This window comes from Oryzias latipes, chromosome 14 (assembly GCF_002234675.1).
Source record: "Oryzias latipes chromosome 14, ASM223467v1".
Classification (NCBI taxonomy): Eukaryota; Metazoa; Chordata; class Actinopteri; order Beloniformes; family Adrianichthyidae; genus Oryzias; species Oryzias latipes.
The window spans coordinates 15,447,813-15,516,839 of record NC_019872.2 but is presented as its reverse complement, the minus strand read 5'-3'; the positions used below and the strand labels follow the sequence as shown (position 1 = coordinate 15,516,839).

General features: G+C 38.2%; 3 protein-coding genes across 7 annotated transcripts in view; 2 read left to right on the top strand and 1 right to left on the bottom strand.

Annotated features, from left to right (window-relative positions):
• Positions 1–5,458, bottom strand: part of LOC111948670 — a 5,624-nt gene extending 166 nt beyond the window's left edge. Inside the window, exons 1-4 of one of the 3 annotated variants that reach the window (XM_023962725.1) lie at positions 5,303–5,458; positions 4,788–4,913; positions 2,635–2,946; positions 1–2,558 (exon numbers count right to left, since the gene is read on the bottom strand). The exon at positions 1–2,558 is cut by the window's left edge and continues 166 nt beyond it. In XM_023962725.1, the coding sequence (XP_023818493.1) occupies positions 2,452–2,558; positions 2,635–2,946; positions 4,788–4,857 (489 nt within the window). In that variant the 5' untranslated portion in view covers positions 4,858–4,913; positions 5,303–5,458 and the 3' untranslated portion in view covers positions 1–2,451. Of the gene's footprint in view, positions 2,559–2,634; positions 2,983–4,787 lie in introns of all 3 variants that reach the window. The other 2 variants (XM_023962722.1, XM_023962724.1) reach the window with 2 other exon arrangements.
• Positions 5,459–17,381: 11,923 nt separating this feature from the next.
• LOC105355609 (junctional adhesion molecule A-like) lies at positions 17,382–29,911 on the top strand. Of its 2 annotated transcripts, none has more exons than XM_023962504.1 (11): positions 17,382–17,537; positions 17,693–17,780; positions 21,507–21,566; positions 21,756–21,872; positions 24,117–24,260; positions 24,400–24,602; positions 24,688–24,790; positions 24,934–25,041; positions 27,796–27,808; positions 28,024–28,090; positions 28,218–29,911. In XM_023962504.1, the coding sequence occupies exons 2-11, from the start codon at positions 17,735–17,737 to the stop codon at positions 28,251–28,253; spliced, it is 897 nt and encodes a 298-aa protein (XP_023818272.1). In that variant the 5' UTR covers positions 17,382–17,537; positions 17,693–17,734; the 3' UTR covers positions 28,254–29,911. The 2 variants fall into 2 exon arrangements, with proteins under 2 accessions (XP_023818272.1, XP_023818271.1); XM_023962503.1 differs by having other exon boundaries at positions 17,382–17,568.
• A 573-nt stretch (positions 29,912–30,484) lies between these two features.
• ubash3b (ubiquitin associated and SH3 domain containing B) lies at positions 30,485–54,696 on the top strand. Of its 2 annotated transcripts, none has more exons than XM_004076393.4 (14): positions 30,485–31,299; positions 47,363–47,416; positions 47,609–47,795; positions 48,546–48,744; positions 50,316–50,485; positions 50,586–50,794; positions 50,891–51,035; positions 51,130–51,250; positions 51,328–51,450; positions 51,561–51,653; positions 52,807–52,951; positions 53,036–53,142; positions 53,441–53,550; positions 53,659–54,696. In XM_004076393.4, exons 1-14 carry the CDS (start codon positions 31,172–31,174, stop codon positions 53,794–53,796), a joined length of 1,929 nt encoding a protein of 642 aa, XP_004076441.1. In that variant the 5' UTR covers positions 30,485–31,171; the 3' UTR covers positions 53,797–54,696. The 2 variants fall into 2 exon arrangements, with proteins under 2 accessions (XP_004076441.1, XP_023818167.1); XM_023962399.1 differs by lacking the exon at positions 30,485–31,299 and adding an exon at positions 32,030–32,186.
• The last annotated feature ends 14,331 nt before the right edge of the window (positions 54,697–69,027 follow it).

Sequence of the window (69,027 nt, the reverse complement as noted above, 5' to 3'; positions counted from 1 at the left end):
CAGAACAAAAAAATCAAACAGTTGTTGAAGAGGAATTGTGTGAACATTAATACATATACAAAGCGTCAAAATGCACACACCAAAATGACGAAATCCAGTTCCTGCTGTGCAACACATTTCCTGTCACAGGCCCTCATTTTTATCAGCTGATCTGGACTCTTTCTGGGTAAACGTAGAAGGGCAGAAGCCACACACTGAGGGCAATCAAAGTCTCTTTATGATGTGGAACCACTGCACATAAAAGCAACCTGAGAAACTCTGATCCTAATTCTTGACAGCTCTGGAAGGGGATCGTGTTGCATCTCTGTTATGTCAGACTTTTGAAATGTTGCTTTTTATTCCTGTCAAAGTAAAAGGAGTCATTCATTTTTTATCTTTGCAACCAGCTTGGAGTCAAGATCCAGAATAAAGGGATTTCTAGGTTCTGTAACTCAAGCATCCACACCAAAAAAGTATTATTGTGTTTAGAAAACCACATTATACCAAACAAAATGCTTAAAGAAAGAGGAAACGTTTTATATCACTATATATGCAAAACTGTACTTTGGTATTACAGTCCTTTTGGGTTTATTTTAGTATTTTCATGGTTGCTTGCAAAAAGTGTGACACGACAATTCAGCCTGTAACATTGTGATATACCTTTTGTAGGGGGGTGCAATGTTGAGAAAGAAATGAAGTCGGTTAAATAAAATTTGAAAATATACTTATTATCATGTGCAAAAATTAGCAACATCTTTCATTTAAATGCTGAGGGCTATTTTTCAAAAACCAAGGTAGTCACGAAATAAAGAATTAAGTGTTTAAATGTGTAAACCAATATTTCATATTGTAATGTATATATGATATTAGTGTTTATATAATATTGTATTTTATATATACACAGAGAAACACTGAAACTCATTTTCTTAGTTCTCATTGCACAGGGCAGAACATTAAGCAATAGTTCAATGAATCAGAGGAATTTTTGAAGAGAATGACAAGCAGTTATCTTTGTCAAGAAGTGGCTTTGAGCTCACAGGAAGGTCTGTTACACAGCAGAAATAATTTGGTATATGAGTTTGTCAGTATGGTTGTTTTTTTTTTTTGTTGTTGTTTTTTTTTGGATCATGCTAAATTATTAGTAATGTGTCCAAAGGCCAGGTTTAGTAAAGTATTCAGCTGTATCAGTTCCTGAAACACAACTAATTTACAGTTTTGTGCAGCGTTGACATTGAACACTTTACTGCAAATTTTAAGCAACGTGCTTTATTCAAGACTGGCTCTCATCTCTGGGTATTGTATAACTTCACTAACTATGAAAAATATGGCTGATCAAAAAATAATACTGGGGCGAGCTGCTTGTATCTGGAAACTGGGAAGAAATTCAACTTCCTGTTGGAGCCTCATTTGTTGAGCCAGGTCAGTTTACCAAGTGACCACTAGGTGGCTTGTTACATAAGTTTGTTCCCATGCATCCAATAAAACCTGCTCAAATTTACAACAGAGATAAATACATTAACACTCTTGTTCCGTTCAACTATCTTAAGTGGGTAATTTTTTTAAAATAACCATATCATTATAATTTATCCATCAAAGATTGTTAAGGCCACATAGTTGAAAAATTTTCTGCTAACTGACCTAATACAAGTCTACTAATTTATTTACAATTATTAGTTCCGATCTTTTCTTAATGAAGAAGCTGAAAAAATGGAAAATTCACTAAGTAATCCTCAATTTCTTTACCAGAAAAATCAAAAAAAATAAAAGCTTCATTTTCAACTATGAAGTAAACATCAGAATAGTGAAAATTAGTGGCTACAGCACAAAGAAGAACACGTCTATCTTTTTCTGCCCATCAGAAGCCAATGAGACAAATACACAGCATGTGTTCATGCCAAACAATGGCTCAGAGCCAACAAAAGCCAGTGTCTGAGCATCCTCATAGACAGACATCTGGTTCGCTGCAATTGCATCAACAATGATCCCTTTAATGGGCATGAATGTTTGCTAATACTGACACTTTTAAACAAAGTTCATGAGCACAGAAATAATTTAAAAAAAAACCATAAAATGAATAGGCCATGGTTTTTCCTGAAAAAATGCACTACAAAGGTTTTAAGATATGAAACATGATGAAATCTCACATGAAATTTAGTGATTTCAAACAAAGACATAAAGAAAAAGGTTTTAAGAGGTAAATGATTTATTTTTGCTAAAAGAATAAATAGAGCGTACATATAAGTGCTTTATTTTCCATGTCCTTTTCCCACTTCTGTTACACATTTGAAGGTGAAAGTGCGTTCACTCGATCACTCTTTAGACATTGTGGGGGGGGGGGGGGGGGTTTCTAAAGGAGAAAAGATTCTGTACTGACTTTGCTGCATCAACAGTTGTAGTGCTGCATTGCCTCTCTTTGATTATGATGAACATGTAATATTTGTCCATAATGTCCATTCATGTGACCCTTCCGCCTCAAGGACTTACGAGACCCACGGCCACAGGAAGTGATATCACCAGAGTCAAAAACCATGGTGCTGTTTTGAACATGACACTCACTGCACAGCAGATCGGAAGAATTCCTGAAACAGAGGAGAATGTTTTAGGTCCTCCTGGGCTTTAAAAGACCAAACAGAGAGACAAAAGGTGAGGACTCACTGTGATGAACCGCCATACTGTTCTCCTTCCAGCTGTTGCCCTGATATACCCTGCAGGTGTAGGTGTAAGGCTTCTCGTCGGCCATTGGGGCCCAGGTGAGGCGGCACAGACTGGGAGAGACTAGGCTGACGTTGCTTCTCCTGCGGTCGTCTGTGGATACGTAGGTGACCATGTTGGGGTAGGTGCTGCCCACCAGCCGGCTGTCCTGACGATACTCGCAGTACGGGCCGGGGACCTGGTCGGTGGCCAGGAACTCGCAGTCCACCCTGACATTTCTCTCCAGATAAGTGAGACAGGGAAACATCTGGGGCCCTTGTGGTGTAAAGAAATACGTATAGATGGGGTTCACTGAAAAAAAAGAAAAAGCCAAAGGAGACCCTCAGAATACAAAACTGTTATTGTCTTATAAGTTAAAAACATTTTTTGGATCCTCGTATTAAAGGGTTATCTCAGGGAGTGGATAACATCATTTTTCCCTGCAGGAATGTGTTTGTTATTTGTTTGGAACTTCGGAAAATATGTTCATGTGGGTTTAAAGAGCCCTTTAAAATATTTACATGCGGCTGTAATAATGTAAAACACAACAACTTTATTTAGTTTTAAAGAAGAAAAGGTTTTAAATTGACCTTCTCTATAGTTTAATATTGTATATTTGAATTAAGATAATATATACAAGGTGATAAAACCATTAGAACCTTTTAGATTTGTAAATTTAGCTGAAAATCCTTCTCTAGAATCTCAGAGAATAGAAGAGCCACCAGTTTGCTGCTCCCTGCTGGCTAAATGGCAGAATTATTATGATTTGATTTCTTTGTTTTGAAACACAAATATAAAAAAAAATCAATTTGATAAAAAAATACATAGATAAAAGAACAAAGACAAATGAACAAAAATGTAAGAATGAGATGCCATCCTCCTAATAGTGTAATTACTCAGGATTGAGATTTATGCAGTAAAACAATTCTCACTTAGGTCACATTAGGTTAATTAATAATGATAATTAACTAAAGTCAAGTACAGTTTGATTTATGGCTTTAAAAAGGAGTTGGAAGAAGCAAATTTATTAAATCCCACCCCTTTATATCATTTTATATTTTGCGTAGTTGTGATTTGGTGTTTTTATTTTACTAAATGCATTTTAAATATATTTTACTAAAACACTTTACAACTTTGTGACCTACACAAATATAACTGTGTCATGAAATGTTTGATTAGTCTGGCAGGCTGTGACTTCTCCTGATCCTCCCTTGCCCTGAAATCTCCTGTGAGTCACGCCAGCTATGAATTCATTAAGCTCCTATAAGGTGTGGCTTTTCTGTGTTTAGTGTTGGAGAATCTTTGAACCTTTCCTAGTTTTTGGCTTGTTCACTAATGACATTAAACCCCTTTGCTGAGTTGAGGATCTGTGGTGTGTCCCCCCTACTCCTGGGTTTCCTCCTTTGCCAATCCGTCACAAAATGATGCTTTACAGTACCATCCAAGACCTCAGTTATGTTTTGTTTCTTGACAATTAGGAACGTGTAAGACCTTAACAGACAATAACTGATTTTAATATCCACATGATGCTGGTGGAATCTGATGATGATGATGAATCTGGGTATTTGCTGGCTAATAACTATATTTAGCTTTCACTTATTTTAATCTTGAGGTCTGCATACTTCCAAAGGAACTCAAATACAACCTAAATGTAGCCCAAAAAGAAAAAGAAATTCTCTACACTTGTTGAAAAACGGCTGAAAGGGCAATATCATTGAACGAAAATAAAGAAGATCTAGAATGTTTATTTCTGATGATGTTACTAGACTGAGGAGAATTGATTTGACTTTCATTATTGAGAAAACTTTTAGCCAACTGATAAAAAAGAAGCAAGAACAAAGCAATATGATGGAATATGAAAAGGAAAACCTATAAGAAAACACAAAACAACAAAAATGTGAAGATAAGTGTGTTATTATTCTTTATTAGACTATTTTTTTGAGCAAATTTGGATCTCTTGTGGATCACATGAATTAAAATTAAAATATTTCAAACTTGTATTTCATTTGACAGATTGCTCCATTTTTGGAAAATAACATCAATATGTCAAATACAATATGAATGGTATTCTTTCCTGGACAGTGACAAACTAAAAACAGGAGGAGGAGGAAACATACTGTGATACTGGTGCGTCATCATCACTCTGCCAAAGAGGATGCAGGCCGCAAGCAGCAGATGGAGCTCCATACCAGTGAGGGTCCGGTCAGAACTTCACGTCCCGTCAACTGCGTTAAGAAGTTCAGCTATAGGGACATAACGGAGGTGAACGTGCAGAACCAGAACCCATTTGGACCAAAACTGCAGACATTTGTGTCCCCAGAAACTCCAATGACAGAGGATGCAGGGCAGCATCATTCTGCGGAGCCATTGCAATACAGCACACCGTGAAAGCGGGCCTTGATGCTGCTTGCAGCCCCAATGCAGATGAGTCTACGCCCATGCAGTTTCATTGCACTGCGCCAATCTGCAGGTTCTCTCCCCGTGCGCGTGCACTTTGTCCTCTGCAGCTGCAAGGCAGCCACAAGAGGTGGATGAAGCTGCAGGAAAACTCTGGCTTTATTGTTCATTTCTCAATAATCTCAACCCGATTTGTCCTGTTTTTAAGACAGAGAAATCAAACAGCCGGTCTTACCTGACGTCCAGCCTCCACTGCGTTTTGCTGATGAGCGGGAATGCGTGTTCCAGCCGCAGAGGATGATCATAGTGGAGCAGATCCCTGCGTCCTCGCTTAAACACACAGGCAGACAGATTGCAGACGCCAAAAATAAAAATTGCAAAAATGAAAAAATAACTGTGTTCTAGGTTAGATCTACTTATAACAGTGAACATGCTTGTTTTCTTATAGAATTGTAATGCTTATTAATTTTTTTTTCGCGAATATGGAAACAATGCGATATTACCCATAATTGCAATAAAGTTGAACTTAGTGCATTCACCTTATAAATTGTTTAAATTTCCTGTCCGTGTCTTTTTTAATTGCTTTTATTTAATTATTTTTCTTTTTAGAAAGAATAACTCAAGATTCGTATTTGTTCAGCTCAACAGCTCCCTCTACCGGACAAAAATGGGAATAGCCATGCAAATTTGAAAACAGATCTGAATGAGTTTTATCAATGTTAAACATTAAAGGTCTAATTTAAGAAATCTATGAATGAACTTCTTCAAAATTTTTGTGATTTTCTTCTGTTGATGTAGATATAATTAGAGTTGTATAAGAAACAATGTATCGTATTTTATTAGGCTAACATCTGTTTTAATCCCAAAAAAAAGTAATGTCTCTTTTTTTCATTGTTAAATTAGTGAACAAAAAACTATTTGAAAAGCCATTGAATTTTGATCAGACTAAAGAATGTCAATGAAAAACCCAGCAAAGTTAGAAATTAAAAAATAATTTAATTCAAGTTTTAACCAACTTTTACTTTAGTTAGGATTGTTAAAGTCTTTTGCTGTGAATTCAAGTCAAGTATTGAGTCCATGATTACAAGTTCAAGTCAAGGTTCAAGAGTCAGTCTTCCTAAAAGTTTTGTGATATTTGTTTTTAATAACAGCCTACTTAAATGAGAAATATGGCTACCTTAAAATAAGGAATACAGCACAGAGACTTTTGTTGAATCTGACTTTGAAGGTAAAGATAAAGACTGAATGAAAATCCCCAAAACATTGTTCAAGTACCAGCGCTTGCGTTTCAAGTCCCAGTGAGGCTGAGTTTTAATTCCAAGTCCCCATCTCTGACCAGAACATCAAACCTTGCAGCCTGGAGCTGGCAACTATGTAGCCGACATGATGGGGTAAACATGGACATAAATTCACTCGACTGACAATTCCTGCCGTCATCTCCCTGGACAGCTCATTCTGAACTTCTCTGCCTTTGCCCTCAAGTAGGTGACGGCTAACCTTCAACTAAAACTGCTCCAGACCAGATTATGTTCAGAGCACGAGTTGCTATGGGAACTAAGCAGACCCTGAAACATACCTCTGTTTTTGGAACCGAAAGCTGAGGTTATCCGCTTCCTTAGCCTCAAACTTCCCATGATAACTAACATAACCTGCTTTCTGGAATACCCCCCCCTCCGGAGTGCAACTTTAAAAATAAATGAATAAATGACAAATCTTCTTCCACTTTCGGCTTCTCCCATCAGGGGTCGCCACAGCGAACAAGTCGCATGGTAAATTTGGCAATGTTTTACGCCGGATGCCCTTCCTGACGCAACCTTCTCAAACCGGGCTTGGAACCGGCAGAGGTAGAGAAGGGAACAGGGAGCAGCCCGGAGTTGAACCCGGGTTTCACGGACGGAAGGCGCCGCAAACCAGCACGAGCTAAACTTGCTCCAAATGAATAAATGACAAATGATTTAAAATAATAATAATCATTGTAAAGCTTTAGCTGTTTAGTCAGTGTGTTGCATATCTGTTCACAAGGGACATCAATTGTTTTTTAGATTAAGCTTTATTGAAAAAAATATTCAAATCTATAAATGTAAAGCCTGCATGAATGAAAACTGCAGTCAGTTAGACGAAACAAAAGTATGTAATGCTCATTAAACATTTATGGTTATTGCAAATGTTTCACTCTGTTTTTCTTTTAGAGATATTTTTCTTTAACTGCAGGTTTTCTAAAAACAAAGACAGCATAATAAACCTGGCAACTCTTGAGACACTTCAGAGCTGAGGTCTTAACAATTAAATGTGAATTTAAAAAAAAATAACACTCCTCAGCTTGATCTGAAAAATGAACAAATAGTGAGGTGAAAGTTAAAGGTTTCTTGAAAAACTTTTATCAACTGTAACGGCTCAAGTAAAAATGTTTTTTGAATCCTGTATGTTCTCTTACATTGAAGTGAATGTGTACTGACTTTTGTACAACAATCTGGTGAAATGACCTAGTTTCTGTGAGTGTATTTAGAAAACAAACCTCAAACAGGAAGTCAGTTGACTTTTCAGTTTGTGAGCAGATTAAGTGCAAACCAAAATATTTGGTGTTATAGTTTTAGGTCAGCAATGGAAGGATGTCTGTCAGAAGAGCTTTCAGCCAAAAACACTAAACCTCCCTCTGGCTTGGATTGAGTACGTTTGTTCCTGATCTTTGGCCATGAATAAGACAAACACTCATGCTTTTTGGAGCACATCCCCAATAACAATAGCCCATTTGGCCAGCTCTTTGTACCATTGACTCTAATGAAAAAGGAAAATCTCATTCTGTGTAAATCAGTCTTCATTTTGACCAAATATGTTTGTTTCATAGCTGTCTGATTTCTCTGCATGACTTTTATAAGATCAGTAGACACGTTTATGTAGTCTTCTCACTGTTTTTCTTAGATTGCAGTCATTATCATCAATGGTTTTTTACAGTATTTTTCCCAATTTGCTTATTTTGTTACGTCTGGTCTTCCCCAGAAGGTAACTGGGGTTTTTAAGATTCTTTCTATTTTGAACTCGTAAATTTAACCAAACTCTTCTGTAGCCTTCTCCAGACTTTGAAGAGCAGACTTTTTAAACCTCAATATGCCGTCAGGCTGGACCACCAAAACTTTCACAAAAGTAATTGACTGTCACTGCCTTCATTCATCCATTTTTCATGTGTGCTTCTTCTTATTTGGGGTCACTGGGGATTGCAGCCTGTCAGAGCTGTCATCAACCGTGAGATGGGCTGAATGACGGACAGGTTTAGAAGTAGGATAGCAGCAAGAAAGCATGTTAGGTTCATCAACTACATTGTGTTAGAATGTTTGTTTTTGGACAATGTTTCTATTGAAACCATCAACCAATGGGTATATACATAGATGATGTGTGGGTGAGGGTCCCTCACTCCCAACCATCAAAGATATTTACCACTGTAGGCCTGAAAGGGTGAAGTATTATAAAGATGTGGTGGTGTTGTACACAAATACTTGGAGTACAGAGTGTTGTCGATGAGTAGAGGAGTAGGCGATGTCTCGTGTTTCATCTGCAGTGTACCAGCAGTATCCAACTGAGAAGCAGGGATTACAGCAACAGAATCCCTAATGAACACTTTTGGCAGGGATCACCTTAACCTGCCTTTTCAGCTAATTTAAAGAACACAGAGTTTTAATGTGTCAGACGGTGGAAGGTGGCGGGCGGGAACCCTCTCGTTGTTCGGGATTAGAGCAGTCTGAACATTTCTGGAACATTTCTGTGGGAGTCTCTGGAGACTGTTGCAGCGTGGCAGTGGTTCAGCAGCTGTCCACGAAGACCTTGACAAAATGGATGAGTTGTGTGAAGGAGATGCAGAGGGATAGTGTGGGATCAGCTCTGGGAATTTTCCAAGATACAACTTTTGCTATTTCCCTTTTTGTATTCAGATGGTTCACAGAGTGGCAAACCACACCTATGCTCTCTGCTAACTCTTAAACTTAGTAGGCGACAGAGATGTCGTTTAGAACAAATAAAGAGGTCGGTTACATTATTTTTCAATGTAAAACTATGGTATAGTATTGTATGGTATAGTATTTGGTGTGTGTAAGCTATACAGCACTGTTTTTGCTAAACCTGTTTTCCATGTGCTCACAAGCATCACTGTCAAATTGAAAGAGTTTACAGTGGCAATTAGAAGAATTCTGGCACATATTTCATCACTGTGTGCATGTTTGATCCTGTTTCTTTATGTCAACTGACAATAATTGCAGCTATGCAGCAACAGCTAAATTCCCAATGATTTAACATATCCTAACTAAAATTAGGATGGACCAGCCTCACGTTAAGCAGGTGTGACGTTCCTGTGGATTTGTTCTTTTTGAGGTTCTTGGAGGGAAAGTTTATGGGGAATTTGCACCTCAAGTCAGGGTCTAATTGAGATTATTTCACAATAGATTCATCTATTTTTCATAGACTTTTGCTCAATTTCTATTTATTATTATAATCAGATTTTTTGTGTTATTTTTGAATATCCTTCTCGTCTTTTTTATTGTCATTTTCTGCACACCTTTTTTGACAGTTTAGGTCATTTCGTGGTGCAATTCCCCCTGCAACCCTTGTTTTTTTTTTCTTAGTCAATTTATTGTGTTTTAACACTCCTGGGTGGGTTTTGCTTCTGACATTGGTGCAACTATAGCTTTATAAGAGACCTTCAGCATATAAAATGTGTTCATATTTCATGCATACACAGTCTAATGTGAGGTAAGCTGCAGAGAAACCGCTGACACATTTCAATGTCCCTGTCGCTGGAAAGGAAATCGGAGGTGTCTTAGCTTATTAACACCCCCACTCTAACACCACCCACTTCTTTTTTAATGGTCATTCAGAAACCTAAATCTGTGAAAATGGTACCACATGTTTGTGTAGTGGTGTAAGCCGTTGAATTGGCTAAAAATCTATACAAATCCTCATACTGTCCTGAGAAACGTCCCCAAAGTCCACTGGAGCAGCATTTTCTTTACCCTCCCCTCCCTGTTTTGTCCCCCCTCCCTCTCCCCTTTTCTTCTGTAAGCCGACCTCTACTGTATCTACTCCCGGCATCACACTGCAGAGCACTGAGGAGGACTCAAAACGCACCAGACAAGGTAAGAATGATTCTTAAACTGTCATTATATAGACTGAGCCTTGTGGTGCATCATGATGCTCTGTTCAGACTGATTCTCTTTTTACCTGCTCTGGAGGAAATATCTGGCTCCAACCTGCACTCAAGCAAGAATTTGACTAAAATTGCACAAAGCAAAAATAAATACGGCTGAATTGCTTCATGCACTTTCTTTTACCTGTTCAGAAAGTGAATAAATCAGTCTACATTCTGTGGAGAGGTTAGGCTAAAAAATGCGTCAGTCTTGGCAACTGACCAGTGAAGTTTGCAGTTGAGGTTTTTGCAGCGTAAACACTGGGGCTGTGTTGTGATTATTGAGGGAACTTCTTGTTTGTTGGATGGAATAAGGCTTCAGAAATATGATCTTAACCTCCCTGAAACCTCATCCCAACCTTTACAGCAGAACAAGCTATATTTGTTTTAACCTAAGTGACAAAAATGAAGAGGTGTTGTTTTTTTTTTTTAACTTCAATGATTTATTTGCTTTGATTTTTTCCTAATAGGACACTTGGCGAGGATGCTCCTTTTCACAACAATATTACTTTTTGGTAAGATATCTGTTCTAAATAAAGTTTTTTTTTTCCTCCCATTTTTGGTTCATGTTTGAACAAAAAAGTTTGTATTTGTTGAATTTGCTAAAAAGTCTGAGCATCTCTGTTGTCGCACTAATTCCAGGCTTTGCATCAGCTCAGAAAGTGATTCAGTTGTCCTATTGCTCGGTCGGGGAGAACCATCTGAGGATGGACTGCAAATATGCACTCCCCCAGGAGTCACCAGAACCCTTTTGCAAGTACACACAGGGGGAAAGACTCCTTGACACCACCAACCCTGACGAGGAACAGCACGCACCCTTCAAGAACCGTGCCAAAGCCCGCCTCTTCCCGGGTAACATCTGCCGCCTGCTGTTCAAAAACCTTCCCAATGGCAAGTCCAACTTCACCTGCAACATCAAACAAGCTGAGTCAGCCACAGCGACCAAAACTTCAGTGGTGGAAAAAAGTAAGTTGCCCCTGATGGCCATTGTTCCCCGCAGCAGTCACCTTCCTGTTATTTTATGTGCGAAAATACAACATCCTCCACCTCTTCTTATTGCAGTGCTCCTCCTCCCCTGCTCGGCATGGAGTGTCCTATTGCAAAGCTGCAGTGGCCTGATGCTGACCTTCATGACACTACCTGTGCTGCTGGAAACCCACTGGCAGTGAGGCAGGCGCCAGGCAGCTGCACATGTTAACACTGCATCCTCTGGTGACAAATGCTGGACTCTCCCTCAAGTTGTGTGTATGCACAAGGTGCAATAATCTATACTGAATGTATTTATTACTATCTATTTGGTATATCACAGGGCTGAATTATCTACAATATGCATTCAATTAGGAGCACAGATATGGCTGCGTACTCTTTGTACTCCACTCACAAATACAAGCAGCTGTTTAGTAATAATCACTCGGGATAAAATAAATTCCGCACAGATTTGCTTACAACTTTAAAAGCATGAATGTGACTCAGCTCTAAATCTGAGAGTCTGTATGCTGTAATATTCACTATATACAACCAGCTTTAGCAACTGTAGTGGAAATTCTAATTAATATCATGTATTCATAACTGATTCTGTTTTTGTGAGGTAATTAGCTAACTTTAAAGACGAATGAAAGCTGCTTCTTTGGAACTCTTTCAATAATGACGCAACATTGCTCCCGACAGCGTGAGTTATTACTGAGTTCCAGCGCTATTTAAGACAAGCAATCTATTTTGCCAGATGGAAATCTGTCCCTTGTGTCTTTTCCTGGCTGCTTATCAAGTCATGAGGAGGAGATCGTTGTGACACTGGGCTACACAAGTCCACTCAAAGGAAGGCTGTGTTATTGTTCTCTTTTCTCAATCAAATTTGGCGAATCCAAACAAGGATTGAGTGTAACTTCCAGAAACGATCCTTAGAGAGCACAAACCCACATGCATGAGCTACAGTATCTTTCTGCAATATTCCACACGGATGAAACACAGGAAGCCAAAACACCAACCGATCAGATTTTGCCTTTCACTTGTGCCTGACACCGTCATGTTCAGGCTTGCTGAGCACTCCTTCAAAGCTATGAATATAATAGAGGGTGTGACAGTTCTAATTAGAAATGAACTCGAATTATGCTTTTCAAAAGTGCAGGGTTTTTCTTAAAAAATGTATATAGTTCTATAGGTGATATGTAGTAAAAGCACAAAACAGACTGAAAAGCACTGCTGTGTTATGTACTGTCTCATGACATTAAACTGAACTGACTCAACGTAACAAAGAGGCATTTTGTTCCCTGAATTCCATTCTAATTAACCAATTCAACTGTGGAGGGTAAACTTGTACATCGCTAGCGTGCTGTGGAGGGTAATACATCGCTAGCGTGCTGTGGAGGGGCAGATCAGGGACAGAAATTTACTGCAGTGTTGCTGAAAAGGCACTGATGATCATGTATGGATGAAATGTTTACGGGCCCATTTATTTCTAGTGCAAGAAAAAAAAAGTTTAAAGTGTGTTTGATTTAAGTGAATTTGTAATTTTCTGATTACTTCAATGTTCTAACATTCGAGAACTGCAATACAAGTGGGAATAATATGCCAATAAACTGTTTTTAGCACACCATCTAGACTGACAAAATTGTGGTTTATCACATTTTTATCATTTTTTTCTTTCAGGGTGAGTAATATATCAATTCCTCTTTTGCAATGACATCGCATTTCTTTTCAAGTACAACATCAATTTGGATAAAAAAAAAATCTATGGGAGACAGAGATATTGTTTTAAAATGTGCATGAAAACAGAATAACTCACTTGTAATGATTGGCTGTATATGACAACTAGAAACAATTAAGTCTGCATTTTTTCGCATTAAGGACAATGTTGGAACCAGAGTAAACTCTGGTCCGAGTTGGTCTAGGTCATCGTTTCTATGGAAACCAATCTCGCCAATTAGAGAGCTTGTTTAAAGTTCACACCCTTTCTACTAAAAACACGCCACACACAATCTGTCAATCTGTCAATCAAATGTTTCGAACGGGCACCACATTCATTTACTGAGGCATCTGTCTGGTCAGTTTATAACTTGAATAACGTGCAATAAAAAATTATGTTAAAAAAGGTATCAGAGCAAGAAAAGTTTACTCTGACAAATATGATGACTGAGTAGTAGCTGTTTATTTCTCAGTAGAAGTCTATGAGATTTGGCTTCTTGGAACCAGCCGATACTTCCTGTTTGGAACACAAGGAGGAAGGAATCACTCAGTCCAGTCCTCATATACAGTCAATGGTTCTAAAGTTGAGTTAAGTAGGAATCATCAGATGAGTTTCTATTTTACTAAAATTGATTAAACTCAGCTGCCTAACCGAGTCAGCTTGTGAAAGCCTGGAAGTTTGGGACGCAAGTACTCCCTTTTGTACTTACAGTTTAGCTATTAATTCCCTGAATTGGCTGCAGTTTGCCACAGAAAGCTATTTTTTGTTATAAAACAAAATCATGAAGAATCAAAGGTTTGGAACCATCTAGAACAAGGGTCTGCAACCTTCAATACTTAAAGAGGCATTTGAGTTAATTTCTCACCAACCACAACCCAGGAGAAAGAAAATCTTACTTTACCCTTCACAAAAATAAACACTGATTTGTATTTATGTCATTGATACTATTATGATAAAAATAAATGAAAGATTGTTTTTGGGCATAATTAAAACATAAAGAGAAAATAGTCTTTTTTTATATTAAACTTTTTTTCTTTTAACAAAGTTTCACATGACTTCCTTTCACACTAAAAGACATCCTATGTCACATAGGATCATCTCAATCCAGCAAATATAGCTGTAGCTATAATAAAAAATAAAATAAAATAAATAGTTTATTTGACCATTTGTGGTGCACCTCAGTGAGAAATGTGTAAATCTAACTAATTAAAATTAAATCCGAGCTAATTAAGTGACCCTTGCTGTATTTTCCAAACCTAAGGTGCATTTAAAACCCTTAAATTTGTTCAAAAAGTAGGCAATCTGCTTTATAATCTGGTGCACCTTAATTCTGGTTGTGCTTACTGACCTTCACTTAATTTTATGTGATACATGGCGCACGGAAAAATGCCAAACCCTTTCAGCTCGGCTTGATGTTTGTTTGTACACTGTTTGTGAATGAGTTAAATAAAGTTTTAGTCCGTTTATTTTACTTTTTTTTCTTATCAATCATTTAATTTTAATTTACAATTAAAATGTAAAAACTTTGCCTTTTCTTCAAAGCCAGAGAGCCAAAATGGAGGCTCAGGTTGCAGAACCCTGGTCTAGACAGAATACAAACCTTAGTTTAACTAAGCTCCTGGTGACGCCTGAAATTTAACATCTTTAAGGTGCTGGTGCAAAAAATCTACCCAAGCACATGTATATGAAGTGATATTTCTGCCACCATGTTGCACACAAAACTTTCTAAGTCACTCCATACATGTGTGGTGTCAATTCAGTGGCTAAAGTATTGTGCATCAAACCGTAAAACCGCCAATCAAAACCCCAAATCCGCGAATCAAAATGCTTAAATTGAGAACCAAAACCCACAATTTGCAACCAAAAGCTATAACCCAAAGCACAATCCTATTTCTGAGCTATTGATTTGTTTTCTTACCATTCTGAAACCGTCATTTTGAGTTGCGCTTTTATTTTTTGCAGTTTTGATTCTAAAACCTGTCGACACGTAAAATCAGTGTCATGTCAGTCAAGGGGAAGGGAGGCGGGACTTCTCCCGCATCCAGAAGCTCATTGGCTACCGAATAACTCCGAGTCTTACGACAACATACCACTTTCAGAACGTGCCGGTAAGTTTATCATGTTTTTCAAATCTTTTACTTTATTAAACTATCAAACGTGTACTTTGTGTAACCGGAGGATGCCAGCACAGTCAGATGAGGAGCTCCACCAGTAGCTGCTAGGGAAAAAAAGATGTTAGAAAGTAAGATGTTGCATGAAAAACTATAACCATTCATTGTAAACAATGTTCTTCTGTGTTAGCCATGCTAGCTAGCTAGCTCAATGCTAGCAGGGTTTCCGGCTCATTTCTTGACTGTTACGGATTAAACAAAGTCGATTTTTGACGACAGTGTCAGGATCAGTCATGTCAAGCCTGGGAATAATTGCCCGTGAACTGTCAACTCAAAAAGACAATTTCAGAATAAAAGCGCAACTCAAAACGTCGATTTCAGAGAAAACAAATCGGTAGCTGAGAAATAGGATTGTGCTTTGCGTTATAGCTTTTGGTTGCAAATTGTGGGTTTTAGTTCTCAATTTATGCATTTTGATTCGCGGATTTGGGGATTGGTTTGCGGTTTTACGGTTTTGATGCGCAATACTTTAGGCGCTGAATTGACACCATACATATGCATGTTTAGAATATAAACAGTAAATGTAGATTTGTAAAGAAAAAAAGTTTTGAAGTTGTGTTTTCATCTGTGGATTTTGCCTAATTTTAAGATCGACTCTGATCACCCACTTCTTCTTTATATTTTTAGATTAAAAAAAGGAACTCAAGAAAAAAAATGACAGGAACAGGATTGAGTCAGAGTGAAACCATGATGATAAATAATGAGACTTACTGAAATAATGATGGTTTGGAAGTCTTTAGGGCTTAGAAGGAGCTTCCACAGGACAAATGTCTTCCCCACTTGGCACGGCTACACCTGTAATCTATTTCAAAGCTTAAAGGTATAGATATGCATTATACATCTGATGGATATCAATTCATAGAGGTCTATTGTGATGTACAATAGCCTTCACCCAGTGTTGAACGGACTTTAAAATGAAACTATTAAACTATATAGTACAGAGCCTTGGACGTAACAGAAAAAAAGTTCCCCAGAGTTAAGATTTTGGGGGCAAAAATTTGTTTTATGTAAACACAAATTTGTATTTTGTAGGCACAAATTGGCATTTGGGGCACACAAATTATTATTTTGTGTGCAAAAATAAGTTATTTGAGCACACAAATTGGAAAGTAGTAGTATTTAAGTATCATCAATTCCTACTAGTACTACTTTGTGCCCACAAAATACTTATTACCTACAAAATACTAATTCCTTCCCAAAAATGTTAATGTCTGCCCACAAAATACTTAAAATGGTCAACAAATTCTTAATTTTGCCCAAAAAATGCTAATTGGTGCACAGAAATTGCTCATTTGTGCCCACAAGTACTAATTTGTAGACACAAAATAAAAATGATTGCCAACAAAATGCTAATTTGTGGCCACAAAATAAAAAATGTATCTGACAAAATGCTAATTTGTGTTTGCAAAATAGAAATTATTGCCAACAAAATGCTCATTTGTGGCCACAAAATAAAAAATGTAGTTGACAAAATGCTAATTTGTGTTTGCAAAATAGAAATTATTGCCAACAAAATGCTCATTTGTGGCCACAAAATAAAAAATGTAGTTGACAAAATGCTAATTTGTGTTTGCAAAATAGAAATTATTGCCAACAAAATGCTCATTTGTAAGCACTAAAGGCTAATTTGTGTACACAAACAAGTTAATGTCCACAAAATGCTGATTTTTGGCACAAAACATACTAATTTGTGTACATGCTTGCTAATTGGTGCCCACAAAATGCTAATTTTTGCAACAAAATACTAATTTGTGTAGACGCGTAATAATTTGTGCCCACAAAATGCTAAATTTTGCAACAAAATACTAATTTGTGTCCACAAGTGCTAATTTGTGCCCACAAAAACGCTAATTTTTGCAACAAAATACTAATTTGTGTACACAAAATGCTAGTTTGAGGCTACAAATTATTATTTGAGCAAAAACTTTCTTTGTCCAGGGCTTCCTATTTTAACATTAGCAAACTTAAAGCTAAACAGCTAAACTAAAGCAAACATACAAAAGGGAATTACATGTAGATCTTGTAATATATGAAGTTTTATTTCATATTTCTTCAGAGTAACCTGCTCAGCAGGTGTGATGCAATCATGATACAACAAAAGGAATGAAACAAGGAGTTGGTTCCTTCAGTTTGAAAATGTTCCTCAGCTTTTATAAGCCCCCTGTCAGATGTGCATTCAGTGGAGGGGAGCACTCTTTCATTGTTCATTCTTCCAGCTCCTCCGCAGGAACCCTGCGGGTCAAAGAGGAGGAGGAGGAGGAGGAGGAGGAGGAAGGAAGTTCAACAAACACAAATGTATGACTGAGCACGGCGGAGAGCCCCTGTGCGGACGTCTGACGGACCTGCTTCTTATCTCTCTACACGCATTTTTCCCGCAGCGTTCCTTGCCTAACCTGTTTTTCCACTCCTTCACTTCCCTCAGAAGACGGAGATACCGGAAGTGACCGTGCGTAAAGGCGTTTTTCTGGTTATTGCAGGTGTGAGCAGCCACCCGCCGCGGTTGGAAAAAAGTCGACAGAGACCTCAATCAACAGAAAAAAATTGCGAATAATTCGACTGACAGAGTATTCTGAGCACTTTTCTGTCGTTTTTCATTGAAAGGAGATTTAGTGGAGCGGGACAAACGAGGAGCGGGCGCCCGACATGAACGGCTTTGTTGTGTCGGTGCTGCTGCTCTGCGCAGCAACAGGTGAGCGGCTGCGGCCTGTTTTCTCTCTGTTCACCTTTCCAACGACTGAACAACTGTTACATTGAAGATAAATCTATAAATTTTCCAGGAAACTTTAACATTTGAACCTAGAAGTAAAGTTTCTGTCGTTTGAACCGTGTCCTGTTTATTTTGACATAAAAATTAGACAAACAAAGTAGGGTAGTGTCAGGAGCAAAAACATCTACACGATAAATAAATCTGTTTTTTTTTCTTTTTTTACACATAAATTCTCTTTATAAATTAAGATTATACTTCTCAAATCTTTCCCTGGAGCTTGTGTAACCCTAAAGCAGCAGCAGTGTAGATGAAGCTAAGTTCTATGTTTCCACTTATTTGTTTGCAATAAAGTTTAAAATTTACAATAAACATAGTTATTCAAATCCACAATCATTCCAGAACTAAGATGAAGCTGTAATAATTACATTTCTTTAAAGGATATTTAATTTAACCTTTTAATTTCTAGTCTCTTAATCTCAAACGTAAAAATTTTATTCTCTTTAAAAAAAAAAAAAAGGTTTTATGTATATGTATTATTAGTGGATGAAAGAATTTTAAATCCCGTTTTTTATTATTTCCTGTAGGGAAAGAAAACGAGTTTCATAAAGCAATAAATCCAGCATTATCAAAGAATTTAGACAATCCCATCTGTCCCAGCTTTCTTTCTAGTTTTTTTTATTGTACTTTAAAGCCACCAACAGTTTCTTTTTATTTTAATCAAAACATTTGCAATTTTTACCCTTTGTTAACAAATATTTGCACAGTAAAATCTACTAAAACTTAAACCTATGGGATTTATGTTTGTGTATGAGGAAAGAAAAAAAAAAGTACATCCTGTTTTTCTTCTACATCTTCCAGTTGACTTCCATTCTGGTTTTAGTTTTCAGCATTTAAAGTGCCGTTCAGATGACGAGCAGCAGTTTCTGATGAGCCTGAATACGGGATTAGAAAAGGACACCTTCATTTCAGGCTCTGAATGCACCTTCTGTTGGCTCCCGCAGTACTAGGCCTTTATTTTGAAAGTTCTTTACCATTTGTACACTGAAACTGACACGGAATGCAAACACAAGGGCATGGCGCATTGCTCATATTACAACTCGCAGAACAGATTACGTATTTCCATGAAACCGAAATTAAAGGGGATTTTGTCAGCTGATGTTGAGGAAAATGATCTTGTGTTTGAAATAAAACAAGCAAAAGTGTAGGAATGGACAAAGTATGAATGTTTATTTTCCTCCTGGAGTTATCTTTTAGTCGACTGTGACCCTGCAGTCGGTTAATAAGTAACAGTCGAGTTGACCTGCATTAGTTTCAGGTTTAGGCAATACCTTTTAAAGAATTGTATTTATATTTTTATAGGGACTCAAAGGTGTTTGTTTACAGTGAACAGAACTGTAAGCACTTTAAGAATGTTTGTCCTCTCTGAGAAGCAATGTTCCTGTTCCTGAGCAGACCGAGTTACACCAGTTTACACAAATGATAGTTTCGCCTGAAGCCTTTGGGCTCAGCTGATTGGAATGAGCCACTGGTTTTTCCTCCTGTAGACTCTGACAGCACAGGAGAGAGGAGCGACTAGGTGTGGTAGTTCACGGTCATCTCTGTAATCTGCTGCAGTCAGTCTGATCTCGTAAGGGTGAAACTACCCAGTTATGTCACTGAGTCACAAATGAAACACATTTTTCTGATGCCATTTTAGAATTTTTGATTGAAAATAATCAAAATCTCTGCAAAACTAACAGTTCGTCCTTTTTTTTGCAATCTGCTCTGTTTCAAAAAAGTATTTGTTTAATAAACTTTTTTTACTCCGATGTATCAATTTCATTGCACTCTTGGGCATTTTTGTATTTACTTCTTACCTAAGTGTAATTTTAAAGTGAAGTGGATGGTTGGTGGCTTAAAGAGACATAGTGTTTTATTTGTGTAATAGATCAATAAATATTTTGTTAACATTACATAAATATTTCAATTGTGGAAAAAAAAAGAAAAGGTTAAACTAATTTAAACATGTTGTTATATGGGAGGTATTGTTTTTACTTCCCAATTTAACGTCAGAAGCCTAAACAACATTGAGAGCTGCTTTTAAGGTCATTTTCATAACTGTTGGAAAACAAATGCACCTCTTGACTTCAACGTTGAAGCACATGGGGGAAAAATAGATTTGAACCTGGCATTTTGCCAAGCAACTAATATCTAGGTGGTAGTCGTCTCCATTTACTCCAGCGTATAGCACTTTTTTATAGCTATTTTTACTTAACCCAGTTTGATTTAACACCTATTATAAACTTTACTGTTGGTGTGTTTTCTATGTAGTGTTGTTAATATGTATTTGATCTAGAAATTGCACACAAACTAAGGTGTGATCATTGCTGAAATGTTAAGATGATTTAATGTTTTATGACCACACCTTTTTCCTGCCTCGCATGAAGTCATAGGCAGCAGTTTGCATCCTAATGCCTTTTTGCTTCCTGTTTTCCTGACTTTGAGGCTTTTGTGTGCAAAATGGCAGTTGTTGTTTCTGTACATATTTTATACAAACGGAACTAAATAGCCGTGAGTTCTTTGTTTCTGGACTGGTTAAGGGAGAAACGTATCTGTCTTTTCCTCATTTTGCATTTAAATGGTGAATAGATGTTTTGCCTTTTTTTTATTTTTTGGAAGTCTTTTTCTGGGAAAACTTAAAAATCTAGTTTCTTTGGTCCTGTCTGTTGGTCCCAAGTCACACTTTTAATTTAGGAGAACTTTATAAATTGTTCAAGTCCCAGAAAACAAAGCTTAAATATCAACATGTTTGTTTCCATCAGTTCGTATAGACTGTAGAGAAGTACACCACAAAAGCATGTCTGTAATTTTCAACATGCTTGCTGCTTGTATGATTGAAATTTAACTTTATTTATATGGCACTTTTCCTGCGAAAAACCACCTTGGAGTGCTTTACATGATAAAATAAATAGTAAAAAAGACACAAAACACATACAAATCCTACAAATACAATCCAAATAGATCAAATTATTATTAATACAATCAAATTAAAACGTGGACACGTAAAAAAGTCTTGAAAGATGAGTTTTTTTTATGATCCCCTTCATTCTGGTTGTGGCTAAGAGACGTACAGAACAAGCTGCAGCTGACTGATAGTATTTTTCTTAACACCAGACTGAGGAGCATTACAATCATCTACTCTAGATGTTATGAAAGTGTGTATTAATATTTGAGCACTGGCTCTGATGCTTCGCTGGAACTTTAACACAGTCTGTGATGGCATTATTCGGCTCTATTTCTAAGTAAGATCTGGTATGTTAGTGAATCACAGAAATTCCAAACGCTTTCATATCACTCTTAAAGGACTATGCATGTGGTGTCTTATTTTGAAAATCCCAGTAATTAATTAGTAAGGATTTTGTTTTCTTTCCTCAAAGACTTCCTGTTTGCTCAGTCTTATTTATGTCCATATACGTGACTGGGCCATGGCAGCGTCTGAATTCTGGGCTGTGTTGTGAATGACCCTCTTAGCTGCAGTGGTACATTTCTGCCGTTGCTGGGTTTTATTAAGTAGGACGAGTCCTATTGAAAGTAGCTCACTCCTCTGCCATCTCTGATGGAGCCCTCAATACTTTAGATGAAGTCAGAGTTTTCACTCTGTCCTAATGTTGTACATTGGTTCTTTTTAAAGTCTTATCAAGTAACTTATTTCAGCTTTTACAATTGCAGGTGTGAGTGGATTCTCTGTCTCTTCCAGTAACACAAATGTGCAGGTGAAGGAGGATCAAGGTGAGTCCAGAAAGAAATTAAGGAAGTATTAGCTACTGTTACTTTAAAGTACTCAAATTATTCACACGGTTGATTTTTTTAATGTCTGTGTAGCTGGTTACAAATAGAAACAGTTTGACGAGGTTTTTGTTACTCTTCCGTACCTGCAATGTAGTGAAGGTGAAATGTTTTGTGCTGTTTTATCTCCAGAGGCAGACCTGACCTGCTCTTACACGGCAGACTTCGGTCCAAATGTCAGGCTTGAGTGGAAGTTTAAAGACGACAAAGGATCCCAAGCATACGTGTATTATGGTGGGAAACCAACCGGTAAGAGCACTGCCGGCAACTGCTTCTTCCAAAGTCAGACTTGAATAACTATGACTGAGGCGTTTGTATGCATTGCAAATGTTTTTATTTTATTTTTTATTTTCATTTTTGCTAATGTTGATTACGCTTTCTGTTTGAGATGCCCTGATCAGAATATTTAGGCCCTGATCTGATTGAGTTATTTGATTTGGAAACCGATACAGTAGTGATAGCTAGATGAGGCCTCATGAAGCGTTTCAGCACATTACCCAAACTGTATTGATACTGTGTCACCTAATACTGACTCCTGCTGGAACAAACTCGTCATTGCAGGCAAATGCATTGAAAGTCACTGCATGAGGGCAATTTGTATGAGGGTAAAAATGTGTCAAAAAGAACGCACTTGTAGATTTGATTTGAGAACTTGTAATATAGAATCTGAATACTTGTGCATGAAAAATCTGCATCTGTGTGTAAAAATCTTCTGCTGTGAACTGACAAATTTCCAATTGCATGTGTTCATTTAGAGTTACAACTTCAAATCTGTGATTACAACTGCTCAAATGTGCTTTTGCGTGTGCTCGAATCTGCTGCCGCAAATCACAGGTGCGCTACAACTGCGCTCTGACTTCTGACACATTCCTTGCGAGAAACTTGGGTCAAAAGTGATCTGTGTCCGATAATGGGACTAGGGGGGGAGGGAGGGTAAGAGGAGGCGGAGTCAACCAATCAGAGTGCTGGATTCGGAGAACTTGGTCAAGTTAGAAAGACCTTCACAGATTCACACTTCCTGCTTCAATAACTCTTCTGATAAACGTTCAAATGTGACAGCAAGTCTCTCAATCATTTTGTATGAACACAGAGAGTGAAATAAAAATGCATTTCTACAGAAAAACTTCGTTTTCTCCTGCATTTTAATGAGAAATGATCTCTTCGTGCTTTAAATGCAGACATGCAGCGACGGCTGCGAACGGACAGGATCAGGAAGATGATCATCTTTGTTGTAGCAGGACAACAGGGCCAGGGCTATTGAGCAGCTTTATTATAAAGCATATGGATAAACATTTGAAAAAAATATATTAGATTAGATAAATGGGTTCTCCGCGACGTTCCAGGCGACAGCGCGGCGGCGCGCGGCTGTTGCGGACTCAGCCCGCTGAGCAACGGCTGGCCGCTGACTGAGCGAGGGCGTAGCGTGTCGCTGGTACGCGACACCGCGGCCAGACGCCGAGCTCCGCGGAGGAAAGAAGAAACAAGGATCCCGCTGACCGACGGCGGAGCTCGGCGTCTGGCCGCAGTGTCGCGTACCAGCGACACGCTACGCCCTCGCTCAGTCAGCGGCCAGCCGTTCCTCAGCGGGCTGAGTCCGCCACAGCTGCGCGCCGCCGCGCTGTCGCCTGGAACGTCGCGGAGAACGCATTTATCTAATCAAATATACTTTTTTCAAATGTTTATCCATATGATTTATAATAAAGCTGCTCAATAGCCCTGGCCCTGTTGTCCTGCTACAACAAAGATGATCATCTTCCTGATCCTGTCCGTTCGCAGCCGTCGCTGCATGTCTGCATTTAAAGCACGAAGAGATCATTTCTCATTAAAATGCAGGAGAAAACGAAGTTTTTCTGTAGAAATGCATTTTTATTTCACTCTCTGTGTTCATACAAAATGATTGAGAGACTTGCTGTCACATTTGAACGTTTATCAGAAGAGTTATTGAAGCAGGAAGTGTGAATCTGTGAAGGTCTTTCTAACTTGACCAAGTTCTCCGAATCCAGCACTCTGATTGGTTGACTCCGCCTCCTCTTACCCTCCCTCCCCCCCTAGTCCCATTATCGGACACAGATCACTTTTGACCCAAGTTTCTCGCAAGGAATGTGTCAGAAGTCAGAGCGCAGTTGTAGCGCACCTGTGATTTGCGGCAGCAGATTCGAGCACACGCAAAAGCACATTTGAGCAGTTGTAATCACAGATTTGAAGTTGTAACTCTAAATGAACACATGCAATTGGAAATTTGTCAGTTCACAGCAGAAGATTTTTACACACAGATGCAGATTTTTCATGCACAAGTATTCAGATTCTATATTACAAGTTCTCAAATCAAATCTACAAGTGCGTTCTTTTTGACACATTTTTACCTTCATAAATTTGGTGTTAAATACTATTTAAATGTACAGTAATTTCAAACAAGTTCTTAGAGGGCAAACAAAGACTGCAGTTTTAAGACCTCTATAATGTGTCTTTTTGTTTTTGTTTTTTTTGTTTCAGAGCCCTATGCCAGTCGTGTGTCTATTTATGGTCAGGCTAATATGAGACTTTCCAAAGTGACCCGTACCGATAATGGCACATATAAATGTGAGGTGTCCGGCAACCAACAGTTTGGGGAAATCTCTGTTTCGCTGACTGTTCTGGGTAAGAAGTGGCTTCAACACATTTGGAAACATTTGTGGACAGATGTGTGGAAGCACAACCATAAAGCCAAAACCCTACTTCTGGTGCGAAAGCTGATGTTTTCATGTGGTGCAAATGAAATTGACATCATGTCTTGCAGTGCCCCCTTCTGTGCCCATGTGTAAAATCCCAACATCTGTGACGACCGGTAAGGCGGCCATATTGTTCTGTCACGATCCGGTTGGGTCCCCAGCTCCTACGTATCAGTGGTACAAAGACAAAACCCTTCTTCCTGCTGACCCCACCAAGAATTCTAACTTTAGGAACGCCACCTATAGGCTTGATCAAGCAAAGGGCACACTGGTTAGCTACAGCTAATTGAGTTTCATCATTCATTTTACAGCACCTTTTTATTATGAGTATGTTAAATGTCATCCTTGTTCTTCAGGAATTTCTCCGAGCTTCCCTGACAGATGCCGGTGAATATTACTGTGAGGCTACCAACAGCGCTGGTCCTGCACAAAGTTGTCGGGCTGTGAAAATGGAAGTTCGTAAGTACACAAAGAAGAAAATCTGTTTTTTCTTTTCTTTGGTTATGTATAGAGAAGCAATGAAGACTGCAAGAATAACAACATACTTAACAGTGCTTCTGTGATTTCTTTGAATAAAAATGTGTCATTTTTCTTTTTTCAAGGTGACTTGAACACTGGAGGTATTGTTGCAGGAGTGCTAGTGGCCCTGCTGCTTTTGGTGTTGCTGATAGTTGCTGTTTGGTTTGCCAAAAAGAAAGGATATCTGGATAGTAAGTTCCATGCATTTTCTCTGAATACATTTTAACATGTCAGTTTTCGTAGTTTACATATTAAGTTGATACTTTTAAAGACCCACTCCGATGAAAATTGGAATTTTGGTGTTTGTTCTTGTGGCCTTCTACTCATGATGGAGGACATACACAAAGAAAAATTTGGAGTATTTTTTCATTCAGATCATTGTGAAACGGGAGCAGACTAGGGTTGGGCGATGTCCCTTAAATTGGCCGTTGACGATGTTTGCTGTCAACCATCGGGATGGACGATGACATGGTCGGGGGGGGGGGGGGGGGGGGGGGGGTATTTTTACATTTTTCGTTCTTATGTAACTGCTATTCTTTTTTTTGCTTTTTTCATTTTATTTCCCAATCCGCGATGATCCAGTATAAACTGAGGGAAGTGACTTTAACAAAAAAAGTAACAAACAAAATAGAAGAGAAGTAGTCCGCTCCCGCACTACCGGGGGAGTGCGGACTTACAGCTTTGTGTTTGATGGGAAGGGGGGGGGGGGGGGGGGACATGAGCGGTATGTGTGGGAGATTTAAGACTGCGATCCGTCCCGCAGCTCTAGGGGTACAAGCAACCGAACTCAGAACCGGGTCTAAAAGTGTGTGTCTGTGCACAGCTCGGATCGTCAGCACACACAGCGGTTTGAGCTTCAAAGCAGAAATGTCGCTCAGTCCTTAGAAAACATTCAAACAATCACGTGGATTTGTGTTTCCAGTCGTGTCCCGACTAAATAAAGGCTGATGTTATTCTTACATGTTTACGTGCAGCCAGCAAGCAGCACCATCCAAAGCTAATGTTGTTAGCCCGTGTTAGCATACTGCTAATCCTGGCTTCGTTCAGAAAAAGCACTGACCACACGGATTAAAATTCAAATGATGAGCGAACAGGTGTTTCATAATAACCGTAACATTATTAAAAGCACGTTTAGAAGATCATCTCGTATTTTACCGAGCTGACATGTCAATGTATATAGCCGCTCGGCGCTATTTAACATTGTTTTGTATTGAATTGTTACATACAATAAAGTTTGGAGAAAAAAAAAAAGCCGCTCGGCGGAGTTTATATCCTTCCGTTTTTCAAACCCTACTGCGCATGTGCGAATGATTTATTCCGACGGAAAGTGTGACCTTAGTGAACGTTTTTATATTCTAAAAACATTTTTCTGGAACCATGTACACGGTTGGATTCTAATCCGACCATTGATCCCATCAAGATATTTTGTACATGTAACCGCGGCTTATGGTGTCGACGCGCAACGTGGCGGGGGCGTGGCATCACGATGGTGTCTCTCCATCGGGATGTCAGTCACCCATCACGATGGACGATGATATCGTCCATCGGCACAACCCTAGAGCAGACACAAAAATGTCATTTGAAAAAGCTTGTAGTTGTGACATAGATGCAACTAGGGACCACCAGTCCCTAGTTTTAATAGCTGTTGAATTTGAATGGAGAGTTTTTGTTTTGTGAATTGATGATGCATTTCACAAAAAATAACTTTTAACAAGGTGGTTTTAAAGGTTTGAATTAGATATTTTACAATTTTTTACTATTTTACTATTCGTGTTCTCGACTGTGAAAGTCAAGCATGGGGGGAAAATCTGTACACTCTGTTTTTATTTATTTATTATTTAACAACTTTACGCTCTTTTACCATGTATGTGATGAGTGTTTGATGAATGATGAAGGATGGTATACAGTTTGTAGCTCTGTGGCCCAGAACAAATTTCCTCTCTGAGGACAATAAAGTTTACCTTTACCTTTTTACCTTTACTACCACAAACTCCCTGCTCCGCTCCATTCTGAGGCATCCACTTGCAAACAAAAAGATCCATGTACATCTTTGTTTTCTTCGTCTGAGCTGGCTTCTGGCTCAAAACTGTAGGGCTGAATAGCTCCAATATTGCTCGGCATTTTTATTGCTCCACTAATATCAGGTTGGGGGTGTAAGGGGCTGTAGGTTAGAAGGAGAGAGTGTAAACAGAGGGATGATGGGAAGGGGTGGACTCACTCTGGGCCAGCAGTCCTGCCTACAACTTGGAGGCCAATTTCTGATGAACTCCTGCTGCTAAATAATAAAATAATAACAAATAATAAAATAAATAATAATAATAATAAATAATAAAATAAATAAAAAATTCGCTAAGAATTTGCATAACTATAATTAAAACCCCACTGGGAACGCTTTCAAATATATTAAATGATAAACAGATCGGTCTTTAAGCTGTCACCTTAGTTGCCCATTGTACCACAGTCTTCATGTCACATTAAGCATGTCACATCTTAGATGGATCAAAATATGACTGTAGTTGATCTTTAATTATTTAACCTGAAGGTATTTTTGAGCTCGCACAATTTGGACAATCTTTACTTTCCCCCTCCGTTTGCATTAGTGTTTCCTTAAAATCATTCATTGAAAAATAACTTGGTCTACTTTGAGAAGTCTGTGCTCCTTTAAGATAATCAAACCAAAGTACTTGATTTCACAAGTGAAAATGAGACTTAATGCTCTGAGCTACCACTCCTCCTTTAATTTTCTGACTCATAAATACCAGCAGCATCATTCTGAATCTTGGTTTCAGAGAAGAACTTACTCAGACTTTTAAAAATTGCATCTGGAGTGTAAAATTTACCACTATGTTTTACTAACTCCAACTCATGCTTAGTCAGTTGGCTATGATTGTTTTGTACCAAGGATTCTTTTCTAATTGCATTGTTTCTCTTATTTTTCCTTTCAGACTTGACTGAAAGGTAAGAGGACGCTACTTTACTTATCTCATTTTGATACTGATTTATTTTGGATAGCCTGTACGAACTGCAGTTACGTTTTAGCATATTTTCTTAAAGACATGTAAGGTAAACAATAATGCTAAATAACTTGGCTTTATGACTGTATTTCATTAAAAAAAAGTATCACTCTACCTTTTTTGTTCGTTTCACTTTTAATATTGTTTTTCTGTATTTAGCTTCACAAACAAACCAAAGCCCAGCTCGGTCTACCACACTGCTGCATCCAATGATGAAGCTGATGATGTAAGTAAATATTACTGCACTACATCGGAAACGCACTTTACAGTCTTATTTTTAATTATTAAAATCTATGAGTCGATAAAGCAACAGTCATCATCTATAAGAGATCTCTCGTTTCTTCTGTTCTCAGGGGGAATTCAAGCAGAAGTCATCATTTGTGGTGTAGGCAGCCAACTGCTGGCATTGAACGCTGGCTTAAACGGCCTTCACCTGACTTTTTTTTTTTTCAGTCTCATGTCCTTAACTTTTACTCCACTTTGATTTATTTTTCTTTCATGTGTTTTTATTTTTAAACCACTCCCACTGGTTTGAGTCACGTTTTTTTTCTTTTGAGGAAAAAGAACAAGATTTGTTTTTATTACTTCAACACTTTCTTTGTAAGGGTTATAGTTAAGGGAGCCTTAGTTTCTAGTCCCCCACTTTCTAATGCCCAGGGGGCTTCTACATGTATGTGAAGATGTTTTTAAGTTATTTTATTTCTGATTAATCATTTTAAGAACCTAAATCATTTGTACCAATACACGAAAAAACTCATAAATTTGAGAAAAGTAATAAGTCTTAATCTTTCTTTTTTAATAGCAATTTGGCCACTCATGCATCATGAAATATTTTTCAACAGCCTTATATTTTGTCTTAACAATGTTCCCAGATCTATTTATTGACATTATTTTTGCTAACGAGACTAAAATAACATTAATTCCAATTTTTTTTAATCCATTTCAGAGTGCATTACTGTAAGCTATAAAACTAAAATTTATATTCATTTTTCTACATTAAAAATGGAAATTGCACAGTGTATGATGAACAAATCAGAACTGTTAAAAAAAAAAAAAAAACGGGTTTTCTGCAGTTTGATGCCAATTGAACAGCAGGTTCTAAACCATGAACAATCAATTGCACAAAACTTGAATAACAAGGAAAAACTTATGGCATAAAGAAATGTTTGTTACTATGAAAATTACTGCTTTTCCACACATGAGAAGCAAGACACAACAATTGATTTCCTTGTCATTTGAATTTTACTTAAATTAAACATTGGTTTGGAGGTGACAAAGACAATTTTAAAAACTAATAATGATTTGGATTTAATATACATTTCTGCTAAGTTAGCATTAGGACCATTTGAGAGTGGGGATTTAATAGTGAAATACAAGCAGTTGTTAAATATTTGGTCAAAACTTAGAGTAAACCTCTGTAAGTTATAACTTCAGTAGTTTAGGCTTAAAAGTATCGCATGCAAGTTAATTGTTGCACGCTAAAATTTTAATGCATAACATTATTTTGTATTTACGCCTAACTAATAGTTGCTTACAAGGAGGACTTTTGCTTGCACTCTAATGCATAGAATACACATTTTTAAAATGTTTTTTTTTTTTTAAATATCTTCATCACTGGTGTACATTATCCAACATTGCACATTTTCTTTTTTAATGAAACTTTACTGCTTTTTTCAGGATTTTTAGCGGATCTTAACTTTAGCTATCTTGCCTAACTTTAGAACTTTAAAAAGTTTTTTTTTTCTGAAGATGAAAATTTATCTTTTGTCGTTTCTACACGAACCTTTGTGACTTAAATATCTACATGTAGAGGTTTTAGATTTTATCTGAAAAACTTGTTTGTTTGTCTTGCTGTGTTCAAATTCTCAGGTTTTTGCATAGAGTACTTTAAAGTAGTCTGACAGTACATGTCATGTGTGATATTTGATGTTTAAATGTAGAAACAAATTTTCTACATAGTTTTTCCTATAAATAAAAGTTGAACCTGGTTGTAACTTTTACTGTATATAGCAACACAAATATAATAAACATGCTGGAATACTGCAGTTGAAATGTGTCAGATTATTTTTCTATATTTATTTTAATAAAGGAAGTGCTCAAATATGTTCAGTTTTTGGCCTGAACTTTGAAAATGTTAATAAAAATCCATTGCGTCTGTTATACAGATTTATACGGATAGCATAGTGAAAGCAATGTATACCCTAGGGTGGCAAATCTTTTCTAGTTATTTGAACAAAGGAGCAGAAGTTTAATATTCAAAGCATTTTCAACTTTAAAGTTATTTTTTGTTTAACTCTATAAGCAATCGACTGCCTATATTGTTAGTGTTAGTTACTGCACATTATTAGATTAAATTGGTACAAATTTTGCTTAAAAGAAAGAAAAGATTGGCAAATGCAATCCCCCAGTTTAAATTGAGTTTCTGCTAACCTAAAACAAAACAAACTGTTTATAAAGCTGTTTTTCTCCCTAAAAGTTGGTCAACTGCATGTAACCGCCTAAATGTAACTAATTTCATGTTTGGATGTACCAGTAGAGGATTTAACAAAATGACTCCATGTTGCTGTGGCAACGGATGCTGCGCTGCACTGCGCATGCGGAGTAAAGTCGACGTCTTCTCGCAAACAGGAAGTGTGAGCAAGTATTTCCATTGACCCATTTTAGTCCCACCGTTATACATTTTCTCCGAGCTGCCGCGGAGATTAATTCCGAACCGTGTCCACAGTACGGTTACCCGTAAAAATGCGCGCTGTTCTTACGTTTAATTCTTCAATTTTTTTTAAAACCCCGCCCGAGTTTCCTGTCCAGACACAAACTGTGTACTGTCGCTTTAACGGAAGGGGGCGCGCGCGCTGCTGGAGCCGTTACGTCTTCCAGTTAAACCTCCTTTAACTTGTTTGTTCATTCATAAATGAAACATGGTTCGCCGCATCTGAATTTTTTTCCTCATTCAGTGGGCCAAATGCGAGGGGCGGGCAGGAGCCGGATATGTTCAGCTCGGCCTGCAAGTCAACCGAGAGCGCAGAAGTCACTTCTCCATGGCTAAGCCTCGCGGTGCTGTGACTTCATGAGCGAGCCGTCAGCAGCAGAGGCAGCGCCGTCCAGCCCGGAGCCCGAAACATGCTCGTTTCCTCGCTGCGTCTGACTAACTGTGCGCGCTTCCGCTTTTCCTGAGTCACCTTGGATAAATAGTTCTCCGTTTCCGTTCGACTTTTTTTGTTGCTTTTTCTTCCTTTCTTTCTTTTGATATTTCTAACACATGAACATCTATCAAAGAAGCGGCGAGGCTTGGATGGAGCTTTGAGGCATGGCAGCGAAGGAGGAACTGTATGCCAAAGTGACTCCTCGGAGGCAGCGGCAGAACCGGCCAAGTACCATCAAACATGGGTCCACTCTGGACGTGCTGCTGTCCATGGGCTTCCCCAAGACCAGGGCGTGAGTGCACAGCTGTCCCAACACAAACACACTGTATTTAGACCAGCATCCTTTAAAAATGCTCTGTGATCAGGAGTTTCTCTTCAACAGCTGATGCTCACCTGATCTGCAGTCTGTAGTCTTCTGTCATGGGTTCTTTTAAAAGTCTATACTGTAAAATCTTTTATTTATTAGCTTTTTACAAAACATACAACTATAAATAGCAACCATTTAAGATGGGCTTCTCCTATAGTCACAGATCTTGCAAAGAAAAAGGAACACCAAAAATGGGAATAATTAGAAATATTACAAATAATTCATCTGTGTATTTTCCACGTTGTTTAAAAGCTTCAAGTCAAACGGCGAGTCTGTTAAAATATTTGAAAAGAAAGGCTATTTGTATAGCCATTTCATTTGACTGTTTTTGCCTTTATGCTAAAGTTTTATGAGTTATTAACCTACGCCTAACCAATAAATGTTTATCATTTGGATATTAAAATATGTGATCATTTCCAACACTTTAGCATTACAACAACAAAAATAAATAAAGTTGTATTTACTTGGCTTTTAACTTCACACAATAAAAACGACCAAACTAACATATCAGAATAAAAACTGTCCATATTTGATTTTCATCAAGTGGTCTCTGAGTTGCTTAACTGCAAGTCAAATCAGCGTGTCTGTCTCACTGATGGAGATGAAAGCAGGAAAGGTTTAGTGTTGTCTGAATGGTGTTCCTCTCATGGATCTCTTCTCATTTTTTTTTAATGAAAACCTGTTCGCGTGGGCCTTGTTTTCTGACGGTGCTCACTTTCATCCATCCTCAAGCAAAGAAGTTGCCAGGAAACGAGCATTGCAGACCCCTGCCTGAGGCCTGTGGGACATTTGATGATCAGAAAAAAATAGAAGTCAGTGTATTCTTCCTGTTTCTGGTATTTAAAGGTCAGAGCAAATTATTTATTATGCTATAATAAAGGTTAATAATTAAAAACATAATAATTTAAATGGGTCAGTATAGAAGTACACTTTACACCATGAAGTTATGATAATGATCTGCTTTGGGCTTTTTTTTTTGTTTTTAACTTGAACACAAAACAGTTAAAACCTTCCAAGATTACATATTTCACACTTCTGCAAAATGGGTCCAAACAAGATGAGCAAAAAGGCAGAAAAGAAAACCATGTAACATGTGTGTAATTTTCTGCTTTGTAAACTTGTCTGATAGTTGAGGGTGAGCAATAATGGGCCAAAATTACTTGTTTTTTTAAATTACATTTTTTTAAGCAATACTGTCTATATCATGGCAGGTATCTGTATATCTGCTAAAGTATACACATATATGGATCATTACATTTTTTGTGTTGCAGCTTAGTGGCTTTAAGTATAGCAACCAAATTATCATTAAAAGCTGTTTTCTCTCATATCTCAATAAAACCCCTCTATGGTGGAAAAAGACCCGCATGACTGATTATGCAGCTGGGGTGCATAGGTCGAGCGGATGACCCCTGATTGGAAGATTGCATGTCCAGTTCCCGCCCTGCCTGCCCAAGTGTCGAAGTGTCCTTGGGCAAGACACTGAACCCCACATTGGTCCTGGTGGTTGTTATAAGTTGGCGTCAGTGTTAGGCAGCAGAGATGCCTTTAGCGTGTGAATGCGTGAGTGCACAGGTGAATGGGAGTGTGACTGTACAACACTTTGGGCTGTAAAGTGTTTTATAAGTATACGCCATTTATCATACTTTTAAGGATCTAAGTTTTTTTAGGGGAGTTTAAGGTTATTTTTTTGGTTTTAAACTTTGTGAGCATGTTTATGTGCATTTTAGGCCAAAATGCTTTTATTATTTCTTTTAATGGAAGCAAATTTGTTATTTAGCAAAAGCAATTGAGATAAACACATTTTGTGGAGTTATTATTATTAATTATTAATATTATTTTTACTGGAAGCCCAAAACCGTAACCCAATATTCAAAAGCAAATCATATTTCTAGTTCTTTAAAATTAAAGTGGCGGTAAAAATATCACACTTCGTGTCAGACATGCAGAGATTGTTTATGCTATGTTTAAGGATAGATACGGATTCTTAAATCCCTGTGATTCCTAACCAGTTAATTGATACACAAATTGTATCATCATCTGCGTACATTTGATTCAACCCTTTCCTTTTTTGGGGGGGGGGGTCAGTTCATGTGAAAGTTTCAGAGATTCGCTGTTTGATCATCCATTTAGTCCACCTTTTCCTTCTCTTTAATGTCCAAGATGGCATCAGTGTTCCCTTAGAGAAGCGGTTTGAGTAGCACAAAGGGCTTTTTGGTTGTGCAGCATCTCTAAAAAAAAAAAACTCTCCCAGTATAAAATAAAGATGAAGTGAGTCGCCTTGGAGCGCCATGATTGGATTTCCCTCTTCCTCCTTTGTTTTAATTCCCCTTTGTAAAAACATTAAATGGAAAACAATTAGTCTTTTAACCGGACAGATACAGTTTTTTCCTCCTCAAAAGCGAGCATTTTAGTGGTTTTTGAATTTTTTTTTTTTGCTTCTATCTTTATTAGTAAACCTCTTTGAGGTAATCTGAGAACAAACCATGATGTGCAACTTATTTTTGTTGTTAGTCACTTATCTGCAGCTTCACTTAGCATTAGTCATAGGTCAAATATACATTTGGAGGGATTTATGTCTGACTTTTAGAGTTGGTTGTCAGACTTCTTCCTAGATGTTGGTGTGTGTGAGCAAGAATGAATAATGGTGAAATCCGTGATCTGCCTCGGGGAACAAAGTATTCATTGTGTTTTCAGGCAGCAGAAAGCATGAATCACATGCACGCAAAGAAATGACCTTTCTGCTTAAATTCTAAGGAAGTTGCGGCTGACCTGTCGGAGAATTGACAACAGAAACCAGATAGGGGGGAATGGACAGCCGTGTCTCTCCGCGTCAATTGTGTTGGATGGTCAGAAGCAATCTTTGGAAACCGATCTGTCTGAGAGAGCACCGTCACTTTTGTCAGGTCACCTCTGTCTGTTTCTGGCCTTTAATACAAAGCTGTGAGCTGGTTTGGATCTGAAAATATAATGTTTGGTAACTTGATTCAGTCTGAAAGCCACTGTAGTGGCAGGCTGTGATGCAATTCTTGGCTTGTGTTTAAAACCCTCTTTTTCTAGTGTCACGTTTTTCAAATATAATATTGCTTCTTTTGCCCAAAGTACTTCTCTCATTAAGTTTAATTCTAAATTAATATGAACTTTTTTGTTTTTCCCTTGAAGTCCCACTCCGAAAGCACTGGTCTTTTCGGGGTGTATTCAGACTGGACCCATTTGGTCTGCTTTAAGTGAACCAGAGTTTGTTTCCCTGATAATCCAGAACAAATATTCAGTCTTAATACACACAAATAAACTCTAATCAGGGACCAGGAACCGCTCTCGGTCTTATCTTTGGAGGTGGTCTCGATTCGTTTCATTTCGGACTGAGCCTTGGTTCGCTTTAAGATTGTTCAGTTTGAATACAGTCCATCCTTGCAGCGGAACAACTGAACCTAAACAGCCACCGCAGCCGACGGAAACCGAGTAGGAATGAAGCAACATTTGAGCCGCAGACAAATATTAAGTTATCAAACAGAAAAAAAATGGTTCCAATTTTTTAGAATGTTTATTTTAACACCTCTGAAAAAGCTTCTTGCATGCTTTTCTGTGTCTCGTTACGCAGCACGCGCCTGTGGCGTCACCCCCAACAGGTACCTTGTAGTTCCTTCTCTTCTAAATAATGCCATACAACCTCAATGATGAGACACAGCAACTCATTGACATGTGATCGGATAATTGCAGGGTCATTTACACAAATTTTAACGTGACACACTGCTTCTCACACTGTTTCCCCGACAATCTATGTGTCCTAAACATTTCCCCGTTGTCCCCTCATCCCTGCAGTTGCTAGCATCCAGTGAGTTAAAGCAAACACAGCACGTCTCCTTTCCAGTAACCGCTTGCAGCATGCCTTCACCGTACCAAAGTAACAAGTAAAAAGTTTGTTCCTGACGTTCAAAACTGGTAATTGATATATAGAGTTTTAATAAGTGAACTGTCCTGATAAGATCTGTAAAGCGCAGCACAGCCGTCTCTCTTGTAGTTCCTGGCTAATGACTGAAGAGATTTTTGGTCACATGGTTTAGTTCACAAGCTTTGGTCGGTAACAGAATGGGCCGCTTGATGCCAGTCTGAATACAGACCAAATGCAAGGTTCGGGACTCGATCTGGAACACAGCATTTTCTCAGTCTGAATACATTGATAGTTATGATTTTGCCGTTTTTAGCCAAAATCCAAAAAACTGTGTTGTTTTCTAGGACAAGGTTTTGCAGAGCAGCAAGAGTTCATTAGAAATTTGAACTCTCAGTTACGGGCGTGACTCTTGGCGCAGAGTAAGCCTGCCCAAACTCACCATCATCCATATGTTGTCGTGCTTTCCTGCTAGTTTACAGCCCTTTTACAACCTCAATCTAACATTACTGGTACAAAATCAGCGAGCAATATTGCAGCTAACAAGCTGTACAGTTTTGAGCCAGAAGCCAGCTCAGACGAAAAGTTGTCTAGGGAATTTTTAACTTACCCATTGTAGCATCTTCATCGCAGCTAAAAGCATCATGCAACGACCTTTTTTCATCTGCTCCTGATTTACAACAATTTGAATAAAGAAATACTCAGAAACAGAGTTTTAATCCTAACCTTCTTAATTTTGAGAGAAAAAGGCCACAAGAACATGTTAAAAACACCAAAGACGTGATTTTTATCGGAGCCTTTAAAGAAAGGGTTGTCTTCTCTTTTGCCTGTCGTATAGTCACATTGATACTCAAAGCTTCTTTTCTAGCTCATTTCGTCCATTTTCCAATAGCATTTAAAGACCCTATGTCATGCTTCTCTTAAGCCTTTCAGCCTAAAGTTGATAACGTTGATTCTGCATGGTAAAGGCCCTTCAAGGCAGTATCATTCACTGCAAATATTGTGTCTTTGTGAGCAATTTCTGTATGTGTTAAAAATGTGTATGTGTTGTTACTGTATATACTGGTAGTATACACGTAAAACCAAACTGCAGTGAAAGAATATTTTTTTTCATTTGCTGAAAATGGTAAAAGAAGGGCTACTTTTTTGTCCTAATAAGACCTTTTTTTTTTCTTCTACATGAGTGATGTTTTCAGAAACTTTTTGCCATTTTAAAACACCCTCGCGTCTGTGGTTTCTTCAAGTCAGCCATGCATAAAATGAATGCTGTGTTGGAGAAGGAAGCTCATTTAAATACGCATGTAGATAATTGTTATCTATTCAGAGGCATAAGGTGACAGTTGTGAGGGAGGGAAGTGGAACATTTATAAGCAAATTGTAAAGGCAGTGGAGATAAAGAAGAGAAGAATAAAAAGTTGAAGAGGTAATGAAGATTTTCAGAAAAATGTGCACGTTTTTTGAACAAAAAAAAGCTAATTTCCAATTTCTCTTTTGTTTGGATAATCCCCCCCCCCCCCTGTTTTGGGGTAAAAAGAGCAGTAAAAAAAAAAAAAAAGATACACTCTCAGATATCCTAAAAAAGTTGTACATATTTCTTTTGGTTACAGTATTAACTATTCCCTTTAGAGGATAAAGAACCTGCATTAGGTAGAAATCTAAAATATTGATCTGATTAGAAAACATGTTCAGATGTTTGTCAGACTTTCAACTCTCAGTATTTGGGGTAATTTTAGATTTGGCTTTGTTCATTGCCCTCTTGTCACGTTTTAAGAGGTAAAACTTCCTCTAACGCCCGCCATGTTTCCATCACGCTTCTTGAGCAGATACATCAAAGGCACTGTGGGTTCTCTCGTCTAACCTAAACAAGCTCATGAGTGCTAAGCTCGAAACTTGGCCTGTGAAAGCTTTCATAAGCTCAGGAGGAAGTGAGCGCTCACGACAACTTTCCATACCTGCATGGCTTTCAAAACCTCTTTCTTAGCAGTAATACACGACACAAGTTCAAACACCATTAGCATTACTTCTTCTCCGCTCAATATTTCTACATGTAAATTGTTGAGTTGAGTCAGAGAAAAACTGCAAACCTCCAGCTAGTGTTCAAGACTGCAAGGAGGAAGTTGCTTATTTCCGGAGGCTGCTTATGACCTTTACTGTGCGGTCAGTCTAGAAGGTGCTTCACACTAGCAGTGAGACCGTCAGACTGGTTTTTAGCAAACAAAGCTATAAGAATTCTTGGACTAGACATCCAGACTCCTGATGCTTTGCTTAATGTGTAAAAAAAAAAAATATCTGCACAGTGAAAGCTGATGCGTTGAACCTCATTAGGCTCTTTGAAACGGATTTGTTTAATCTTTACATATTTTAGGATAGACTTCTGCCTTAAGCTGCTTGTTTCTGTTGCAGAAATCAAAGCAATACATCAAAAAAATCTTTTGACACCAGGCTAGATGTGTTTCTTTTTGGTGTAAAGTTGAGCTTTTTAACTGGGCATCAATAGGAAATTAGTTTTGAAGAAGTTTCCAGTGGTCAAATGAAGGATTGCAACATTTGATTCTTTTTGGTTTTGTTTAGTTTTCTTTTAGAATTTGAACATTTGTGTGCATTTTTTAGGCATCAGGGGGATTATTTCAGCTGATTTGAAAGCAGTAGAGAAGGGGGATTTAGTACCCAACTTCTATCTATCGCTGTTGACGACTGATTTCTCCCCAACCTGTTTTCCTATCACTACTCATCAAAATGGCAATAAAAATTAACTGATGAGGTGTATTTTCGACCAACCACAGATCCGCTTCTGAAGACCTTTTGGCGTACAGTGGAACCAAAATGGATGCATCCAGTGGGTGGATTTCATTTTTGACTCACTAGTCAACATATTTTTTTACCGTTTTGTTTTGTACAGAAAAAAACCCTGGTTTACACTTTATAAAATGATATTATGTTGAATGCAAACACAGAGGAAGTCACAACATAATTGAAACACAAGATAAAAAAACAACTTTTTGTTTGTTTGTTTTTGAAGAAACCTTTTCTTAACTCTTTTATTGATTTGTAATCAGTCTTTGCTTTTTACTTTTAGTGTTTTTAAACAACATCAATGAAGTGTTTTATTTTCCATCACATTTGAGTTGTCTGTTTTTTAAGCACAGCAACACAACACTGTGCTGAAAAACTCCCCTCTCTACCCCCCCATGAGAAGATGAAAGTTTTTTTGATGAAATAAATGAAATGGCATAAAAGTAATTCATAAATGGTAGCAACATGTCTTTAATGTTATCTAACTGTAAACTCAAGGTAAGACATGCTTAGGAAACGAGGACAGATTTACTAGATGGGGACATATTGACAGATAATGCACTCTTTTCAAGGTAATTAATTTTTATATCAAAACATAACAAAATCATCCTGAAAACATTAGAATGTTTTAGATTCCCATCATTCTGTGATTGACACCAAAGATGCAGCACTCTCTATTGCGTGGGCCTGTGTCCCTCGCGGGCGGACAGTAAAGCAGAAACGGTGAAGAAAAAGAAATTCACCAAAAGGAGAGCTAATGAACAGGATTCATTTGACCCTTAATGAAACTTGTTTTTCATCAAAAAGTAGGCTGTAACTACTTCACTCACATGAATTTTTGTCGAATGCCGGCTACTTTTGAGGCCCCTGGTATATTTGGAAGAGGCTTGGTGTTAAATGTTGAAGAGGTGCAAATCTGGTGAAACCCGCTCCAGGCTTTGTCTTTCACAGCTCTATTCTGATATATGAAAGACTTGGTCTCATAGAATTTTAGGTGGGCACAATAATCACTAACTGCAATAATCAATTTCTCCTTCTTTATCAATTTTCAGAGGGTTGGTACTTTCCTGTTTTGAAAAAGACTTAGATTGGTCAAAGTTAAACTGGTGAAACTTTTAAAGCAGTTCAATGGTTGCATGTTTTGTATGTAGAATCCGAAAATGGTCCTTAAAACTTGTGCAGCGAAACGTGAACACAAGAGTTTTGAACGCAGAAGCCCGAAACGCTCATATATGTGCATTTAGATAGACTTTTCATAGAAAGTGATCACTTGAATGTGCGTTTCCAAGCCTGGTGTGAACGTAGCATTAGAGTTGGAATTTCTCACCTACATCTTCAGATGAACGCCCATCAACAATGCATCCATTTGGGCCTGTGGTGCAAAAGCATGCTGTCTTAAATAACAAACCTTTTAGGAGTTTATGACTTAGCTGTTGACTCTGTTCCTTTAATAATAACTCTGAAGCACAATAAAAAAATTTAAATTTCAAAAGATTTTTCCATTTAACAGCCATAAAGTGTTGCTCTGCTCTTAACCCTTGTGCTATACTATGGGTCCAGATGACCCGATCCTTATATTGACATGTTATCCCTACAATGACAAAGGTGGAAAAAGGCAAAGAGGATTTCATATAATCCATGGACACCAGTGAAGATCACAAATCATTGAAGAAAAAAGGTTAAGCAGACTGTCTTGTGGGATCTAGATCAGTGTTTTTTTCAACTAGTGTGCCGCGGCACACTAGTGTACCTTGGGAAATGATCCATTTTCACTTATCTAAAAACATTTACCATCTCCAGGATATCAGCTCGGTGTTCATCCAAACAGGCCCCGATAAAACACTGAGAAGTTAATAATATGAAAGATCATAAAATACTTATTCTTTCAGTGTATTTGATTAAATTAAAGACATTTTTATAAGAATGACGTTACTACGATTTAGCCGTAGCGTCAGCTGTTTTCGGAAAAGTTCCGCCCCTTTAACTGTCTCCACCAATCATTCTTGGAGACTTAATCATACGTCATCAGTCTGACCAATCAGAAATGTTTAAAGTCTACACTTCCATGTTCCGATTCTGCTCATAAAGTTGCTCAGTTCTAACACAAATACCAGCTAATCCTCCTCTTTAGTGGTGTAGCTTTCCGCGGGATCCGGTATCGGACCGTGGAAAAAGTGAACAAAACCATGAAGCTCAGAGAAGAGAGTCTGTTTGCGTTCGGCGGCTGTTTGCACTGCATCTCCCATGAGGCATTGGGTTAAAGTGACAGTGTCTCAGCGCACAATGATTCTTCCTTTGACGTCTTGAAACCACAACGAACACACATCAAACAGTTTTGAAATCTTCTAACTTAACTTTTATTACATCTTTTAGAAAAAACAGCTGCAACTTCCCGCTTTTTCTGCCACAATTATCACAAAAATATATGTGAGATTGCGGTGGGGCTGTTGATCAATACAGACTGTGAGTTTCTCCTTTTGTTTTTTTTTGGATGCTGGTGTGCAGCAGGATTTTTGTCAAGGTTAAAGTGTGCCGTGACTCAAAAAAGGTTGAAAACACCCACTCCCAATGTTAAAGTGCCTAGGATAGCACAAGGGTTACGGTGCATCCTGGTTTTTGTTGCTTTGCTTCATGATGCATCATGCTTTGGATACTTTGCCCCAAATACAGTATTCATGGTGAATCATTTGCCCAGTGCATTTCTGACTTGTTACATCGATGTCACAAAGTGCTAAAAATAACTGTAAAACTGCGTCCTTTTCCTTTACTCGCAGACACAAAAGTTCAGTGACTGCTAACGTGAGCAGCTTTTGTTTTGACACACGCCCTTCCACAGTCCTGACTGAATGAGTCCAAATCAACCCCGGAAAAGTGTCTCTGGAAATCTGTGCTCAAGGAAAGAAGAGGGTTTCAACGCCCAACATAACAACTATGCTTCAATCCAGAATGAACCACATTACCAAGTTACCATCCATCTTAACGGGTCTGAACAGCTTGTTTAGGTTAGAATAAAGTAAAAAAGTAACTGTTTGTAACCTAAGAATGACTGTTTGCTGTTTCAGTGCAAAACCAGCAGCAGTCATCTGAAAGCTCTTCTAGATGAGGCAGCAAATTTACATATTCATGTTTTTGCTTATCTGGTTTTGGGCTTCAGGGGTCACGTTGAAAGCTATGCATCTTACATTTGTTTCACTCCTTCTCTCCAGAGTGTGCTCCACATTGCACTGAAGACTTTATTTAATACCAACCAACTCAGATTTTTGTTGTTTAGAAACGAGAACGATGTATTTATTGACGGACAACCATCCCATGAAACACTTCAAAATATCTACATGCTTTCATTTTTTAAAGAAAAATTAGGGACAGAAGACAATTCAGACAGAGGAAAATGAAAGACGTTTACAGAAAAAATACAAAACACAGGTACATAAACAGAGTAAAATAAAAAATAGGTCAAATTAAAAGGGAAAAAAATGAATACATTTAAAAAAGTGATGAAATGAGAAAAGATATCAATTCAAATTCCAAACGTGCAAACGAATCACTTTAAACTGTGATGCACTAAGATTTTGCATAATGTGCTGACCATGCTTATCATGTGTCTCTCTGTGGTGTCAAACAAACCACTGTTTTGAGTGACACAAATATAAGACACCAAAGCCACTAAAGAAGTCTGACGCTCATGCCAGACTGAGCAGTGCTGGAGGTTTTGGTCGGGTGGCGGCGTGAATCAGCTGACGGAGGCTCTTTTTCTGCTCCTGTAAAGTGTCGAGCAGAAATGGTCTCCTCTGTGCTGTTAGCTGATAAGCGGTTGAAAATGTGGGCTGGCCATTGGCTTGTAGACCGGAAATGTTGACATGTGTGTGGCGCTCAGTCAGGGAGGGGCCCCTGGGAGCGCATAGCTGTAAGATGTTTAAAGCATGTGTATACATTTGTGTGTGCTTTTGTAAATTTATGGTTTCCTCTTTTCCCTCACTGCCAATATGCCGCCATGAAAAGCATGTGACTTTTGTCTAGGCGCCGCTGTCAAATCTCGTTTTTCTAGCCGCCTGAACTATTTGCACGTGTGAAAGCTAAACATGCAAGGAGCAGACTGAATGTTGCTCTGTCATGGGGTCAAATATGGAAAGAGGAACTGAATGCTCACTGTATGTGGGTGAACTCAAATGCTGCCTCCAATATCGCCTGCAGCAGCAGCGCCTGTGAAAATAAAGTTAAAGGCCTCATCTAATAACATCCACTATCATTACTACTGATAGAAATGCTCTTTGTCCAAAGAAGCCTCTTTATTTCACACTTTTTAACAGTTTCTTTTATTTTAGCTTTTGCTGAGACAAATATTGTTTTTTTGGCTTTTAGTGTAACTTTTTCCTAATTTATTGTACATTAAAGTTTGAACATCCCAACTTCATATAGTTGTGGTTTAGCGATAAAACTCTTACAATAAAAACTATGGAACAACAAACCATGTAACACAGAGTTGTCATAACTTAAATATACAACATCTTTAATCCTGGATACAACATGTTAGATGTTCATTTCTTTGAGTATGATGGTCAAGGTCAGATCAGTAGAGCAACAACAGTCACGGGTTAAACAGTTGGAATGCTGGATTTACATTTAGATCATCCGACTCGATCAAGATTCAAATGTGCTTTTGAGTATTTGGTGTCGGCTTACAACAGACACAGTAGATGTTTGGACTGCAGATGGTTAAAAAGCGAGCAGCTTTATCTCCACAGCTGCATACTAACCTTAACCTTGAGTTTGATCGGAGCAAACATCATGTCATCCAGTAGCAGTAGGAAGCCTTATCTTGCGTAATACCACTGTGCTATGCATCCTTGGGTGTTTGGGTTGTCACAGTAGTTGAAACAAAGACTAATTCAGTCTTTGTTTAGCGTTCTGTGAGCGCTGGCTGGATACAAACTGGCCCTTTCTTTGTGCTTTGCATAATTATTAGGCCTGGGCTGTTGCTCAGTTTGTTAGAGTTGCACAAAATGAGAAAGTTCACGAGTTGAGCTGACTTGTGATCCCAGCCCACCATGAATGCATGACGAGCATGAGCCTCTAGGCAATCCCAAAATGCCCCAAGCCCACTCTGGAACTGCAGTTTGTTCTCCTCACTTGCTGTCCTTCTGCACACATTATTCCAGAACTTGCCACTCAAAGAGCTGCAACTGACTGACCATTTCTGGCCTTGAGTGCTTCCAGTTAGATGGAAAAGCTTGCTGCTATTGACAGATGTGTTGTTTGGATTTAGCTGCAATATACCGTACCAGCTTAGAATAAGCTTTTCACATAGATGGAATTATGGACAAAATCTTTGAAACCAGGGTGAACTTTCAGTTTTTTCAGGCCTCCTGCCCTCTTCCCTTTAACGAGATCAAACTTTTGAACATCTAATTATTCACACATTAAGAAGAAAACTGATGAGCAAAGTCAGTATTTGGCAGACGGAAAATGGCTGAAGCTGTCTGAATCGTGCAGCAGGCGCTCTGTGCTGCTTGGTTACCACTGATCTCCATCTTTCTGATCTTTTGCTGAATGATAACTCTTGAACCTCTGGTGCACAGCAGACACAGATGGCATCAAAGCTAATGACACTCACCATGTCTGTGTAAGCCAACATTGACTATTAGAAGACATCAGCACGACTTCAAATACTATTTGGTTGTATTATCGGAAGTTAAAAAGTAAAGGGTTCGCTGTGTTCAATGCTTGTAATTAATCAAAAGACCATTCAATGTTTAATGGAGATTTTAGATATTTCCTGTTGAAAATTGAAAAACACTCACTGACATTTTTATGAATTTTACAGATTGAATAAACTATATTTTTTCATCTGCTTCTGACTCACCATGATTGAATAAAGAAATACTCAGAATTTTAATCTGAATTTTTTTAATATACGTATATCCTCCATCGTGAGAAAAACGCCACAAGAAGGTGTTAAAAACACTATTTTCATCGGTGTTGGTCGTTAATAAATGTGATATTTTTGACTTCAGTCATACGTGGCTGCGGACTGTCACATGATTTTGAAAATGGCTTCACTGAAACTTTCTCTAAACTCTAAAGTTCCACCAAAGAGCGAGTTGATTTGATCATTTGATCTCTCTGTTATTTTCACTCCTGTTAAGATCTGTGCGCCACATTGTGAGTGAAAGGCTAACAAAGCTGCATCTTTGGTTTGAAATGTTCATGCTCTGAATGAGGTTAATGCTAATTTTGAGTCTGTGAGACTGAACACGCTGCAGTCCAGCATAGCTGCTTTATCTACATCGTTTCATCTCTAGATCATCTCTGATCATTTCGTGTGACTGAAGTTTAGCTTGCATAGACATGAAGTAAGCCGTCCAGTGTTCTAGTTTGCTGTAATACCTCAGTCACATCTGCTTGTAATCCCACTGTGCTCACTAAGAAGAAACCCATGTTCTTTCCTCCTCCACATACTCAAGGTGGAGTCTTTGAATACGCCAACAAACGGCTTTTGGATGAAGATTGTGTGTAACAAGCCCATTTCGAAATGTTGTGGGAATTCGCTGGGTCTGTGAGGGAACAGGATGCTGCAGGTCTGATGTGCTGTGGGTGAATCCAGGCCCGAGTCTGTGGGGCCGCTGTTGGAGATCTGTGTCAACCATCTGTTAGGATGGAGCAGGTTTGGCTCTTCTCTCTGCCTCAGTGGGGTCAGAGACTCTGCCAAATCTTGAACTCTCTCTGTGGGGCGAATATAGAAACAACTATTCTGAGTCTGAAGGCTGGAGCTGCAGAGATAACTGTCAGCGTTGTCACACATGGAGCTGCTGCATCACACTTTGAATGAAGCCTAACTTCTCATTCATTTTTATCAGTTAGCTAATTGATGATGGAAACAAATCTCCATCAGTACAGTTATCCTTCAGAAAAAGCATTGTTTGATTGTTTTGCTGTTTTCTTTGGATAATCAGTGAATGGGTGATTGGTCAGCCTCCAGGCTGTGCTTTGTTTCCACATAATGCTCTTAAACTGAAAAGAGATGGAGTCGTCTGGTTTAGAGTTCAACACTGAACCAAGCAAAGTCAGCCACATAATAACACATCACACTGACTTTAATTATCTACCAAAGATCTCATCTCTAATAGAGCAAAAACAGATCATTTAGAGACTGTAAAGGAGTCAAATGAATAAAGGTTTGTCCTTCTGTGTGCACAATATTTGGAATGCTGAGAGTGTCAAAGGTTGACTGGGAGAAATCGGTGTGTGACTTCCGTGGACGATTCCCCTCAGAGACTGTCTTCCAAGTGAGGGTTTTATAAAAAGACACTAATTAGATTCCGAGCACTCGAGAGGAACTTTGAAGGCCTTCTTTTTTTCAAAAAGAAAAATGAAGAAGTCAGAAATAATGAAATGACACAGATAAGATATGAAAATGGCATTCAGTTAAAAAAGTCTAATTTGATTACTTTTGTTGCAAAGAAGAAATATGAAACTGTTTAAGTTTATAAGATGTGTGTGTGTGTGTGTGTGGGGGGGGGGGGGGGGGGGTTGTGGTGGCTCTATTTTGAAATTAATTTCATCCAGTCTGTTCTTCACCAGCCTCACAATAATTTTACATCATGTTAAATAAAAACATAGTTTTGCTGTGGAATATCTTTTTCGTTTTGTTTACCTCTTGTGGTAAACCAGATTTACTGAACTTGGCTGGTAAATCAAACAGCTGGTGTACATGTGCTTACCGTAAATGAAATCCATTTATCTTTTGGGCAACACCTCTGACCAGTAGTTTGTTCACAGGCTACAAAAAATGTCGTTTTGTTTGTGCAGACTGTCCGGATGCCATCCATTGAGTTTATTACTTCGTGTTTGCGGCTTCTTTTGTTTTTTTCTGGGTCAACATCAAGTGTGGGAACTGGAGCATGCTGGGGCGAGCTGGTGGAGTTTAATTAGACATAAATTCTGTGTGTATCTCTCTGAGTGTCACCATTAAATATTTGGTAGAGTTTTACTCACAGTCATGTATTAGCATGTATTTGAAAGGTCAGGTGGTACTTATGTCTACATTATTCTGCTTCTTGACTCTTTGGAACTGATAAAAAACTGTCATATTTAAAGACTTTGGAGGCCTGTGTGATACAGAGTTGAGTTAAAAACTCCTTCATTCATCTTCTAAACCCATTTTAGAAGTCCCTGTCGGGGTCACGGGGCTGCTGGAGCCTATCCCGGACACTCATGGGCGAAGGCAAAGGACATCCTGGACAGGTCGCCAGTCTGTCACAGGGCCACATATCACACACCTATACACACTCACACCTATGGACAATTTAGAGTAACCAATGAACCAATGAAGCATGTTTTTGGACGGTGGGAGGAAGCTAGAGTCCCCTGAGAAAACCCACGCATGCACGGGGAGAACATGCAAACTCCACACAGAAAGATCCCCCATTGATGTTCTGTTTCAGGTCCCCCAGCTGGGACTAAAACCGGGGGCCTTCCTGCTGTGAGGCAAGAGCGCTTTTAAGTTTAAAATGTTTAAGTTTAAAATAAATAAATAAATAAAACAAATTTAAATGACTTTTGAAATATTAAAAGCGCTTTATCAATTTTAAATGAAGTCTGTTTACTTTTTCCTGATGCCGCTTTTGTTGCTTTCTAAACCTGAAGAGGAAATTCTGCCCTGTTTTGAAAGGAGGAGCATGAACACAGCCATCCCAGCCATCAAACATGGCCACGGTAGTTTCATTGTGAGTCGAGGAATTCTGTGTTCTCAGGATCTGATGCAGCTGTGAGAATAAACAAGAAAAAAAAAAAAAAAACTCTGCCTTTCAGAACCTTTTTTAAATGTGTGTGCTTAAAAAACGAGCAAAGCTTTCTCCAGCATCATCGTATAGGCAGATGGTGTATATTTCTTGATAAATGGCTGCTGAGAAAATGAATTATTAAAGTAATCTGTGAGCTGGTCTGCTTCAAAACGTGTCATTCACCACAGTGGTCATCCTTAAATTATGCATGGAGCTTCTTGTATTAAAATCTGGTGGCTTGGAGTTGGTGGGTTTTTGTCTGCGAGAACAGATGTGATCAAAACAGGAATTGTATTTCTTTGTTAATTTAAGGTAAAGAAGCCTGTTTCAGACGAGCAGCGTGAGCTTCAGAATAACGTGTTGTGTGAACTTGTGTGTGCTCAGTTTTCATAGCTTCCTCAATATATTTTTTCTTTGTTCTTTGTCATGTGGCAGCACTACAACCTTCTCGACATGAGCCGAGTCCGGAAGAGAGTGTATTGATTTTGTGACTGTGCTCTGATCTCCCTTTCTCTTCCTTTTTTTACAGCCTGAAAGCTTTAGTTTCAACAGGAGGCAAAAATGTCCAGGCCGCCTGCGACTGGTGAGAGCAACAACTCTTCCTCCTAGTTGATTACTAACAGGAAATTGGAAGCTATGTATTTTTATGTTAAAGATAAACTGACCTTGTTTTAGGTTATTTTATGTCACTGCGTTTGTAGCATCTGTGCCCTCTGCTGGACAGTAGCGGTAATGACTCTGTTTTTGTTGGTCACCTCTCCTTTGACTCCTTCAGGCTCTTCTCACACTTGGACGACCCTTTCCTGGATGACACTCTGCCAAGAGAGTATGTGCTCTACTTGCGACCCAGTGGGCCGCTGCTCCAGCAGCTCAATAGCTTCTGGAAGCAATCTCGCCTTTCCTGTGGCAAGAACAAGGCTCACAACATCTTTCCTCACATCACCCTCTGTCAGTTTTTCATGGTTAGTTGTGTATTTCTTTAAAGTGTTATTACTCATCCACTCCGGGCCTCGTGTCCCTCATGTTGCAACATTCTCAGTGAAGCACTTTTGCTGTAGTGAAAAAGTAGAGGGTTGACAAGTTTTCCTTTCAAAAATAGAAGTGGCCAAGTTTTTAGTGCTCTTTGGTTAAAAGTGTTGTTGTTTTTTCCACTTCTTGGTTTTAAAGAGCCACTCTGAAAGTGGTGTTTTTACATGTTCTTGTGGCCTTTTTCTCATGATGGAAGACATATGAGGAAGATTAGGCTTAAAACTGCTTCTGTATGTCACTAGTGGGGAAAGTATAAACAGATTGTTGACGGGAAGTGAGGGCTTACTCCGCACCAGCAGTCCCGCCCACAACGCAATGGCGAGTTTCTAACGAACTCCTGCTGCTCTGCAGAAACCATGTCAACAACACAGGTTTCTTTTTTAAATTTAAGCTAAAAACAAAATAATCATTGTTAAAAGCCCACTTGGAAGGCTTTGAAAATAAATCAAAAGATGGTTAGAGTGGGTCTTAAAGCTGTGACCCAAGTTCACCTTTGTGCCACAGTTTTTCCATGTCACAAAAATGATGTTGCATCTTTGAACTGATTCAGTCTCACTGTTGGACATTTTTAAAGCAGACATCCACGAAATGTATAGCTTATGGAGCCATATTGTCCGATTTTAACAGACTCAGTTTCAGTACTGAAGCTGATCTTCCTGTTTTGTCATCTCTGCCGTTCTCAGTGTGCTGATGAAAAAGTGGAAGCTCTGTCAGACGCCCTCCAGAACACTGTGGCCAAGTGGAAAGGTCGCATAGGCATGCCCCTCCCCCTGGAGCTCTACACCTCCTCCACCTTCATCGGCCTGTTTGTGGACGAGCAGATAGCTGAGATGCTGAAGACTTTTGCTTCTGATTTTTCTACTGAAGCAGCTTCCAAAGCAGGTTAGACTTTCAGACACGTTAATACTGTTAGCTTTTTCCTGACCTTCAGGAAGGAATTTCTGCTAAATGTTTTCTATATTTTTTTCAGTTCGACAGTAGGATAGAAGGTTATACAGTTAGGGAATTCAGCCAATGGAATGCCCCCCAAAAATCAGATAACAAAGCCGTACAAGCAGCTCAGATGAGGAAAATGAAGACATACATGGACCGAGAAAGAAGAAAGCAAATACTTGAATACTTGTTTGGGTAGTGTGCTCCTCATAAAATCCAGATGTTCACCTTTGAATCCATCATTTTTTTTATTATCTGATTTCTGATTAGCTCAGTTGGCTGCGTGTAGGACTGGCGCATGGGAAACCAATGTTCGTTTCCCAGAGGGCGCGATGACCTTCGTCATGTTGGTCCTTGGGCAAGAAGAATGTAGCCACAAGGGGCCCCAGTTTGGGTTTCCCTGTGCCGGTCCCCAGCCCAGATAAAATACAGGTTTGTGTCAGGAAGGGCAGTGTAAAAAATCTACCAAACCACCTGTGAGAATGGCTGAAAGCTGATTTGCTGTGGCAACCCCTGAAGGGATATGTGGAAAGTTGATCAACAACATTTCATTTCTTTTTTCTGTTTACATGATATTAGGTGAGAAGAAGAGTCATGATTGTTTGTCATGCAGTTTGGTATTCCATTCAGCCTCTGGTTAAATTGTAACCAACTCTAGACATTGAATCCAGAGGCAACAAAATGCCGTCCAGTTGTGGAGCTGTTTCCCTCATCACAGCGAGGCTGAGTACAGATGCCTCCGAAGCAGAGCCAAGAGGCGGTGTGAAAGCAGCTAATGGTTCCCAAGAAGGCTTGTGGGCAAAAATGCTCCAGTGATTGGAAAGATCTCAGCAGTTGGACAAAGAGACATCCTAAACTAATCTCCAAGGCACACAACACCATAGAGACAAATAAAGAGCCTAGTTTGCTCCAGTAAACTCAAAGCCATACAAATGGTCCACTAGAGTTTTTTTCTTGTGGAACTATGAAATAAAACTGGGATTTTTCAGACCTCTGGATCAGCGATGTGTCTGGAAAAGGAAGACTGAAGATTATGCTGAGACGAACATCCTGCTGCTTTGCTTCCTTTGGCACAAGAAACCAGCAGTGTGAGGAGGGAGATGGAGTCAGTCAAGTGTGAGGAAAGCCAAGAGGAAAATACCATGCCATCTGTGAGGGAACTCAAACTTGGACATGACTGGACCTTCAGCAGGAGAACGACACAAAAAATATCTCTAAGAATATTAGCAAGAATTCATTTCAGAAAATAAAATTCAAAATTATAGTCATATTAAAGTCAGTTAGGTGAAGACTGTCTAGTAGAAACTAAAGATGAATAAACTTAGGTTGCAGCTGGATTGGATCGTAGCAGGGTGAAACAGCTGAATAAGACATAATATTTTTGACAAAATCTATGTTTTTGGTTGTCATTAATTGAAAGTCTGCAATTGTTGGGATTTAGAAAACAGACACATTTGAAGGAGGTATTTCATTCTCCCCATTAAGTCAGCTGTAAATGTTTGATCTCCAACCTGATCCAGATGTCCATGTGGAGCCCCATAAGAAGCAACTTCACGTCACTTTGGCGTACCACTTTCAAGCCAGTCATCTTCCGGCTTTGGAGAAGTTGGCCAAAAATGTGGATGCGTCTTCAGGCTGTGACTGGCTGGCTGTGCTCCTATCCCGGGACATCCGCTTTGCCAATCATGAGGTAAACTTTACCTGTTTAAGTTATTTCTCTCTACAATCTGTTTTCATTTTTTTGTTGTTAAATCCTCTTTTAATGTCTGTTTTCCATTTGCTCTCTCTAGACCCTGCAAGTCATGTACCCATATGTGCCTCAGAACGATGACGAGTTGGAGCTGTTGCCGGGAGACTTCATCTTTATGTCTCCGGTGGAGCAGACTACTGCCAGTGAGGGCTGGGTGTATGGCACTTCGCTAGGCACAGGGCTGTCCGGTCTTCTTCCCGAGAACTACGTTAGTCGTGTCGATGAGTCCGACACGTGGGTTGTCCATGGGTAAGAAAAAGAATAGCAGCACTCAGAGCAAGTACAGGCCATCGCTGAGTCACACTTAAGCCGTATGTTATGAATAAAACTTAATTTGATTGACAGGTCTCACTCCTTTCTCAACTGTGCCTCTCCATCTACCTCTGGTACCACTGTGAGTGGGCTGTTATTCGATGGACACCTAAATGACAGTCTGCTCGACAGTTTAATGGATCCTTCCGGCTTTTCTGGCCTCTGTCCTCCTTTACAGGTACATCATGAAAAATAAAATCCTGAGTGTTAGTACCGTAAATCGATTTTTTGTAGGGGCTGAAATCATCTCATTTTTAAAAAATCAATCCTAGGTGTTAAGAGCAGGTTGTCAGCCCTCCATGTCCAAGATGAGGCTGTTTGTGTGTCGTCACGGTGAAAGGATGGACGTGGTGTTTGGCAAGCACTGGGTCACTCAGTGCTTTGATTCCAAAGGTCAGCAGACAGAGGAGATCACATTTGATTACTTTGATTTGTTCTTCCTGCGTAAGGCTCTCATCTGTGACGTGCAGGTCGATACATCCGCTCTAATCTCAACATGCCGGTCAGCCTACCAGCAAGAAGCAATGGTCACAAAGACTATGAGAAAGACTGCCCGATTACTGTCTTTGGCTCCACCCAGGCACGTCTTGTAGGTCAGTAGTTAACATTCACACTTCCTGTGATAGAATAAGTCCACAAAATACAGTGGAGAGCTTTTGTTACAGATTGTTGCAGATTCCCCCTGTGCTTTTTGCATGTGCAGGTGAAGCCCTCCTTGAGAGCCACACCAACATAGACTTTGTTTATTGCTCACCTTCTCTTCGCTGCATCCAGACTGCTCAGCACATCCTGCAGGGTAAGAACTAACCTTCTGACCGTGAGTTGGTATTAAGAGTCTGATAAAGTTTAGTTGCTTTAAAGTTTTCAAAAAATATAATTGCTGGCTTAAAATTCTAGTTATTCTAGTTTAAAATTCTAGTTATTTAACATTTTAGTTATAAATGAGTAGTTATATCATTTTAATTGTTATATAATTTAGCATAGTTCTTGAGAATTTGCTACATAAAAATCAATTTGACTGTTTTCTTATGTTTTTATCATCTATTATTTTCATTTATCTTGTGTTCTTTGTTACATTATGGATCCATCTCTTAAATTGTTGTCTAAATGCAATTTTAGTTAAAGACCCACTCCAAAGAAAATCGTGTTCTTGGTGTTCTTGTTGCCTTTTTCTGACGATGGCGGACATATATAAAGAAAATTAAGATTAAAAATATTTCTTTATTCAAAAGCTACAATCTACAGGCCACAAGCTCCCTGATTATTTATATAAATATATATATATATATATCTATATATCTATATATCTATATATATATAGATATATAGATATCTAGATAGATACAGATATATATATAGATATATATAGATAGATATATATCTATATCCTGCCTGTCAGCGTCCCTCACTTGTCTTCTGTGAGGGATCAGCTAGCTGACTTATTGTTTTGTTCTGTTTGTGTAGTGACATGTTATCATTGATTTACCTCCAAGAGTCTGTGCATTTTATTCTGTTTGTGTTGTTTACCAGTTTTCCTTCAAGTGCATTTTTTTCTGTCTTTGGTTTATCCCAATACAAAAGGTAATCATAATGTTTAGGGTGCTTCAAGAGTCCTGTGCTTGGCTCCGTCCTCCGGTATCCATCCCATCATGATCACTTTAGCTCAGATGTGGAAATATTTTTGTTTGTTTGATGTTCTATCAATGTTAGATTTTTTTTCATCAAGTTCTGTCCTTGAGCAGATTTCTTCATGTTTTCAGATTGAGTTTCTGCTACTGGAAGGAAATCTGTTGAAAATATTTCTTTTCTCACAACATTTCAATTCATAAAACCTGATGTGGATAAAAGTACAGTGTGACAACAAAACCCCTCGTATTAGCTTCCGTAAAAAGACTAGGCGAAAGAGCAGCTCTTGGCTCAATCTTTCACAGCCTCTCTCTCTGTGTCAGGTCTCCAGCAGGAGGGAAAGACAAAGATCCGCGTGGAGCCCGGCTTGTTTGAATGGACCAAATGGGTTTCAGGCACGTGTTTACCCGCCTGGATCCCCCCGGCTGAGCTGACTGCTGCAAACCTGAGTGTTGACACAACATACAGGTAGTGAGCAACTCTAATGTGCAGCATCTTTATCTGAAGACCCCGAGACAGCTTTCTTTACTTGTAACGTCTATTTTCCTTTAGACCTCATTTCTCCATAAGTAAGTTGGCAGTATCCGAGTCCTATGACACTTACATCAGCAGGAGCTTCCAAGTGACCAGAGAGATCCTGACAGAGTGCAAAACCCTGGGTACGTATGATCCTGAAAATGTAATTAAATATTTTATATTTGAAGCTCAAAATTTTATTTTTTTCTAAAACATATCATTGTCTCTGATGAGTATTGCTCTTAGTTTTATGGTCTTAATGAGCTGCTAAAAAGCTTTTATAATTAGAAAAAAAAACCCAACTGGTGTAGACTCTGATAAATGTCTTCTTATTTCAAATGCGTTAAGCTCTTCATGTCAGCAGCTGCTGACTCCACACTCTGATGTATGCTGGAGGCATTCGTGGTATGTGTTCCTAAATTCTCTACCTCTTTCACACAGGAAACACAGTCCTGATTGTGGCCCACGCTTCCTCCCTAGAGGCTTGCACTCGTCAGATCCAAGGCCTCACCCCTCAAAACTCCAAGGACTTTGTCCAAGTTGTCAGAAAGGTCAGTTTTCTGCTTTAGCTTCAGGGGTGCTTTCATTTCCACTCAATTCCCTTCAGTTTTCACAAATTCCCCTTTGATTACAAGAACATCTGTCTCCTCTTGTTACAGATTCCTTACTTGGGGTTTTGTGCTTGTGAGGAGCTGGGAGAGACAGGGGTGTGGCAGCTGGTCGACCCACCCATCCTGCCTCTGACACATGGACCAAATCACAGCTTCAACTGGAGAGAAATGCTAATGCAAGACTGAAGGACATGCTGTCCGGTCCCTTATTCTCAGTTAGCCCGGACTGCTGAACATTTATTTATTTTCTTTCTCCTACATCGCTAGAATTCCAATCTAACCACCAAATGGACAAAAAAAAGGTTCAGCTTCCATTAAAGACATTGTGCAAAAAAATGTAAAAGACATAAAGAGTTCATAAATGTAAACAAATATTCTGCTCAGGAAGGGGAGAAGACATTTTGCATGGAGATATTTCAGCAATAGGAGCTGCAGATTTGGATATGTATCTTGAGAGGTGATGAATCGCTGTAGGTCAGTCTGTGGACCCTGCTCAGGAAGCGAGGGGTGCCTTCTCACTGTGAGAGTGGGCGGAGAAAGACCTCATAATTGTTTTTCCAGGTATCACAAACGATCATTAAACTTGTAGCGACAAGTCCCCTTGTATTAAAGCACAAAAGAAAGGTAGACAATCAGACAAGGGAGCACTGATCTACATTGTTTCTTGATGGTAAGAAGGAAAATGTGTTATTATTTTCAATATTCTTGTAAATGTCATATCATTTTCTTCTGCCTATTTGATCTATACTCTTCCAGCCAAATTGGTATTTTAACTCACGTAAGCCATGAAACTTTACCAGAAGGAGCTCATTTAACCACAGAAAATGGAAACGGATATAAATAAGACCGTGTCAGATTGGTGTTATCTCTAAGAGCCTCAACTTAAAGTTTTTCCTGTATTTATAATGATCCTGACGCACTGCAGTCTCATAATCACATCGCTCTTCAGACGCTTGGTGCATTTCATTTCTTTTGGCCACATTATGGTTGAAGTGCTCACTGCTTATACCAGTTATTTTCTGCAAATTTGTTGATATTCTAAAAATGAATAAAGCCAAACTGTGGCCTAAGGACTCCGTGAACATGGTTTGAGTCTTTGTGTCTTCTTTACATTTCAGCTACTCACCGGAGTGACTTGTCCACCTCTATTTTCACATGTGTAAAGAAGAAAATAGGAAAAAAATGACATCTGCTTTGATTCATAACATACTTTGGTTTCTCACCAATCGGATCATTAAGGGTTTGATCAAAAACAAAAGTACACCTCAGTACCTGTAGGTCTATACCACTGTAGCTGCTATTTTGATCCATTCTTACATGCAGATCTTCTCAAAGGCTACTGTTTTGGGGCTGTTACTAGGTAGGGGCGGCCGTGGTGCAGTGGCAGGTTTGATTCTTGCCTGTCCCGCCCATATGTCCAAGTGTCCCTGGGCAAGAACTCCAACTTGCCACTGGTGGAAGGTTGCCGCCAGTGTTTGGCAGCGGAGCCGCCATGTGTGTGTGAATGTGACTGACTGTAAAGCGCCTTCGAGGATGGTAGAGAAGCGCCATACAAGTATAAGCCCTTTACCATTTTACACAAACTTTTATTTCACTCCACAGATTCTCAGAGACTGGATAGGTCACTACAGAACCTTGAAATTCTTTATGTCCATCCACTCCTTTGTTGTCTGAGTGATGGATCATTGTCATGCTAGAAGATGTAATATCTTCAATGCGTTCACTGATAGAAGGAATTTTTTTTTGCCAAAAATCTCTATCCATTCATTTTTTTCAGTTTAATGTTTGTCGAATTGAGTCCTTTGTAGAGTTTACTTTCACATCGCGCTATAGTGACTAATAAATGTGAGCATGCGCAGGTAGTACAATAATCGCAAAATCCATTAGTTTAACGAAGTAACGTTTGTTTGTACGAGCGGACAAAGACGGAGGTGCTTACTACTCAAAGCAAAAACATGTAAGTATTTGCATTATGATAAGCACAAAATCTTGGATATTTGAGTTGTTTTTGTTGCTAAAGCCTTAGTTTTGTGGCTTCCTCATTTTGTGTTGTTACCTTAGCGAACGTGACCCACGTGCGCACGTGACCCGCTAAACGGACTGCTCTGCAGGTGAGGCTGAGTGCACTCAAACACAAAGGCAAGCAAACGCTCCTTAGAAATAGTATGTTTTACCACAGAAAATGTGTTATAAGTTATTGGAAACAAGCCAGTTTGAAATATATTTACATGTATTTCTACTAACTGAAAATGAAATAACATAAATATGTGATAAAACTGGCTCTTATAGCAGAATGGCAGTTCTGACAGAATGTTTAGCTGTTGATTTTTTTTATTTATAGAAATTGAAGACAATCTTTGTGCTTTTGGTTAAGATATAGTTTCAGGTGCTGATCAGATGATAAAGGACATATGAACCACAGCTAATTTAAAATGATAAGTCAGAGATGCTATTAAATGACACTTTTATAAATGGCACAGTTACCATTTTACCATTTGAAAAGATGATCAATTGAATCAGGATTCAGTTTTGTTATTAACTGTAAAAGATAGGAACACACACACACACACACACACACACACACACACACACACACACACACACACACACACACACACACACACACACACACACACACACACACACACACACACACACATATATATATGTGTATATATATATATATATATATATATATATATATATATATATATATATGTGTGTGTGTGTGTGTGTGTGTGTGTGTGTGTGTGTGTGTGTGTGGGTGTGTGTGTGTGTGTGTGTTTTAAAAAATGTGTTTATTTGCACAAGATAAGTGGCCCAAACAATGAATGCACTGTGTGCAGAGCCTCCTAGAGTTTTGGCAATGTAATTACATTCGGAAAACACCCTGCAGTGGCTGAACACATCTTCTAGTTTCAGTACATTCAAAGTTCTTTTCAGACAGAAAATGAAATGATTGTGAATACAATAAAGTTATTGTGAAGGTTGTAAGTAAAAAGCCTAGAGCCCAATTAAAAAAAAAAAAAACTGGGTGAACTTTACTGACAAACTCAGAAAGTGGACTTTTAGCAAATGAATAACACTAATAACTAATATCCTTAGCATGGACCTGTTGTATCCTGCCTCTTTACACAGTTACTGTTTCCAAACATAACTTCTTACTTACTGTAATTTTATTTACTGTTGTCAAAATAAATCCACAGAGAGTAGAACTGAACAAAACTGCTCCCCCCGAGTGCACCCTAAAACCCCCAAACACACTCCAAGTGAAATGTATCACTAGATGGTGCTATTGGCTAACCCGGACTCTGCATCATTCATCCCAACAGGCACACCCAAACCGTGAGTCACCAGTGTTCTTCATAATTCGAATGCATTTCAAATTTTTTTTCTTCAAAAGAACCACATGGTTAGTTTTGTGGTTTTGAATTTTCAAGAAACTGCAATTTTTCTATGCTCAAAAAAGAAACGACATTAACATTAGCTGCTTTAAGAAAGAAAAAGCAAATGTAGCAGTGTGCCCTGAAACAGATTTGTCTTTCTTCTTCCATCTAAAACAAAGTGAAAAGTATAATTTACTTTGGATGCTAAAAAAAACCCTTATTTATTCTAAACAAATTTAATTTTGCCTCATTAAATGATAAACTAAAGTTAGATTTTCCTTAAGAACAAAATATTTTTGACCTTTCTTCTCTCACATTTAAATATAAGAACCAACCTTTAGTTCAATAAGCATTAATAATATTTTCTTGTTTTTAGTAAACTATGAGCCAAGTTGGAAAATACTTTTTTACAATACACTATCCTTATTGTCAAAAGCTTATTTTTGTTAATAAAATCCCAGATGCTTGATTTTCTTTAAGGTTTGAGCTCCTTCTTTTTGTAATAAAAATATCATGTCTGAATTGATTATACAGTCCAAAAATGTTTTAGATAAGCTGACTGATAAGTGTGATGGAAAATGATTTAATAGCTGCATAACAAATGATAACTGGTGTTTCACAGCTGCAGATGATCAGAGTTGTTCAGTTTCAGCTTTTTTTGAGTGATATTCTCCCATTCTTGTAATTCTAATTTCCTTGCATCAGCATTTCTTAAATTACATTGAGAGTCTATAATGCACCCAAATTTCAATGGAAACAATTTTTCTCATAAGTCAGGGTATGAATTGCCTCTTAACAAGTTCTGACAGGCTAAAGAACAGCCATAATATCTATAAGTGAAAGTGTCTGCAGCTGAAGCTGTGTATCAGACTCCTTCACTGGCAGCAACAGAAGCCAGGAATGCTCCGGGAGCTAAAATCTCGGGAATACTCAAAGCCAGTGTGAAAGAAGTCCGAGGGGTTGGCCTCGATTTCTGAAGCCCCGAGACGAGATGTGGCATAACCTCAAACTTCAAGTAGGTATTAATAGAGAAGCTGTGACCTGAATGAGCCACGTAGAAGCCAGTCTGAATCAGGTGACGACAGAGTGATGTGATCATTACTTTAAACAAACTTGATCACGTGGCAGTGTTAGTCTGCTCTCTCTTCTGAGAAAAGGAGCTCGGCCTTTCTTTTTGAGTGCAAAAAATAATATCTGCTGTTATTAAATAACTGGTAAAATTCACTTTTGGTGCTATTTTGGATGAATAAATAAATAAAGAAAAGATGTGGTAAAATAAGATGAAACTGTCTGATATGTATAGTCAGGGTTCCCTCAAATCAGTTCATATTAATGCAACTTTTCTCAAATATGAACACATCTCTGGAGATTAGTCCCCCCCCCCCTCCCATCGGGTTTAAGCGGACCAGTAACAAGGTTGGACACAGCTGTCACGAGTTCGTGAGGCCTCTGCATATTATCAAGGCTTAAGTGCTTTCAGAGTACAAAAAATGCTGCTGTCAGTAAATACCTGTAAAGCAGGCGTGCTGATAAAGTCCAGACTGAAGGAAACTGCTTGTGCTGAATCATTTAGGGTTTTTTTTAGGGGGGGGGGGTATCCAGAAAGGAGAAAAACAACAACAACAACAAAATAAACTGGGAAAGATAAACAAACACTCAGGTGCAAAACATTTGGAGTTTATAGCAAACTTTCTGACAAACCTTTGAACCAAAAAGGGAGTTTTGGTTAGATTTGATTTGGATTTTAGGTTTTGGAACAGCGAGGTAATGCCGTGCATCCTTTCAAACACAGCTAGGGCAAAAAGTATAATGAAAAACACAACCTGTGAGGTAGGTGTCAGGCAGGGAGTGCATGGCATTAATCGGTGTAATGAGCTGCTCAAGTGTGTCATATTCCTGCTTGTCTAAAGACGTATCCGTGTTGTGCTCGAAGCTGGAAAACTTAAACGTGCAGCAGCAGCAACTTCAGAGTTTCTCTCTGTTTCGTCTTTGAGCGGCGAGGGAAGGAGGGAGGGAGGGAGGGAGGTGGAGGGAGGAGGGGGTAGGTGGAGTGAGGTTGAAGTCCCACACAAGGGAAACCACTGGCAAAGGAGCGTTTTTATTCTGTTCTCCTGTGAGCTCTCCATGCCTCTCTCTGTGTTCTTCCCTGGGAGTCTGCATGCACCTGTGTGTTCCCGCACTCCCGCTTCCTCGCTGGTTGCTTGTCGGCTGTTGTCTTGTTAGTCGCTCGTGCAGCAGCCAGCAGGAGAGGGAGGGGGGAAACTCAACTGGACTTGGCAGACTCACAATAACAAAACAAAACAAAAAAAAAGTCGTAGCAAAGGAGCTGTGTTTGGAGAGGTTTTTTTTTTTGTCTCCATGCTCAGATGCAAGAACTCTGAGGAACAAAGATGTCTCGCTGGAGTTGAAGGATTGACAACAAGCATACATGTGTGGGTAAGTTGCTCACAAACAGCTGAAGTCACTCCAGGTTGTCTCGTTTCAGCCAAGATCAATCCAAAAGTTTCTACCTACTTGTGAAATGTGTTTATTATGTGTTAGTACACAGTGCCGTATAGAAACAGTAACAGATTTATTTGAATAGTGACTGTACTCTGTGATTTTGTTTGTTGCCTCAGACTTGACTGCTCGGCTTCTTAAAGGCTAGATCTGGTTCTGTTTTTATTCGTGCTGCAAGTCCAGAAATAAATGAACACACACACACACACTGAGGACAGTGTGATGTCTTCAGTTTGGAGCAGACATGATGCTGGTTCAATTGCTAATTACTTTGCCTATGTACCAAGCATTCACTACCTTGATCAACTTTTTCACTCTAAATATATTCAAAATTTGCTAGGTTTGCACTGTGAGAACTTTTAGCACATTTGAAACAAAAACATGCATTGTTTAAGTTTAAAACTTTTTTTGCAAAAACAGTTTGGTTTTAGAAAAGCTGCTTTTTCTCCCCATAGTGTTTCCTGAAGTGTGCATCGTGGAAATGTATCTAAAGGACATGATGTACAAGTGTTTTGCACTCTGCCGTACATTTACTCTGAGTGTAGTTTGAGGTTAATATTCAGCCTCCTAATCCTAGAAATAATGTGCCATCTTGTGTAGAAGCAGTTTGAACGATAGTCCTAAGTAATCACGACTGTAGCTATAATCTTGTATAAATGTTTACTGTTACAACAGGATTGTTTTTCTGACCAGTGTCACTACGGACACTTTTTAGGCTAACTGTTGGAAAAGATCTAAAAGAATAAATACAATTTGCTGACAGAAGTGAGCTTAAAAAAATATTTTCAGGAAAAAGAATTCATTTTGAAATATGATAAGCTCTGCAACACCTGCCACTTACATAAAGTCTAGGCTGTGTTCTATAACGGTGCGTTGACGAAAATGAAAAGCATAAGAAACAGTAACACATCCCCTCTGATACTGTAGCCTCATGACTCAGACTGTGGAAATTGCTGTGTCACTCTGGTAATTTCATAATGGGACCTGGAGGAAAAGCTCTCAATTGACTTTTGTAGCTAGAAAGGTCCAGTTCTCATCCACTGGCTGTAAATCCTCTTCTCTGAATATAAGAACAGTGTTTGGGATTTGCAAAAGATCATCAAGTTTCAGCAGTGTTTTTTTGTTTGCCATGATTCAGGAGGTACCTCATCTGGATCTCATCATTAAAACCCAAGAACCAAACCATTCTCGTCCATATTAAATCATTCTGATATGCTTTATATATGTATAGATAACAGTACAGTCTTCCATGAGTATAAAACATCCTGCTCATGCATTCACAGTGTGCTTCTATTTACATGCAGCACGGATCACAAAATCCCTACTACTGCAAAACTGTCCGTGAAAAACTCTTGACGGTAATAAGAATGGAATGCTTTCTCACTTTAGTCTTCAGTGTCAGCTTGTGTATACTTTAGCAGAGTAAATGGCCATGAGGATAAGCGCACTGAGAATAGCCGAACCTGTTCTATTGTGGGTTATTCTGCTCGAAAATCTACAAGCTGTCCCAGGATATCCTGCAGGAAAACAGATTAAATTAGCTCTCCTACAGGATTTCTTTCTCAGTGTCTCAGTATTGGTTTCTGCTTCCACGACTGCATTTAGGTCTACATAAATCAGTTTACTCCATACCTGAGGATCTCTGGAGCGGTAAAAGACCAGATGGGACATCTGGGATGATGGGATTATGTCACAATTTGCTGCATATTGTTAACTTTATACAAACATAAGAAGCAAGTAAAGTTATTTATATTTTAAAAAAAGATTGTGGGGGTTGTTGTGAAGAGAAAGATGTGTTTCGGGCTCCGCATGCTTCACATTCTTCGCTGCTGACCTCTGTGGAAAATAACAACAGCCGGGCCTGAAGGCCACAGTGCTGTAGCTGGTGGCTGAGGCTGACCCGTTACTGGTACCTGCTTTACTGTTAGCAAACTTGGGGCTGCTCTGTACTGTAATTTTATTACATAAGAGGAGATGACTTGTTAGAACAAAGCTGATATTGAGTTCTGTATCTGAATGTCTCTAAAGTTCTCACATACTATAATGTTCTCACATACTATAAAGTTGAGACAACTATTGTAATATTGGGCTATTTGAATGAAATTGAATTGAATAAATGGTTAATTATTAGGGAGTTCCTTGTCTGCTCATGGTCATGTTTCAGTGGTGGTGGGAAAATTCTTTGCTTAATTAAAAAAAAAAGTTCAATGTTAACCTCAGGCAAAAAGACAACTTAAGTTACTAAAGTAAAGTAAATTGTAGAAACTACTTTCTCTTTAAGGTAAAAAGTAAAAAATCAACACAGGCATTAAAACAGCGATTCACAAGCTACCGGTAGTAAAAAAAAAAAATGAAAGTAAATTGAGGAGGTGTCTGAAGAAGGGAAACCTTTGTTTTTTGGCTCATTGCAAATCAGGGTGATGTGGAAAAAAACCCAAACAGGCTCTTTTTGATGAAGCAACCACAAGATGAAGTTTAGCCAAAGTACGTGTCCCCCCCGTATACATTTGGAGATTTGTGGCTTTGTTTGCATTTCCATAATAACATTTCACGAGCTGCCGGAGCGCTGTCAGATGTGTTGCTTTAGTGTTCACCACAGTAAGACTAACAGCTACATGGGGAGTAGAGTTAATATGACAGGCAATGGTTACTGTTGTGAACATTTAAACTTTGATGAGCCTTTATGTTTGTCAAGGTAGCATTTGCTGTCAGTGTGGTTTCTCAGTGACCTTTCATCAAATTTTCTTTCTTTTTCTGCTCGTCTCCTTAAAAAATGTAATTTGTGCTTTTGTGAAGGACAGAAAAATGCAAGTATTACAGTTACCAAGTCTCTAAAATGAAAAGCAACACAAATAAGAAACTAATATGATTGCAAAACATTTTAAATGCAGGGGTGTCCAAAAACCATGAATCACTGGGGGCTTAGCCCAGCCCCAAATACTTAAGGTTTAAGAAAAATTATAGATTTAAAACATTGACTTTGGCAACATGAAATTGTGTAAAACAGTACTCATTTGAAAAGTATCTATAAACTGATATTTTTTCAAATCTAAAAGTTGGGTAAAAATCTTTTTGTTGACTCGATTTTCAGTTGAAAACTTGGAATTAATTCTTCAAGTTTTTGATTTTTAATCATCGTTAAGTTTAAGTTCTTTTTTTTTTTGTCAACACAACAAGGGTTTGTTAGTTTTTCCAGGTAAAATTTCATAATTTACTTGGTAAAACGTTCACCAATTGTTCAGTTTAAGTTGCAAGTTATTTGAAATCGGTTTGTTTACAACCAGTTTGACTTTTTAACTGAAAATTTGACATAATAGTGTTTGGAATTAGGACAGTTATACCCAGCTCTAAAAACAAACATGAATAACATTTTTATAGTACATTAGCCTATGAGGGAATTTTCAAGGGATTAGTTTTATATCTTAGTCTATCAGAGGGAAAAAAAGTCTTTTGTATGAAAGCAAAATTCAGAAACATTTTTTATGATTCTTAGTTTTCTCTGAATGCTACGGAGACAGATTTTTACAAAAATATTCCTGGAATTGAGAGGGTCATCTCTGTGTCTTATTTGACCTCGTATTCTGTCACCCAGCAGATCAAATGACTTCCCATCTGTCTGTAGCGCCTTTATCACATCTGCTTCTCCTGCTTTCTGCTTCTCTCCTCTCTCAAGTGCTTTAGTGTATTACTGAGCGTGCTTTTGACGGCTGCACATAGAAAAGTTTAACAAGAAAAAACTTTCACAGAACCGTCTAAGGGGGACCATCTGCCTGCATTGGTTGCAGACCATCACATAAAAACTGTAACATCTGTTATAAGACAAAAAGACAAGTTAACCTCTACAGGGATATATGGGTTCATGAACAATCACAAAGGGCAATGTGAGAAACTGGTAGGAATGACGTTTACTTCATTCTCAAAGGACTCCCAGCAGTCCAGGCATATAGCATAGTTAAGTTTAAATGTAAAATGGTTCAGTCACCCAGAGCAACACTATATATAAGCCTTATTATCTAGCTATTATAATAGAAGCCATTTTTGACTTTGTTTCCTTTTCTAATTTTGAAACTAGAAAAAACATATGACTCTGCAGTCTAAGAGCAAATCATTCTGTATTTCAAGGATATATAAGGTATTTAAACAGATTTGAACAACATTTGAATTCTCTTGTGTAAGCAAAATCTTTAAACAAGCAGAAATAAAATAGAAAATTCAATTTCTGTTTTTAAAGGAAGATTTGAATCAGCTTAGTAATAAAAAAGGTATTTGTTAAATCTCACGGTTCCAAATGTCGGTGCTAGTTTCTCTTCATCACCGAAGAAAGATGTTAATATACACTATTAAACCTAGTATTAGCATTATTACTTGGATTAAAAAGAGTATTTTCAAATTCCCAATGTATTTATGAGTTTAAAAACATATCCTTAACTAAAATGACTCCCAAGGTCACCACAGTAGTGCACCAAAAAAGGTGTACTGACTAAAGTAAGGCCATCTAGGATAATTATATTTGTTACAAAGAGAATGTCTAAGTGAGTCCAGGTCCCCACCATCAGTCTTATCTCATTTTAGTAGAAAAAAAACAATACATTTTCCTTTCTTTGTAACTTTGAGACATAGATAAAGTCTCGTTAACAGATTGAAATCTTCCTGTCTAATATATTAATATGAGTATTATTATCAGCATGAAAGTAAAAGTGCATACACAGTATCGTCTATTAAATGCAAAGAGCACAGTAAAAAGAGCTGGACCAAACTGAGTGCCATGCTGTACTCTGTGACAAACTGGTGGTTTGAAAAGACCTATCCTTTTTTATTCACAAGTGGGAATCTAATCAAATTTTATATATAAACCATTTAAATTGTTTTCTGTATTGGCAAAAGCATATATCAGTAATTTGTATCTATGGTAATACAGGTTTTTTAGTGTCTTGTACAGAGACTGCCAACGTTCATCACCTTTTACACCATCAAGGGGCTTTTTTTTTCAATCTTGAACAATTTGGGGGGGGGACAAGAACAAAACCTCAGGTCCAGATTGCTCTAATTTACACATAAACCCAGTAGGAACACTTTTCTGAGCAATCCAAAAAACATTGACCACAAGCTACATAACTAAATCCCTAGAGTATTTGTTGATATGCCTTATTCCACAATCTACTGTCTGATGCGATCTGCCCTCTACGTACCCCATTAATTTATATATTGTGGCTTTGTTCTGAGTTAGTTCTGTAAAGAACTACAAAGTCGCACATTGATGATGCCACAGCAGCGACGTACACACACCATTAACAGGGACAGACATGCATTGAGAGCAATGTAAGAAACATTTACAGCTGAGTTCAAATAATATGTCCATGCAAGTAAACGGCTGGACCTATGTTTTGTATTCGAGAACACAACATTAGTTGTAGATTGAAAATCTAACCAACGTGATTTAAAAGAAATATGCACCAATTTGTCTGTAATTAATTGAATGGGAGGGTTACAGTTGTACTTTCTAATCTCAGCCTTGGTTTGTCAAAGTTTTGGGTAGTTAGAAAAATGGGTCGACCTGTCAAGAAATGACGGAGGCATCATCCAAAAAGGGATGGTGCCTTTATTGGATGAATGGAGACCAATTTAAACCTTCAAGCTTTTCTAATTGTCGGTTTTGTAATTATTGCCTTTATTATGTCTTTGTCTACTCATGTAGACAGAAATTTAGACACCAAGATACAAGGAACTGGTAACAAAAGAAAACCAGAAAGGTTTCATGAAACAGCAAAAACCTCTACAAGTTTCCTGCACTTTGTATCTTATAGAGTTCTATGGCAGTGTTTTACTATTAGCTGATTATCTCATTAGTTTTTTGTACTTGTCTTCATTTATTTGCAGATCTTTGCTGTGTCACTTCACTACTACGGTAGAAGACTAGCTGTTTTTATGTCCTGTGCCTCAGAAACTCCCTCCCACACCTGCTGCACAAACAAGCTACTACATTGTACTCACAGTTATCAGCAGACCATTGAGATAGAGGGAAAAGTAGACCTGGTATAGCTCAAATTTGACATAATATGTAAACACTTCAAAAACGCGTACTTCCTTAATGCTTTGTGTTTTCAGTCATAGCTCAGTTTGTAATGTGCAGTTTAAGTTTAAAATCGATGAGACTGCGCTGTATTTTTGCATCGTGGTTACTCATAGAAAGATGACGTGATAAAATGGTTATACTTTACACTCCGCTGTCAAGACCTGGACAGGGCAGACTGGTTTCGACTTGCCTCTTCTGTCCTCCTGGCAGAAGAAATTCTCGTAAATGAAAAAGTCCAATAAACTAAAGACCTTTTGGGCCTGCAGAACTACACGCCTGCCATTGGCCGTAAAATACGACCTGTCTGCCCGCCTTTCCTCTCTTCTGACTACCATCTTGACACCTTTAGAGATATTTTTATTTGTCTTATTTGTATTAAGTCGTTGTCTTTTAACGATGAGCTCATTTTTTGGATTATCTTTGCTTATGTTTTCAAGCTTTAAAACAACCCATTTAAGAACATCTCATCTTCTTGAAATCTTTTCCAAGTAGCCATATTTATCTTTTAATGATGTTCTATTAATAAATACATTTCAAAAAAATTAATTTTCTCAAAATCCTTAAGACAAAAACGTTCATAGATGTAGTTCTCTGAAAGTGGATGCATCTTAATGGAGTATAGCACGGAGCTTGTGGCCAAACCAATTGTAGCTTCTATGTCACTGCCACAAGCTTTTTCCAACAATATGTTAGCCTCTTCTCTTGACTTGCAACAATTTGAATAAAGAAATACTCAGAAATGCGATTAATTTTCTTTATATATGTCCTCCATCATGAAAAAAACACCCAAAATGTGAATTTCATTGCAGTGGATGGTTGAATAAGCTGTTGTTAAATATTTAACAAAAATTATATGCATACTATAATTTACTAACAAAATTCTTTGACAAGTTTTTTCTCTGTGAAGTTCTGCTGTGTTACATTTGTTAAGTTTGCTACAAATTGTTAAAGTTAAAATTCTTCAACATAGTCTCGTTAAATAAAAGTCAGTTTAAAGGCAGTGTAGTTAACTGTAATTCAATTATTTTTACAGACTCCTTTGTCGTGCTGTACTCTGCTTTAGGCTGAGTCTTTACTTACTTATTGCTCCAGACTAGTAGAGTGGAGTTTGAACTGTTTCAATTGAATTTACTGTATCTTTAAAGACATCCTGATAATATCCCAATAAATACATAAAAATCAGAGAGTATAGAAAAATAGAATTTTAATTTAAGCTTACATTTTAGTTTGGAGACTTTAAATCATCCATCAGAATATTAGTTTTGGTTTTATAAAAACTATCTTCACAGATTTTTGTTTGCTGTGCGTTGATCCTTTTCAGGTTGCGGGGGCCCATCTCTACAGTCCCAGTAACCTGTTGGCTGCTTCTAAGAAATCTGGCTATTGACCAGAGAACAGTTCTAAAATAAACAACATACCGTGAGGGGATTAAGGGTGTTGGAGAGAGTCTAAAATTACAGCTCTCAGAACATATCCAGATGTTGCCTCTCTACTCCTCAGGTAACACACGTGACCAAGCTGCTGCGCACTGGACAGCATTTTGTTGAACAAATAGATTAAAAGGGATGACGAATTTGCAGTAGGCAGCTGGTTCAATGTCTCTTGGTGTTTTTGTTTAGAAAATTTGGGAAAAACTGTTATAATGAAATATTTGAATTTGAACAGCATGCCATGACAACATGGATCAGCCATGGCAGTGTTGTTAGGGAGAACAGGAGGACTGAACAAAAGGGCACCACAAGAAATGCGGCAGCACCTCCACCGTTTACAGTTCAATAGTAACAAAAGCTTTGGAACTGTTCAGACAAATAATCAAGTTGAAGTGCAGTCATTCCTGGGGGGCATCTTTAAGCCCCCAGCAAACGGGTTTCTGAAGGGTAGAACGTTCAAGTCCTGACCCTGTGGCAGAACTTATGGTAGCAGGAGTTTTCTCAGAAGGTATCATGACATACAAGATCCAGAAGCGATGTTTTATTTTTTAAATCGGTCAAAATCTGCCCTATCTCCTAATAAAATGTGATGTTCTCTTTATAGTATTGATGCAAAATAAATTCAGCTCCAGTGTAGCAATATAGATTTAATGATTCAAGGATGTAGGTACAAATCTAGTGTGACTTAGTTTTTGACTTTAAAGAGGCCTATTTAAGACTTTTAGTTGTTAGTAGTAAATCAATACTTAATCCAAAATGTAAATGAATTAGTAACTGCAATACTCTATAATAATAGAAAGACCTGGTGAACAAAAAAGTAACTAATTGAGTTACTGTAAAAATGCTATATGTCAAAATCTAAGAGGAGATTCATGTCATTATCTGTGGTTGGTGATACAATTTATAGTCTATTGGTTCATTTTGTACGGTCTGATTCAATCTGATTCACTGACCTGAAATCAATTGAGGACAGCTTTAGCCAAAATTCAGCCAGTGTGACTCAGAGACAAATACCTGGTACTATACGGTGCAGGTGAAGTTTTCCAGATTCCTTGTATTTCATGCAAGATAATAAAGTGTAAATTAAATATGTGTACAAACAAACATGTAAGCACGAATTTATGGCAAATCCATTCACATTTTAGTTTAATTAACTTCAGCCCACTGTTGTATTTCCACATCAAAATAATCCAAACAGAACATTATTAGAACATTCTACCACACTGTACGGTCACATGTCTTTGCTAAATTCAAAGTGTTTCCACACATTGGACTGGAATGATGGTTGATCATTTCTGCTGGCATCACATATGTGGTTTCCACAGTGATGGCACTTGGTTGTTTTTACATTATAGTAAATAAACCTACTGTGGCTCAATTCAAAGGATATTTTCCAATAACAATTTAATTGATTTATTTCATTTTGTAAAGATTTTGTAATGGTAAAAGGTCGACTCAATTTGATTTAATTGATAACAACTTGCCTCAAACAGATCAATCTGGTTGGATCGTAGGAATATAAATCGATTAATCAATTAAGTCGCTTAATTTTTACATCCCTACAAAATATGCATTTGTCTAATCAGTTTTTACAAGTCAATTAAGTAAAGTAGGGATGCACTTGTATATATCTTTCAATACTCAAGAGACTGTAGGTTTATTCTACACTTCAAATATTATCTCTGTGACAAAAGTAAACAGGTAAAGATATTAAAGTGTGTTTAACTCTATTACAAAAGTTCCCAAACTCATAATGTCATACAACAATAAAAGTGAAGAACCTGTACTTCCAAGTATTTTGTTTACAGCTTAAGTAAAAACCTTAAAGGAACATAAAGGGCATTTAACTGTGTAGTCCAGATAGAATAAAAGAATTTTCTGTCTGAGACAACTGGTCTGGTTTACATCTGTACCGATTTTCTTCAGAATTAAACAGATAAACGGTAGGGAAATATTGTTGCAATAATTAAATACATCAATTAAATACATTAAACTCTCACAATCATGAATGTCCTGACTTGCTTTTACA

What these genes read in the sequence shown, in the direction of transcription:
- LOC105355609 (XM_023962504.1), top strand. Translation starts at nt 17,735, where the DNA reads ATGAACGGCTTTGTTGTGTCGGTGCTGCTGCTCTGCGCAGCAACAG. An exon ending in GGCTGTGAAAATGGAAGTTC is followed by an intron (nt 24,791 to 24,933) that starts GTAAGTACACAA and finishes TCTTTTTTCAAG; the next exon opens with GTGACTTGAACACTGGAGGT. An exon ending in CCAATGATGAAGCTGATGAT is followed by an intron (nt 28,091 to 28,217) that starts GTAAGTAAATAT and finishes TTCTGTTCTCAG; the next exon opens with GGGGAATTCAAGCAGAAGTC.
- ubash3b (XM_004076393.4), top strand. Translation starts at nt 31,172, where the DNA reads ATGGCAGCGAAGGAGGAACTGTATGCCAAAGTGACTCCTCGGAGGCAG. An exon ending in GTCCAGGCCGCCTGCGACTG is followed by an intron (nt 47,417 to 47,608) that starts GTGAGAGCAACA and finishes TGACTCCTTCAG; the next exon opens with GCTCTTCTCACACTTGGACG. An exon ending in CACCCAGGCACGTCTTGTAG is followed by an intron (nt 51,451 to 51,560) that starts GTCAGTAGTTAA and finishes TTGCATGTGCAG; the next exon opens with GTGAAGCCCTCCTTGAGAGC.